General features: G+C 41.3%; 3 protein-coding genes and 2 non-coding genes across 6 annotated transcripts; 2 read left to right on the top strand and 3 right to left on the bottom strand.

The window, feature by feature from the left end:
• Positions 1-16614: 16614 nt before the first annotated feature.
• pde7a (phosphodiesterase 7A) lies at positions 16615-37477 on the bottom strand. Of its 2 annotated transcripts, none has more exons than XM_073488631.1 (12): positions 36381-37477; positions 25853-25913; positions 22467-22556; positions 21464-21627; positions 21296-21359; positions 20041-20237; positions 19762-19893; positions 19561-19652; positions 19223-19367; positions 19036-19132; positions 18766-18846; positions 16615-18549 (listed from the first exon to the last, which is right to left on the bottom strand). In XM_073488631.1, the coding sequence occupies exons 1-12, from the start codon at positions 36516-36518 to the stop codon at positions 18290-18292; spliced, it is 1521 nt and encodes a 506-aa protein (XP_073344732.1). In that variant the 5' UTR covers positions 36519-37477; the 3' UTR covers positions 16615-18289. The 2 variants fall into 2 exon arrangements, with proteins under 2 accessions (XP_073344732.1, XP_073344733.1); XM_073488632.1 differs by having other exon boundaries at positions 17740-18549; positions 22467-22553; positions 36381-36576.
• Positions 37478-46333: 8856 nt separating this feature from the next.
• Positions 46334-46419, bottom strand: trnay-gua (transfer RNA tyrosine (anticodon GUA)). The gene is given in 2 exon segments: positions 46334-46369; positions 46383-46419. It is a non-coding gene; the product is annotated as a tRNA-Tyr (tRNA).
• Positions 46420-46983: 564 nt separating this feature from the next.
• trnaa-agc (transfer RNA alanine (anticodon AGC)) lies at positions 46984-47056 on the top strand. Its single transcript has one exon. It is a non-coding gene; the product is annotated as a tRNA-Ala (tRNA).
• A 1115-nt stretch (positions 47057-48171) lies between these two features.
• On the top strand, positions 48172-55200 carry trim55b (tripartite motif containing 55b). The gene is made up of 8 exons (XM_073488486.1): positions 48172-48302; positions 49241-49410; positions 50071-50248; positions 51526-51621; positions 52285-52518; positions 52623-52645; positions 53881-54005; positions 54283-55200. The coding sequence occupies exons 1-8, from the start codon at positions 48177-48179 to the stop codon at positions 54453-54455; spliced, it is 1125 nt and encodes a 374-aa protein (XP_073344587.1). The 5' UTR covers positions 48172-48176; the 3' UTR covers positions 54456-55200.
• Positions 55201-56630: 1430 nt separating this feature from the next.
• Positions 56631-57140, bottom strand: crhb (corticotropin releasing hormone b). The gene has a single exon (XM_073488597.1). The coding sequence runs from the start codon at positions 57138-57140 to the stop codon at positions 56631-56633; it is 510 nt and encodes a 169-aa protein (XP_073344698.1).
• Between the last annotated feature and the right edge of the window lie 14949 nt (positions 57141-72089).

Genomic DNA, 72089 nt, shown 5'->3' with positions numbered 1-72089 from the left:
AGCAGCTTTTCAGTAAATTTTCATCTTTTTATTCTACTATTTAGTAATGTTGTGGAAACTATATGGTACAGCTTTTTTGTTGATTGCATGGAAAAGGGAGTGATCTCTCACAAGTCATATAGTAATATCCTGGTAATACCCTGCAAACAGGCAAGGCTTCCTTTAACAGTCCAGTTTCATCTTACTTACTGAGTAAATTGTTAAAACATTGGCAAGAATATACCCAGTATTACCCAGACAACCCTATAGAGAGAAAGTGCTCTGGTGGTGTGCGTTACCAGGTAAGGACTGATGTAATTTTTCAACTTAAATAGAACCACTGCCATAGTTTCCAAGGTAAATCAAGGTACATTTTGTGGCACTTTGAGCACAACAAGCCGAGTGCCATCTAGTTCTATTACGAAGCTGTAGCAACTAAATGGAATTCAGCCACAATCATTTCTTTTATTTATTTACATCTTTGTTATCACTACTCTGACAAGTCAAAATGTCTATTAAGTAAAATGCTAATCTATTATCTGTCCAGGAAAGCAGCTGGTCGACTTATCCTGTGACTGAAAAGGTGTAGCTGGATCCTCTGTCAATATTTGAGAAAAGCATCTGCAGGTGCTTGTCATCTCCTCCTGGTGTCAGCAGGTGGAGCTGGAGCCACGATGTGACATCACATGTAGACCTTAATTTCTGTGCGGCTGTATAAAACCTCCAGGTCTGATTTCACAGAGGCACAAAGAGAGAAGAAAGCCTCAGAGTGGAACAACCGAGAGAACATATCAGAAATCAGAATTTCAGGGTAATTTTATTTGTTTACTCTCTATTTTCTGTATTCATTGTTGTGGAGTTCGCGTGAGATATCACGTGGTTCTTTAAAAATCGGTTGATAATAAATAATAGATAATAAATAACCAGGAAATGAATTAATGTCATTTTGTTTCCATTGTTATGACATACTTAAAGCATTTGACATTTTAAAAGTCTTAATGGACTTTTCATGGCTGTTTTCACTAAGTTCCATCTCACCCAATACTGCTGTCATGTCCACTAACCCAGAGGGACAAGGACACCTGGTAGCTTGAGTCATTAGACTTTTTTTTTTCTTAATTTCTTTAACAAAATCAAGTAATCTGCTTAATTATTAGTATGAATGCTGATTCAATGCTGTACTCCAGATTATTATTATTATTATTACGTATTCCGTACATTTTTTGAAAGGTTTCTCCTCCTGCAAATTTGCAAATGCAGGCTGTATGTTCTCTCTCTCTCTCTCTCTCTCTCTCTCTCTCTCTCTCTCTCTCTCTCTCTCTCTCTCTTTCTCTGTGCGTGTGTGTGTGTGTGTGTGTGTGTGTGTGTGTGTGTGTGTGTGTGTGTGTGTGTGTGTGTGTGTGTTTACCAACAGCTGTGCGTAAAGGGCGCATTCAATTTACCCTGGCATTGATAGTGATGTGTCAGCTGCGCCAGGACAATGACATGAATTCACCTCTTTTATTTTGGAATATGAATATTCATCATAATTATTGATCATATAAGAATGATTGATTTATTAATTGATTGGTGTAGCCTACTTATGAATTAAATCCAAAACAATTCAGTGAGAGTGGAAATTGTTGGCATTTCTGTTGGCTATCTGTAACTATTTGGTCATATAACTGCAGCATCACTTCCGCCAAAATGTGTGTGCGTTCGTCTATACGTGTCCATGTGCGCACGCGCGTGTTTGTCTGCGTGTGCGGTGCGCGCTTTGATGCTTTGAACAAAGCTAATGCTTTGATGTTGGCTATGATCGAACGCTAATGCTTTGATGTTGGCTATGATCGAACGCTAATGCTTTGATGTGCGCTATGATCCAAGTGACGTCATAGAATCTCGGATGTATAAATACTAGTGCAGGTTTATAAAGGCTATATAAAAGTACTAATACTTTTAGCTTTTACTAGCGACAGCCGCTGACCACACCAGACCACAGTAACCACAGTGAAGAGCTACAAACCACTTGACAACTTTTTTAGCAAGTTTCAAACCAACTTAAGGAAAGGAAAAGACATGTCTCTAGTAGAGCAGTCCGGAAACCCCCTGATGGATAACGTTATCCATATCAATCCTGAGGCTGTGAAGCCCATCGTGAACAGACATGTCGATCAAATCTCTGAAGTACAGTGGAGCCTGTTAGCTGATGGGATTTGTGACCCAGGAGTGGACACAATACTGACTGATATGCTTTGCGACATTATACAGACGCTCTCTGCGTCAGTGGTGAGCATAGTCTTACCAATGTTTCAGGAGCTTCTACTGAGGAATGATTCCCAGGCTGATATAATTACAGCTTTGGAAAACGTCGACATGCAAATGGGAGACTCCCTCATTGGTACTTTTGCTGAAGTTCTTCAGGTCTCACTGGAAAAATGTGAGAGTGCAGAAAAGCTGACAAAGCTGATCAAGAAGGAAGTTTCACAAAAGGTAACCTCTGCTGTATCTCTGGCCATCAACAGCCTGACTTGGCAGGAAGGGTCTGCCATTTTTGTCACAGGCTCCATATCCAGCACAGCGTCTCATTGTCAAATGGTGAGTCATGTTACCAAATTCCTGAAAAGATTTATAAGTAAGCTGAACTCCAGTTGCCTATGCTGTTCGTGGCCAAAAAGTCCTAAATGTACAACAGCGACCCTGGAACCAGAGAGATGTGAATCGTCTCAGAGCATGAAATCAAAGGTCCTCTCTGTGACTCAAGCAGTGGCTACAATCCTTGACAAATGGTCCACTGCGACACCGGATATCCAAGAAGAGGCTGACTCTGCTCGCCAGCCTCTTCTTGGATATCCCAGCCCGTCTTTGGATGCCTATCATGCAGCATTTGACATTGTCAAGATTATAAGTAATAATCTTCATTATTCTGACGGCGGAGACGATGAATGCAATGAGAACAGTAGCTCATCCAAACATCATTTCAGTTTGAGATTAATACTTAATAATGTGAAAGACTTTTTTGACTCACAGGCCGCACACTCAAAGGACACCGCAAATGAAAACCAAAAACAACGCAAAAGCAGATTTTTTAAGTTTGCAAAGAAACAATTTCAGAAACTGACAACAGAGCTGAAAACATCGCTTCAGAAAGAAGACCTTGACTTTACCGTGCCTCTCAGTCAGGATTCGGGGGCCTCTCAGCTGACACTCAAAAAAGAGGATGCCTCTGATGAAGGTTTTAATTTACCAGGAGCTGTTCCAGAGTCTCCAAGACCCAAATCAGAGGCTTGCATTCAGATCCGGATGATGCCATTAATCAGTTTAAAAAAGACAGAGTTTGATTCGATAAAGTCTGCTGTTGAGACCTTGTTTGATATTTTAAACCTGCCAGAGAAATCTGCACCACATGCCAAGCAAAACCTGACAAACTTGGCCAGGCAGCTTTCAAAAGACTTGACTGATGAATTGTATGGTCATTTAATGGCTATTGGCACACATCAAATTCCACTGAGAAGTAGTTTCTCTGACCCTGTCATCATTCCTCTTGGGGAGAGGGTGAACCCTACTCAGTTCAGCCCTTCTCTTGAAAGTAGGTATATCATGATAGAGGACTCAGTGGGAAAGTTCTTGCAGCAGATGTGTCTCTGGGTGCAAAAGGAGCAATCAAACCAGAGAAGTTACAGTGAGAAAGTGTCTGGTGCGCTAGGCGACATCAAAGACCTAATCCAAGGAATAATGAACCCACCAAAAGAAAACATCATCGCGCCAGAGTCCCCTGAAGCCAGCGACGGACAGACTAGAACATCCTATTGTTCAACTCCAGTCGTACCTTTCGATGATTTCTGCAATGATGATGACGTGAACATGAGGAGCTGTCCTTCAGTGTCTCAAAACAACAACATGACAAGCTCTGAGAAATCAAGTAGGGGACTTGTAGCAGAGGCAACTCAGACCTCATCTTGTACATCAGAGAGGACAACCAACAACATCATCACGGGTCTATTCATGACACTCATCATGAATGCCCCTAAGAAAACCAGAACTTCCATTCAGGCAAAAGACTTTGACAAGATGATTAAGCGTCTCTCAGCAGTGGCGCAGGATAACATCGACATTGCTGACTCTGATGTCACAAAAACTAGAAACAACATGACAAAAATCAACAAAGCAGTGATCAGGGACCTTAAGAAGGAGTTTGGCTCTTCTGAACAGGTACTGGAGGCTTCATTGGTAACAAACAGAACATATTTTCATGAAGCTGTAATTAAGTATCTGAAAATCCATCTGGATGAGCTCCACAGAACAAAAAGGTCTGCTTTTACCAGGTTCTTTATAAGGGTGGGAAAAGCTTTAACCAAACCCTTTAGGTGTTGCTTCGGTGGGCAGCAGCGATGACTTAATAACCATCTCCACCTTTTTCACCCCCCCCCCACACTTCTTTTAACATCTCGATGCTTGCAGCATTCATCTTGAAGGAAACAGGTTCACAAACCATCACACCTTCCATCTCACCTGACTTGTAGTAGGTCAGATGAAGTGGAAATTAGCTGTGGAACTAGAGAACTTCTTTCCTTCAAGATGAATGCCATCAATGGACCTTTCTCACAGTGGTGGTCGGGGTTGGATTCCCAGCCTCCATCGTTGCTCTGTGGAGTTTCTTGACTCCCTGGGTTAGTACGGTTTCCTCCGAGTTGCTTCGGTTCCCCGACATTACATTCGTAATATAAAAAAAAACGCTAACCAGGCCATTCAGGCGGTGCATCGTGGGCATCAGCAATGACTAAATTACTATCTCCACCTTTTTCACCGCCCCCGGCGTCACAGCGATGGTCAGGGTTGTGTGGAGTTCAAGACTTGCTGTGTTGCGTGGGTTTACCCCGGGAAATCCGGTTTCCTCCCACATAGAAAATGAATAAAATCAGATATAACAATATTAAAAATAAAAGAATCAAAAGAAAAGAAAATGTTTGTATTTTTAAAATGTACACTCAAGCTGATTCAAGAGAAAATAAATCATGTGCACTTTATTTTGATTACTTTTAATGAATTATTTATTTACGTGGTAACAACACACGTTTTATTGGTACATGTTGTTCCATTGTTCCATTTTTTTCAAATTGTATAATTAACTTGGATTCTTACATCACAAGCGCTTCTTTTAAACACAATGTAACAACCATGTAGACAGTCTTACAGGGTTTCAGGGCACATTTTCAGTAAATTTTCATCTTTTTATTCTACTATTTAGTAATGTTGTGGAAACTATATGGTACAGCTTTTTTGTTGATTGCACGGAAAAGGAAGTGATCTCTCACAAGTCATATAGTAATATCCTGGTAATACCCTGCAAACAGACAAGGCTTCCTTTTACAGTCCAGTTTCATCTTACTTACTGAGTAAATTGTTAAAACATTGGCAAGAATATACCCAGTATTACCCAGACAACCCTATAGAGAGAAAGTGCTCGGGTCGTGTGCGTTACCAGGTAAGGACTGATGTAATTTTTCAACTTAAATAGAACCACTGCCATAGTTTCCAAGGTAAATCAAGGTACATTTTGTGGCACTTTGAGCACAACAAGCCGAGTGCCATCTAGTTCTATTATGAAGCTGAAGCAACTAAATGGAATTCAGCCACAATCATTTTTTTTATTTATTTACATCTTTGTTATCACTACTCTGACGAGTCGAAATGTCTTTTAAGTAATATGCTAATCTATTATCTGTCCAGGAAAGCAGCTGGTCGACTTATCCTGTGACTGAAAAGGTGTAGCTGGATCCTCTGTCAATATTTGAGAAAAGCATCTGCAGGTGCTTGTCATCTCCTCCTGGTGTCAGCAGGTGGAGCTGGAGCCACGATGTGACATCACATGTAGACCTTAATTTCTGTGCGGCTGCATAAAACCTCCAGGTCTGATTTCACAGAGGCACAAAGACAGAAGAAAGCCTCAGAGTGGAACAACCGAGAGAACATATCAGAAATCAGAATTTCATTTGTTTACTGTCTATTTTCTTTATTCATTGTTGTGGAGTTCGTGTGGGATATCATATGGTTCTTTAAAAATCGGTTGATAATAAATAATAGATAATAAATAACCAGGAAATGAATCAATGTCATTTTGTTTCCATTGTTATGACATACTTAAAGCATTTGACATTTTAAAAGTCTTAATGGACTTTTCATGGCTGTTTTCACCAAGTTCCATCTCACCCAATACTGCTGTCATGTCCACTAACCCAGAGGGACAAGGACACCTGGTAGCTTGAGTCATTAGACTTTTTTTTTTCTTAATTTCTTTCAAACAAAATCAAGTAATCTGCTTCATTATTAGTATGAATGCTGATTCCATGCTGTTCTTCCCGTTTATTATTATCATTCCATAATTATCACGTCCAGCTCGGAAAAAGACATTAAGGCTATGGCGTTTGGTATTTCTGTCTATTAGATTTTTTAAAAAATATTCAGCTTTTTCTGCAAAATTTTCCCCATTCATCCCTTCAGGGAATGTTTCAACATTTGTTCTGCGACTGCTTCAGCATACGTTCCGCTACAAAGACCATTGAACTATTGAAATGTTCAGCTTTTTAAGCACATTCAGCCATGACTTTTACTTTTTTTCTAACTTTTTTTTTTTTTTTTTCAGATATTCAACTTTTTCAAAAATAATTTTACAATGGAAGCAAATGGACAAATCTTCAAGTCCCCTTCAAACCCACCCCACTTTCAACCTCTGCTGCTCCTCTAAACTTTGAGTTATAGACACCATTCAAAGTGTTTAGCAGTTACAAGACTTTAAACTATTCAGCCTCTTCAAAAACTTTAAAATATTCAACATATTTCATATATTCTTGACCAGTGATGGGAATAACGGCGTTAAAATAAACGGCGTTACTAACAGCGTTATTTTTTTCAGTAACGGGTAATCTAACTAATTACTGTTTCCATCGTTACAACGCCGTTACCAAGTAATTCATATACTTTTTCAGTACTATTTTAAAAGTACTTCATATTGTTAAACTGTTTCTTTCGTTTTTAAGAAATTACTTAAAGTACAGTATATCTACCAGTTGTGTGAAGGTTTGATTTATTTAATTTACACTACAGAGAATTAAAGCACTTCATATTTCAACTGTTTATTTTAATTTTTAAGAAAATACTTGAACAGTACAGTATGTACAGAGAGTTAAAAGCACTTCATATTGTTACACTGTGTATTTTTGTGATGAAGAAAATACTTGAAGTACAGTATGTCTACTAGTTGTGGTCTGTTGAGGTGCAATAAATATTAAAGGTTCTGTGTAGGTACCTGTCTATGCAGTTCTACTCTATGCAACTGGCTTGTGAAACCCGCTTAGAAAAAAAATCAAAATTCTTAGACATATTCAAACTTATAAAAAGAAAAAAGCAACGCAATAGTTACTTTCCCTGGTAACTAGTTACTTTTATAGTGGAGTAATTCAGTTACTAACTCAGTTACTTTTTGGGAGAAGTAACTAGTAACTATAACTAATTACTTTTTAAAAGTAACGTGCCCAACACTGTTCTTGACATCATTCAAAGTTTTCACAGCCAGCAATGCGCATTTGGTGTCAGCTTCTCAACAGGCAGCATTCACAACCGCAAGTTCATCAGAACTTGCCTTCTCCAGTTTTCTTTGAATTATTTACTTCTCCTGTGTTTCTTCACAAAACCGTGTGGAGATGAATATTTAAAAAGACAGAACAGGCTTTGTAACAGTTTTGCCTGCTTATTTGTCAAAATTTAACCTCTGAATATTTATAAACTGCACATGAAAAAAGTCATAACCATTATTATCTTGGAAACTTTTAATTTTCTGCAAGAATTCAGCTTTCATGAAGTGGTTATAGTTAATTCACAGTTGTGTCTTGTAGAGTATAGATGTTTTGTTGTTGTTGTTGTTGTTGTTGTTGCTGTTGTTTTGCACTGTCTCGATGTAGTTCCGTGATGTCCGTCCACTCTACTTCTCTAAAGACGCAGGCATGGTGACTGACTACCCTTTGTTCAAATATATTCAGTAAAAACAGATGACTCATATTTATTGGCAATGCTGTCCAGAGCTTGACACTTACTGTTAAAAACATACCATTAATTAAAGAGAAAGTCAATGATTCTTTTTGTTTGCAATTATTTAATTTTTTTGAGAACTATACCTCAGCTCTATATAAATATAATTAAGTTACACCAGCCAGCAAACCTGCCGTTGATATTAAATGTTATCAAGACATAGCCTACATCAAGCACACTAATAGGGCAAACACACTTGCATACAACAATGGGATTAAGATATAAATAACATTAAGACAGAGCCCCATGGAGTCCCTAAACCTTATATTTTGTGCAAAGATTTATGCTTTGTGCGCACAAGTAAAATCGATGTTGTGCTGAAACGTGTAGATTTTTTCTTTATATATTCAATAATTCCCAACCCGAAATAAACTGAAATAGCAACAATGATCAAGTCGAGATAATTGTCGAGGGCGGCCGAAAATGCAGGCTATACGTCCTGTGTGTGTGTGTGTGTGTGTGTGTGTGTGTGTGTGTGTGTGTGTGTGTGTGTGTGTGTGTGTGTGTGTTTGTGTGTGTGTGTGTGTGTGTGTGTGTGTGTGTGTGTGTGTGTGTGTGTGTGTGTATCTACAGCTGTGCGTAAAGGGCGCATTCAATTTACCCTGGCATTAATAGTGATGTGTCAGCTGCGCCAGGACAATGACATGAATTCACCTCTTTTATTTTGGAATATGAATATTCATCATAATCATTGATCATTTAAGAATGATTGATTTATGAATTGATTGGTGTAGCCTACTTATGAATTAATTCCAAAACAATTCAGTGAGAGTGGAAATTGTTGGCATTTCTGTTGGCTATCTATAACTATTTGGTCGTATTACTGCAGCATCACTTCCGCCAAAATGTGTGTGTGCGTTCGTCTCATACGTGTCCATGTGCGCATGCGCGTGTTTGTCTGCGTGTGCGGTGCGCGCTTTGATGCTTTGAACAAAGCTAATGCTTTGATGTTGGCTATGATCGAACGCTAATGCTTTGATGTTGGCTATGATCGAACGCTAATGCTTTGATGTGCGCTATGTTCCAAGTGACGTCATAGAATCTCGGATGTATAAATACTAGTGCAGGTTTATAAAGGCTATATAAAAGTACTAATACTTTTAGCTTTTACTAGCGACAGCCGCTGACCACACCAGACCACAGTAACCACAGTGAAGAGCTACAAACCACTTGACAACTTTTTTAGCAAGTTTCAAACCAACTTAAGGAAAGGAAAAGACATGTCTCTAGTAGAGCAGTCCGGAAACCCCCTGATGGATAACGTTATCCATATCAATCCAGAGGCTGTGAAGCCCATCGTGAACAGACATTTCGATCAAATCTCTGAAGTACAGTGGAGCCTGTTAGCTGATGGGATTTGTGACCCAGGAGTTGATACAATACTGACTGATATGCTTTGCGAAATCATACAGACGCTCTCTACATCGGCTGTGAGCATAGTCTTACCAATGTTACAGGAGCGTCTACTGAGGAATGATTCCCAGGCTGATATAAGTACAGCTTTGGAAAACGTCGACATGCAACTGGGAGACTCCCTCATTGGTACTTTTGCTGAAGTTCTTCAGGTCTCACTGGAAAAATGTGAGAGTGCAGAAAAGCTGACAAAGCTGATCGAGGAGGAAGTTTCACAAAAGGTAACCTCTGCTGTATCTCTGGCCATCAACAGCCCGACTTGGCAGGAAGGGTCTGCCATTTTTGTCACAGGCTCCATGTCCAGCACAGCGTCTCATTGTCAAATGGTGAGTCATGTTACCAAATGTCTGAAAAGATTTACAAGTAAGCTGAACTCCAGTTGCCTATGCTGTTCGTGGCCAAAAAGTCCTGAATGTACAACACCGACCCTGGAACCAGAGACACGTGAATCATCTCAGAGCAAAAACTCCAAGATTTCTGTTCCCTCAGCGAGATGTGAATCGGCTGAGGGCATGACATCCAAGATTTCTGTTCCCTCAGTGACATGTGAATCGCCTCAGAGCATGACATCCAATATCTCTGTTCCCTCAGTGACATGTGAATCACCTCAGAGCATGAAATCAAAGGTCTCTGTCCTCTCTGTGACTCAAGCAGTGGCTACAATACTTGACAAATGGTCCACTGCGACACCGGATATCCAAGAAGAGGCTGACTCTGCTCACCAGCCTCCCAGCCCCTCTTTGGATGCTTATGATGCAGCGTTTGACATTGTCAAGGTTATAAGTGATGACCTTCATTATTCTGACGGCGGAGACGATGAATGCAATGAGAACAGTAGCTCATCCAAACATCATTTCAGTTTGAGATTAATACTTAATAATTTGAAAGACTTTTTTGCCTCACGGGCCACACTTTCAAAGGACACCGTAAATGAAAACCAAACAGAGCGCAAAAGCAGATTTTTTAAGTTTGCAAAGAAACAATCTCAGAAACTGACGTCAGAGCTGAAAACATCGCTTCAGAAAGAAGACCTTGACTTTACCGTGCCTCTCAGTCAGGATTCGGGGGCCTCTCAGCTGACACTCAAAGAAGAGGATGCCGCTGATGAAGGTTTTAATTTACCAGGAGCTGTTCCAGAGTCTCCAAGACCCAAATCAGAGGCTTGCATTCAGATCCGGATGATGCCATTAATCAGTTTTAAACAAATAGAGTTTGATTCGATCAAGTCTGCTGTTGAGACTTTGTTTGATATTTCAAACCTGCCAGAGGAATCTGCACCACATGCCAAGAAAAACCTGACAAACTTGGCCAGGCAGCTTTCAAAAGACTTGATTGATGAATTGTATGGTCATTTCATGGCTATTGGCACACATCAAATTCCACTGAGAAGTAGTTTCTCTGACCCTGTCATCATTCCTCTTGGGGAGAGAGTGAATCCTACTCGGTTCAGCCCTTCTCTTGAAAGTAGGTATATCATGATAGAGGACTCAGTGGGAAAGTTCTTGCAGCAGATGTGTCTCTGGGTGCAAAAGGAGCAATCAAACCAGAGAAGTTACAGTGAGAAAGTGTCTGGTGCGCTAGGCGACATCAAAGACCTAATCCAAGGAATAATGAACCCACCAAAAGAAAACGTCATTGTGCCAGAGTCCCTTGAAGCCAGCGACGGACAGACTAGAACACCCTATTGTTCAACTCCAGTCGTACCTTTCGATGATTTCTGCAATGATGATGACGTGAACATGAGGAGCTGTCCTTCAGTGTCTCAAAACGAGAGTTTTGAAAAATCAGGTAGGGGACTTGTAGCAGGGGCAACTCAGACCTCATCTTGTACATCAGAGAGGACTACCAACAACATCATCACGGCTCTATTCATGAGACTCATCAAGACTGCCCCTAGGAAAACCAGAAATTCCATTCAGTCAAAAGACTTTGACAAGATGATTAAGCGTCTCTCAGCAGTGGCGCAGGATAACATCAACATTGATGCCTATGATGTCACAAAAACTAGAAACAACATGACAAAAATCAACAAAGCAGTGATCAGGGACCTTAAGAAGGAGTTTGGTTCTTCTGAACGGATACTGGAGGCTTCATTGGCAACAGACAGTTCATATTTTCATGACGCTGTAATTAAGTATCTGAAAATCCATCTGGATGAGCTCTACAGACCAAAAAGGTCTGCTTTTGCCAGGTTCTTTATAAGGGTGGGAAAAGCTTTAACCAAACCCTTTAGGTGTTGCTGCGGTGACAGCAGCGATGACTAAATAACCATCTCCACCTTTTTCACCGCCCCCTGCGTCTTTTAACATCTCAAAGCTTGCAGCATTCATCGTGAAGGAAACAGGTTCACAAACCATCACACCTTCCATCTCACCTGACTTGTAGTAGGTCAGATGAAGTGGAAATTAGCTGTGGAACTAGAGAACTTCTTTCCTTCAAGATGAATGCCATCAATGGACCTTTCTCACAGCGATGGTCGGGGTTGGATTCCCAGCCTCCATCGTTGCTCTGTGGAGTTTCTTGACTCCCTGGGTTAGTACGGTTTCCTCCGAGTCGCTTCGGTTCCCCGACATTACATTCGTAATATAAAAAGTACGCTAACCAGGCCATTCAGGCGGTGCATCATGGGCAGCAGCGATGACTAAATAACCATCTCCACCTTTTTCACCGCCCCCCGCTTCTATTAACACCTCGAAGCTTGCAGCATTCATCATGAAGGAAACAGGTTCACAAACCATCACACCTTCCATCTCACCTGACTTGTAGTAGGTCAGATGAAGTGGAAATTAGCTGTGGAACTAGAGAACTTCTTTCCTTCAAGATGAATGCCTTCAATGGACCTTTCTCACAGCGATGGTCAGGGTTGGATTCCCAGCCTCCATCGTTGCTCTGTGGAGTTTCTTGACTCCCTGGGTTAGTACGGTTTCCTCCGAGTCGCTTCGGTTCCCCGACATTACATTCGTAATATAAAAAGTACGCTAACCAGGCCATTCAGGCGGTGCATCGTGGGCAGCAGTGATGACTAAATAACCATCTCCACCTTTTTCACCACCCCCCGCTTCTTTTAACATCTCGACGCTTGCAGCATTCATCTTGAAGGAAACAGGTTCACAAACCATCACACCTTCCATCTCACCTGACTTGTAGTAGGTCAGATGAAGTGGAAATTAGCTGTGGAACTAGAGAACTTCTTTCCTTCAAGATGAATGCCATCAATGGACCTTTCTCACAGCAATGGTCAGGGTTGGATTCCCAGCCTCCATCGTTGCTCTGTGGAGTTTCTTGACTCCCTGGGTTAGTACGGTTTCCTCCGAGTCGCTTCGGTTCCCCGACATTACATTCGTAAAAAAAAAAAAAAAACGCTAACCAGGCCATTCAGGCAGTGCATCGTGGGCAGCAGCCATGACTACATTACTATCTCCCTCTTTTTCACCTCCCCCGACGTCACAGCGATGGTCAGGGTTGTGTGGAGTTCAAGACTTGCTGTGTTGCGTGGGTTTACCCCGGGAAATCCGGTTTCCTCCCACATAGAAAATGAATAAAATCAGATATAACAATATTAAAAATAAAAGAATCAAAAGAAAAAAAGAAAAGAAAATGTTTGTATTTTTAAAATGTACACTCAAGCTGATTCAAGAGAAAATAAATCATGTGCACTTATATAAACATATTTCATTTTGATTACTTTTTATTAATTATTTATTTACGTGGTAACAACACATGTTTTATTGGTACATGTTGTTACATTGTTCCATTTTTTTCAAATTGTATTATTACCTTGGATTCTTACATCACAAGCACTTTTTTGCCTAATGTTACAACCATGTAGACAGTTTAACAGGGTTTCAGAGCAGCTTTTCAGTAAATTTTCATCTTTTTACTATTTAGTAATGTTGTGGAAACTATATGGTACAGCTTTTTTGTTGATTGCATGGAAAAGGGAGTGATCTCTCACAAGTCATATAGTAATATCCTGGTAATACCCTGCAAACAGGCAAGGCTTCCTTTTACAGTCCAGTTTCATCTTACTTACTGAGTAAATTGTTAAAACATTGGCAAGAATATACCCAGTATTACCCAGACAACCCTATAGAGAGAAAGTGCTCGGGTCGTGTGCGTTACCAGGTAAGGACTGATGTAATTTTTCAACTTAAATAGAAACACTGCCATAGTTTCCAAGGTAAATCAAGGTACATTTTGTGGCACTTTGAGCACAACAAGCCGAGTGCCATCTAGTTCTATTATGAAGCTGAAGCAACTAAATGGAATTCAGCCACAATCATTTCTTTTACTTATTTACATCTTTGTTATCACTACTCTGACGAGTCAAAATGTCTATTAAGTAAAATGCTAATCTATTATCTGTCCAGGAAAGCAGCTGGTCGACTTATCCTGTGACTGAAAAGGTGTAGCTGGATCCTCTGTCAATATTTGAGAAAAACATCTGCAGGTGCTTGTCATCTCCTCCTGGTGTCAGCAGGTAGAGATGGAGCCACGTTGATGTGACATCACATGACCTTAATTTCTGTGCGGCTGTATAAAACCTCCAGGTCTGATTTCGACTGCTTCAGGATACGTTCAGCTACAGAGACCATTCAACTATTTTAATGTTCAGCTTTTTAAGCACAGCTGGGAGGGTGGCTAATTAATATCTACCCATTTGGGCAGGGCCTCCCAAAAGGCATAAAGGTCCGCCCTAGTTTCTGTCTCCCTCTCAGCTGGGCCTGATGCAGCCACTACAGCCTGTTCTCTCTTGGCTTGGTTTGTTGCACCTTTCAACATACATTACACCAAATTTTCACTCATCCATACACCACTGACATGTCTGACTTTCTTACTCACACACCCCATTTGGTTGGTTACTTTGTTTATTCATTTTGAGTTAAATAAATAATTTCTTTATTGAAGTGTCTGTCTGTGGCCTCCCTTTTTGTTGCCGGCCTTGAGCCAGTCGGTAACATAACCTTTTTACTTTTTCAAATATTCAGCTTTTTCAAAAATAATTTTACAATGGAAGCAAATGGAGAAATCTTTAAGTCCCCTTAAAACCCACCCCACTTTCAACCTCTGCTGCTCCTCTAAACTTTGAGCTACAGACACCATTCAAAGTACCTGTTTTGTCTCTCGCTCTAGCTCCCTCATTTTTCACTCTACATAAATGAAAAAGACATGAATGTGATTGTCTACTTGCCCTCTCACTCAAAATGTTTCAATAATTCAGTTAAAATAGCACCAATAGCAGTAGTACTAGCAGCAGTTTTTCTGCCGTCTTTAAGTGGAGTTTTCCCCACATTTCTCAATGACACAGCATTTTCCAGCCTTAGTCTGATCCCCCAATCATGTTGTTCCTCTGTTCTGATGGGTGGACTGATGTTAAGCTCTTGCTCACTAGCAACTGTTTAACAAAGTCAAACTTTGATCTGTTTCAAATTACGTTTACATTTCAACCGTTTCTTCGACTGTCTCTTTCTTTTTCTTTCCCTCTCCCTCTCCCTCTGTCTCCCTCTCTCTCTTACACATGCCAACACTTTGCCTTCAATCAACTTCATCTCGTCTGTCTCTTCCTCCTTCTCCCCTCCTCGTCGACTTGGTTATTTTTCTTCGTTCTCCCCCATTCCCCCTGTTCAGCTATCAAAATGTTCAGCTTTTTAAGCCCATTCAGCCTATGACTTTTCAGCTGTTATGCCTTTTCAGCTTTTTCTGCAAAATTTTTCCCATTCATGCTTGTGGGGAGATTTTTAACTTTGGTTCTGCTACTGTTACAGCATACGTTCAGCAAGAGAAACCATTCAGCTATCAAAATGTTCAGCTTTTTTAGCCTTTCTGCCTTTTCAGCTAATACTACTTCTACTAAAACTACTACTTAACCACTACTTCTACTACTACTTGTTCTACTCTTTCTTCTACTAATACTACTACTTGTACTTCTACTTCTACTACTTGAGGGTTTCCAGCAGTGTAGTGCAATGCATTGTAGTTTTATGCATTTTTGGCAATTATTTTCCAGTATAATCAGCAGTTTTTCAAAATCACTTCAGCTGTCAGCATTCACATTGTATTTTCACAGGAAAGGACATTTTTTCTAGTTTTACATGCTACCTGCCTCCAAATGCAAGTGTGATAGTACAGGTTATGGTATGTGACATTATTGTTTGCCAATGTTAAGCGAACCTTAAAGCCTTCTCATAATATAAATTCTCAGCGTTGTAATAGTACTACATGGAACTTTTAACTGGCTATGAAACAGTCTAATTTTAATACAGACGTCTCTATATATGACTTACCTAAGCAAACAAAACCATCAACCAGAAGACTGGCAATTTCTGAGTAGTTATTAGTTAGTCTTAATACCTGTCACCAGGTTGAATAGATCATAAAATTAAATTGACTCTTTTTACAGTGGAGTGCTGAGGATGAATAGAGGAGTCTTGCAGCCCGAGGAAAGAAGCTGCTCTGTAGTCTAGTCGTACTTTGTAGCACTAAAACAGTTTACTTTGTTTTGCTCCCGTCAACAGTGGTGCTGTCGAATAAATTGAAATATTGATACATATTGATTTTGGAATATATTTCAGTACTCAAATTTTCTGCAGTAATCGATACACCAGTACCAGCAGCGCTCGCTCTCTTTTTTTCCAACAGGGAGTTGACACACACAAACACAATTTTAAAGGCTTAATCAAAACAGGAAAGTTTCTAAAAGAAGTTTGATATTTAATGTTACTACTACGGTCTTTCTGCTGTTCTCTGCTACTAGCCAAGAAATGATGTTGTATCTGCAATGACCAACCTTGGTTATATTTGTCTTTTACTAAAAATCTAAATTTTTATGCACTTAATGTTGTGTCAGTTTTTCCCCAGGGGTATAGAATATCAATATTTTTCAAGGTATTGTATCGAAGTACTAGTCCACAGGGATGGCCACACATTCAACCAAAGAATCGAAGTTACTTGTAGCAGCTTTAACCTTGATTCATGTCTCAAACGATGCCATGTTGGGTCCTGGAAGTTGAGGCAACTGAGCCTGGAAAAAAAAATAAGTGTGGGAACCCTGCTTCATTTTGAATCGCTTCTAAGTATTTAGGACAAGTCAAAGGCGAGGGAAAAGTCGCCCTACAAAGATTAATAAAGGCTAACTTAACTGTGTGCAAGTCAAAGAAATATTTGTCAACAACAGGTTTTATTATTCAAATTGTAACTGCAACAGGCATGTATCAAAAAGGTCAATACAGCAAAGCCTTTACAAAATCTGGCTCGACACTTAAGTCTTCCCAAAAATGGCTGTCGCAACAAATTGTAAACAGTTTTATCAACAGTCTTACAGCACTTACAGCAAAATACAAATCAGCTAAAGTAAGAAAAGCACCTGTTATCTTTCAAAATGTTTAAACACAAACACAATGTGTGCCACTGTACAGAATCAAAGTAGACAAACCAAACACAAAGAAATGGAATGTTCAAAGTCACTCGACCATTTTTGTTTCCATACAAAAAAAAAGGAAAGGACAGCTGGAGTTGTTCCTCACAACAAAAAGGCAAAGGGATTGGACAGTGCATTCAAAGACAAGCACACCATGCACTTGATGGGAACAGGAGCTGGTTTGGTCACTTAGCATAGTTTGTGCATAGTTATAAGGCATCAATCGAGCAGTCCTTTAGGTTGCATGTGGCTGAGAGAGACATTCTGCGGAGAGGGAGAGTCTCCTTCAGTAGATCCTAGACAGGAAAAAAAACCCAACAACCTTACACCGCCTGCAGTCACCTTCCTCCCCCTCTCCCTCTTGAAAAGAGACTGGCAAAACCCCTGAGCGAGTTGAGTTGCGTGGAGTGGAGTTCCAGGTGAGATGCATGTGCAGTGAGTAACTGAGCTCCAGTCTGGGAGGGAAGTTCAACCAGCACTGGAAGAGTCGGAAACATCATCAGAAAAGGACTAATTTCTACAATACCTTCGCAGGGTCTCTCGTAGGTGTCAGGGAGACGAAAGCTGCACAATCCAAAACCATCGTTATTTGGGAGTGTAAGAACACATTGTAGCACAGGTGGAGTTACTTATGGCATCTGGTGTGTTTGAATAAGGTTCTGCTCATGGCTTCAACAGTGGGATGACAGTTCAAACGAGTGGTTCTTCACATCTGTGCTTCGAAGGCAAACCGTGGAGCTGACGTGATTCACTTCAGTTCAAGGGAAAGAGACAACAAAACATGGAGATGCGTAAACAGTCTTCGTAGAGGCAGCAAAAGGACTGGGCTTGTCACATTTTTTTTCTTCTTTTTTTTCTTGTTATTTCTTTTTTTTTTACATGAGGAAGAATCTTCAATACAAATGCAACACGGCTTTAAGTCTTAGAAGGGTCTCATGTCTGAATACTCCAGTTGTCTCAGTCAATTTAGTTCGGATCATTCTTCAAATCTTTGTTTTCAAATGGCACTTCAAAATACCAGAAAAAAATGTCTTCTTCAGTTCGTATACTGCTTTCCCCTTAAGGTTCACCAACACAAAAAGTGGTGTGTTCAGTCAGTAATGCCAAAACTACAGTGGACAAATAAATAAAATAAAGCAAACAAAAGAAAAATACAGCAGTAGCCAAATGAGGTATCTATGTATTGCTCTATGCCAAAAGAGGAATTAAAAATTAAATAAATTAAATAAAATCAGTGGTTTATCAAGATGGGAGGCAAAAGCAACAAAACATAAACAACTTGTTAGGATCAGGTGGGGCAGCGGCAGGGGGCTGCAGGCCGTAACATGCCCCACCCAGCCCCCAGTGTGTGGTGAGGCCCTGAGGCCGGGAGGGTCAGGGGTCAGGAGGTTGAGGTGAAAGGGCACACGAGGAGTGTCAGGATTCTCTGCTTCCCTGAGGTATTTCTTTGGAGCTGGTTCCTCCTGTGTTGCCGTCTTTTCGGGCGGCAGCGTCTTCTGTGTCGGCGCCAGCCATGCTGGGCTCCACCTCCTCGGAGACGGAGGTTTGTTCCTGCTGTAGGCCGCTCCAGCTGGCCTTGTTCAGCCCCATGTGGCCCAACATGGTCTGGGACAGACGTGTGTCGGAGAAACGGGCCCACTCTGCAAACAGCGGCTCGGCCACATACGTCATGAAGCCTGGAGGGGGAGAAGAGGCGGCAGATGAATATTAGGGCTAAAGATTAGAGACCAGAGGTGGAAGAAATATTCTTGTACTGAAGTAAAAGTATCAATAACATAGTGTAAAAATTCCCAGTTATTACTAAAAGTAAAGTACAAGTACCTCAAAACTCTACCAATGTAAAAACAAGCTATAAGTGACAGCTGAATACAACAAACAACACATATACTTGCCTATTTGAATGTTGCCGACTGTGTTGGCTTCTCTGTCACAAAGTGGGCTGACTTCAAGTTTGTGCTTCTTCTCAATGTCTCCTAGAAGAGCATAACAAAATTGAATTAATATATAAGCTATTATATGGCATGACATGTTCTAATATGATAGACTTGATTGATAATAGAGAATAAACACAGAAAGAACAAAGGAAGGAACTGTTAAAGAGCAGATTAAATAACTGAAGGAGAATGACAATATAACAGCAGGCAGCAGGATAAAAAGAAAACCTTGTTGGAAGAACTCCTTGGTCACTTTCTCACTCCACTGTTTGCTCAGCTCCCAGGGTCTGCAGGGGTTACAGATGTCCGCACACTTCAGAGCCATCTGTACATGGTGGGCAGAAAAACAAAATAAGGGCTCACAGTTTTTCCTGAGATCCAGGAGTTGTGTGTGGTGACTGAGGAGGACACCGACCTGCAGGATGAAGTGACGGTGGCTGGCGTTGCTCAAGCACAGGTTCTCCTGGTCCAGGTTCAGGCGAAACTTAGACAGGTAATCGTTCTGTCTGCTGATGTCCGTGGCCAGGATTAAAGAGCCCAACTCCCTCTCCATGTTCAGGCTAAAGGGTCAGAAAGACAAAATGATCAGACTATTAAGTGCTAACTGTGGTATCCAACATCATTTTCTCCATAAAACCAAGCAGATATGTCTTAAACATATATAAACATATATTATCTTTCAACAAGAGCTATCTAATGTGGTGGTTGGTAGTTTTCTTGGTGCACTCAGCATCATTGGCGTGTCAGACTGACCTGTCTTCAGCAGGCAGATGGGAGAACAGCCCAGTCTCTCTGAGCAGGCCCACTGCCGACTTCCAGTGGTGGTTTTCCAGAACTGAGGTATTCTGCATATTGAAAAGGAAAAATGTGCACAGAAGCATTAATTTAATAAATCATATGATTTCATCCCCTACTGTACTTTCAGGCTAAAGGGTGACCGTTATGTGGTTTTACCCTATAGAGTGTAGCTAGATAGTGGTCAGTCTTGATGAGGAAAGGCTGGTTGACCCCTGGATGGTCCAGGTCATGTGTGGCGGCCGCTAGGAGTCCCAGCAGGATGTCACGGGAGGTCAGGGACTTGGCAAGCTGCAGTCACAATGAGCACAAAGATGATGATGAGTGATCAAAGTGACAAATACCGCTCAAATTAAGTATTTCCAGTATAACAAAGAAAGCGTTAAAGGAAGTTTCTTGAGCCAAAAAGAACCAAAATGTCTCATTTGCATGTCTCACCATGGGTTCCCGCATGTAGCAGTACATGGCCTGTGTGACATCCGCAGCGTGAACCGCGTTGTGGTAGGGGTTGTCACTGTGGTAGTCCTCCTGGACCATGACCAGGAACCTCCAGAGTTTGACCATGTCCAGCTGGAAGAGCTCCACCAGGCCATACTGGTTCAGCAGGTGGAAGGTCAGAGTGATCAGGCTGTTTCCTGAACAAGAAGACAAGCAGAGTGAGTGTTTTTTTCTGGTTTGTGTATCTCTTTTCAGGTGTATTAAACAGGAGGAACTGCTGTTACATTGTAAAATATCATCAATCTATTTTTTTTCTATTTTGTAAATTATTACCTCCGCCAAAGGGGGTAATGTTTTCACCCATGTCTGTTTGTTTTTGTTTGTTTGTTTGTTTGGTAAGCAGGATTACACAAAAACTACCAAACAGATTTCATTAAAACTTTGATGGAGGATGGGTCCCGGCCTAGAACAGGCCCCATTAACTTTTGATGCAGATCCAGGAATTTTTTCTCCGTTTCATTAATGCTGCATTTTTCGACATTTTTGTTAATTTGTCAGGGAATAATGCATGGATCTTGATGATAAAAACATCAGGAGTATTTAGGTGGCTTGGGACTGTTGGGCCTTGGCAGAGGTATGCGCTCTACTGAGTACCATTCTAGTTTTTTTTGATGAATCCGCTTTCTCTAAACCTTCCTCGATTACCCCTTCTTCCTTTCCCAGAATTACTTCTTTATGTGATTTTCATTCTTTTTCTTCTCCCAAAGCACTCTGGCACTGCAGCTGTTATCTCTTCCCATCCAGTTCCCCATCTCCTGCTATTGAGTTACACAGTATATATCAAGACAGATGCGTGGCGAAACATACAATAACCAAGAACATACTTTGTTCTGCTCATGTCTGGTCTGACTCATGTCCCTTATTCATAATACAACATATCTTGTGTCTGGAGCCCCTTTCTCATCTGTTGTACTAAGGCTACTGTTGGTGCAGGAGAATCTATTATACCATTTTACACCAAAATTAGCACATGCAGGTTTTTTAAATGTGGGGAAACCCGCTATAAATAGGTGATTGACTATTATTCAAGTGCCTTGACAAAATACATCCTCCGTGACGGCCAGCATCCAATAGATGGCACCATTGGTAACACATTCAATCCAAGGCTGGTTTAACACTGGATACTCCTGTCAGCACTGAATCGCTTCTGTTATCACGACTTTTGAATTCAATTCTTTCATCATATTTGACCTACCGTTTGTCAACCTATCAAAGAGGAAAATGTCAAAGTTCCAGTTTCCGACTTTTTCCAGCATGCACTGCAAGAGAGGGAAAAGAGAAGCGCAGGATTAGGGATGAGAAGTCTGAACAAAGCAAATCATGTGCTATGATGGCATCATTATATAAAAGGAGTGTGTCATACTCTGGCCTGTCCAGTGTAGTCTTCATCCAGGATGTGGAGGGGGATCTGCTGGGGGACTCCTCGCAACAGACGCGATGAGTGCAGGTACCTCTGGAAGCTGAGTAGTCTGTGGACCCTCCTCTCTGGGGCAGAGCTCGCCGACGTGGACCCACAGCCCAGCCGCGCTGCACACACACACAAATTGACAAAAGATGTAATATTTAAAATATGTAACAATGCTTTTGGTTGATGTTTCACTTCACAAGCTCATTAGGCTCAGATAATCATTTTGGCTGCACAAACTCGGTGGGGATCTGACACCAACACAGAGATATACAAACAGTCGCTGCTGACACAGCCGCCCACTCGTAAGCCTTTCGTCTGGGATCACACAGCAGACATGCTTTGTCAGTGGTCTCTCTCTCTCTCTCTCTCTCTCTCTCTCCCTCACACACACACGCACACACGCACACACGTACACACGTACACACACGTACACACGTACACACACACACACACACACACACACACACACACACACACACACACACACACACACACACACACACACACACACACACACACACACACACACACACACACACAAAAGCACTGTGTCTGAATAAACCGTGAGTGCAATCCGGAAACACGTCAGCATGAGGAAGGATTACTTTTGGGTCAAGATGTCAACACACAGACACACAGACACACAGACACACACACACACACACACGACCTCTTTGTAACCATTTGAGTTTTCTAAGAAGGTTTCAATGAGTATGAAAACGGTTATTTTCTCACACACCTATTCACAAAGCTTTGATAAAAACGATCCTTTCACAAGGTGTACACTTAGACACACCTTGGTCGTTATCATCATGTGAAATGCCGTGAAAGCAGTGCACAAACATCTGTCAATCTCGCTGCGAGTTAACAAACTGTGTTCGGAGCTACAGTTTGATAATGTCTCTTGTTATCAGCGAGGCTGGCGAAGTCGGTGTGATTGGCTGCGATTCATACTCACTGTGAAGAGTTCGGAAGTCGATGCACAGGTACGGGTGGGAGCTTCTTCGTTCCGGTTCAAATCCAACCTGACTTCTGACTCTCACATCTCCTAGAAGAAATCAGCACTTATTTCCTCAAGATTCATGCTACTTGAAAAGAAAAGTGTCTGAATGTGCTAGGCCGAAAAGTATTTACAAATGTTTTCGATTATATACTGGAATTTATTTTGAGCGAGTGCCACAAGGATGGACTTTACCACAGGACAATGAAGAGTCGCAAATGTATGAATGTAAGAAAAAACTTAAAAAGTTTAACCAGCCAAATGCTGGTAAAATATGCATGAGGCTGGAAGGTTTGCTTCACCAGTCAAAAAGACAATGGTTATCTATTGAGTGGCTGGTAAAACTGTCACTAGCCATTTGGCCAGTGGACAGAAGTTTATTTTGCACCCCACCAACACGACTGAAATCCTGTCTTCATTTCAGCAAATATCAGTTCCACTAGACAGTATATTTAGCATCGGAGAAGGTTTTTTTATCATCAGTCCTTCTAAAAAGCTGAAACAGATTCTGGTTAAATTTAAGTAACTTGTCAATTTGAAGACAAAACATTATCATCAACCATTTTGTTAGAATTCAACAGAGATAAATCAGTTTAATCTTAGCTGGAAAGTTGCTGCCAAACCCTCATGGGAGCTGTAGATCTTGAATGCAATTAAAATAATCAAACTTAATTTTTAAAAAAATAAAAAATTAAATATGTGGCATCAGGACTGGATAAACTTTTTACCCTGGTACGCCTGACTTTTTCATTTAGGTGCACCAACACATAATTTAGGTGCATCCAGTAATACATTTTACAATTATTAATGAACTGTAAAAAGTTAAAAAGTGCTGACATTTTTAGTGCTTGTGAAACTCAAATAAATACAGAAATGAACCTAAAGTATTATAGGGGGATTATAAAAAACAATTATCGATATAAAACTTTAAACTTGGTTTTAAAACTTTATACTATAGAACATAATCAGACCTGCTAAACTTCAGCTGCACTAGTGCGACCAGTGAAAATGTTTTGCTGCACTTGACAAATTTCCAGGCGCATGTGTGACCAAAATAGTTTGGCCCTGGAGATCACTTCTGTCTTGTCAGTATAGTAGAGGATATGCATTTACAGAAGCTCGGAGTGTGGCTGGAAAACCCACCATCATGTTTCAGCTTGTTATAACAGTTAGGAAATCCAACGTATGCAAAGCATTGAAAGTGAAGCAGGAATTTCCTTCTCTGTTGTCAAAATGTGGTAAAACCCATTATTTTGGTACTCTAAAATAAGCGAAAGATATGATTTTGTAAATACTATTGGACCCAAGTCTGGCGTATACTATCCATGTGTGGGCACAGTCACGCACAAACACACACTCCCACGTCCCAGAAGAGAAAATTCAATGGACAGACAAGTCAATCAAACAGCTGAGCATGCAATGCCATGTCAGGACAGTCTGATCTACCATTAGTACTCAAAGCCACTGAGTGTGACCTACAGTATAGCCTGTTTTAAGAAGTCAGGCAGAAGAACAGGAAGAGGCTCGGACCAAACAGACGGCAGCCGGCCTGCTTGTAGACTGCAGTCAGGAGCAGCGAGAGCATAGTGAGGTGACGGGATGGTGCTATGACACTGATGCAGTAAAATGCCAGTGTGTCGTTTCAGGCAACACTCTATATGCGGCAAGACTATGTGGCAGTGTACTCGTCAAGGTGCTTAACGGTGCAATGGTATGTTTCCAGCATGGCACTTCTGATTGTGTCACGTGTGCATTAGAATTAAAGTCAAAGCAATCACACAGGTGTTTTACCCCAACCAGCATGTTACTTACTTGCACACAGCTGTTTGAATACTACACAAGCTCCTATCAAAATACCAGAAACTAAGAATTACAAATCAAGGCATAACGATGCTCAACAGTATTTTGAGAAGCTGTTTGTAAAGTTGTTGGTATAAATGTGGAGAGTGAAACCGCATCGGTGGTGTGTCATGTGCAAAACATAAATGATGACAAAAACACACTACAATTCATGCATTCCTAAGTAGGTAGTGTGTGTGTGCCTGGATGTATATACATCTGTCATATCTGCAGATGCATGTGCTAGGGCTCAGCACGTGTGTGTGTGCGTGTGTGTTTAGTGTGTTATGAGAGTCACAGGGTCCATGTTTCCCCTGTGGTGCATTAGTGCTGGCGCTCTGGGGTGGATGTAGGTCATGTCATTATAACTGATGCGGCGAAAGCTCTGAGTCCAGCTATTTGAAAGCACATCAGCATTAACTTGGCAGACTGAACCCTGGCCCAGGCAAACACCAGTCTGCATTAGCGTGCCTCTCCTCACACTCAATTTAATATAAAATCTACAGACACAGATGCTTTATGCCCGTGGCGTATGAGACTGCCATCATACTTAGCCAAGTAAAATGATTAAAAAGCTAAAGCTCCTTCAGTCAGCTCAATAAATCGCTGTTACTGTGACTGGACGCACGTGGCAGCAGTCGACTCACAGGCATTATAAAGCCGGAGAGAAACAAAGTATAGCAATATTATGTGAACTATGTGGAGCTACAGTAAACAGGATTCCAACAAAGACTTTCAGTAAGCCCTAAACTGCCCTGGCTGTTTAATGCTTCCTGCCTACTCACTATGCTTCACAGGAGCAATCTAATATCTATGAACGACACTGACAGGATATCACTCTGAGCAATTCTAGTTTCTTCCTTTCTGCTCACTGCCAGTCACACCATTGGATTTATGAATTGAGGTGGCAAAAGTTGCACGGAGGGCACATCTTTGCGCAGTAGACTGATGTCAGGGGTACATCCAGGCTCTAATCGCTCCATTATCCCCAATAACCTTATTGATTAGAAAGCCAAGGCTGATCTGGCGGCTTCCTAGATGCATTTGACTCCATCTGCCTGGCAGAGCTCCAAGCTCTCCATCCTCTCATCCATTTTCTAAACTGCTTATCCTGTGTGGGGTGACTGAGGGCAGCACTGGGCAAATGGACACACAGGCATGTACAGCAACACAAAAACACACTCTGCTAATGAGTCCGTTTCTGGACACAAACGTGATCAACCTACACTCAACATTACAGATGCACACAACCCAAATCTATTCTGATTGAGGGATTACCAAAAGGCCAGGGATTGAGTGGACATGCACTCTCGTGCGTCCACATCTCTTCATAATCTCTATATCCCTCTGTCCATTTCTGATCCAACCATTTCCCATCTCACTGCTTTTTAAGCCATTGTGTATTAAGAAATGGATATGAGCACATGCAGAGATGTATGTGTGTGTGTGTGTTTCTATTATAAAATGCATGTGCTTGTATGCACTGAGAGTGGGGAAACACTTACCTAGCATACGGATGTACAGCGCTGTCTGGTCAGAGCTGTCGTAGGAGATCGCCCCTCGTCTCTGAACAGACAAAAAGAAACATCATCAACAAACTGCTATTATACCAATATACAGTATGTCATTGCGATGATGTAGTAGGTCCCACCAGCCCACCAACCATAGCTGGCTGTTATGTGATGTGGGTGGTATCACAACCCCATCTCCCCCAAACACACACCTCAAAAACACGAAACACAGGCCATTTTCTAACGTACACACAGAGTTAAGCAAGTGTAGGGTGGTGCAATGTGGTTGCTACTGTTGGTTCTAATCTGCTGTGTGCGTGTGTGAGAGTGAGTGAGTGAGTGCAAACTGCTACACTGATAAACATGTTCTAGCTCCATATCATCAGCCTGATACGGCACTTCACTGCTGCTATCAGTCATGTGAGAAACACACGTGCTATGTCCACACACACACACACACACACACACACACACACACACACACACACACACACACACACAGAGTAATTATTTCCGGTCCCATTCAACTACTTTTTCTGATATTTTGACTTTCCATTAAAAGTCTGCCTCAAACAACATAGTTAAAAAGTACACTGTATATTGAAAAAATTACTTCCCTAACCCGACGTCAGCATGCAACCGCAATTTGAATGAATTTGAATTTGTATGTAAATTGACTTTAGTGGAACTGACAACAGGGACAATAGATGTGGTCCATCAACCATCTAATCAATACTGTTCCAAAAGAGCATTTCATAAACATTAATGATAAATTAAATTATTAGAACTATCTATTTTATATCTAAAAACATTCTAGTAAGCATCTTTAAGTTTACATTTTCTTCTTTGCAAGATCAATCTAATAATCTAAACTCAAAGCTTCAGGCAGACTTTTTCTATAAAAGCAGCTACAGTTGCCTTGCCCACCAACTTGACTATCTGGTAGCTGTTGTGCAATAAAAAATTATCAGAATCTAAATTTTTTCGCATGTGTTGCAAATCTTGGAGAGTCCCCACACTTTCTGTTTCACAAAATGTCTTTGTACGAATTAGAAAGCAAAGACGGCCAGCAAGTAGCAAAGGTCATGTCAACGATACTACACCAGAGAAGTGTTCATCTTTTTAAATAAAATGATCCACATTTCTATGTTTTTTTTCCATAGAAAACCGCTAGGTTAAGTTGTAAACTTGTGATTAGACCTAGCAGTGCTAACTAAGAACTTATTCTGGTGATAATCAAATGTTAAAAAAAATAAAAAAAACGCACTCTGCTGTTGCATGTGCAAATTAAGGTGATGGCAAAATCTTCTTCCAAGCACGTCTTCAAAACACATGTCTACACGGATACACAGAGGAAAATGATTGCTTTGTAAAATATCCAAATCTGTGTGAACAATGCCTGAGGGTGCTTCTGTTGACCTCAGAATAGGAACAATTTGCCAAAATATGGGTGAAGATCCAAACAAATCAAATTGGTAAGTTGTCTGTTTCATCTTGTGTCTGCAGCACCATCCAGTGAAGCAGCGGAGCCTCGAGCACAGTGGTAGTTGTAGCAGGTATGATTGTGGTAACTGCATATTTGCTCTGTCGACTGACAGCTGCTCCGGGCTACACTGAGGTGTTGGCTCACCTCTCTGTGCACTCTGCACATCCCCACCCCCTCCAGCCCTACTCTCCCTTCTGGGGCTACCCTCATCTAGGGTTTCCCATTCCACAGGCAGCCTGCATGACTGGCTGGTCGACACGCTGACGGACTCTGTCTAAGATCTGGGACCATTTAACGACACCCATCAACTGGTCACACCACAAACACAAACATTTGCAATCACAAATGGACATGCTTGTACACTCATTACTTCATACACTTAGGATTATTGTCAAATCTCCTTCACACACACGCACACACCTGACACTGTCTGCCCTCTAAGCTCATGACAGACGCCAATCTAAAGCTAATATTTTACCTGCTAGCAAACAGCTCGACTCAGGCAGGGTAATCTGCAAGGCAGTATTTTAGTGTCAACAGGCCTCTGTGTTTACACACAGCACCAGTGGTTAGTGTGAATATTATAGATTGTGTGTATCTAGAATGGGTGTGCACGTTTGTGTGTGTGTGTGTGTGTGTGTGTGTGTGCGTGCGTGCGTGCATGCGAGTGTGTAAGGGGATTGGTATCGGCTGTAACATGCGTGGGAACTGTATAATGCTGGCTCCATGGCTGGGAATGGAAGAGTGACCAGCCCTGCCAACACTTGCCCAAACAAACCTTTTGGCCAGAGCTTGCTGCAAACACACACACACACACACATACACACACACATACAGGGCCAGCCACCAGTTGGCACTTAAGAGGACACTGGCATGTGCTCCCTTGTGAGTTGGTGAGAAGGAGGCGGCGGTGCAAACACTTTGTCAATGTCACATTCCCACTGTGAACGGTTGGGAAAGCCACGTTTTACCCTTGAAATGACCAGCTCACAACACACACACCTCGGCCACGCCTTGCAATGCCAAGTGCCAACACACAAAAAACCATAGTGGTCCCGTCATGGTTTGACATGAACTCAAGCCCCTTTGAAAGCGCTGTGTTATTTGGCATTTATGCTTCACAGCTGAAGGTGCTGGGAAATAAGGGAGAGAGAAAGATGCAGGATGTCAAAGGACTTGAACTTTATGTCACAGATGCATTATTCATTTATTAAAATTTACTTTGCACTTTGTCCCTCATTGCACAGGCTTATCATACATTTTAATCATATGAAACAATAGGAATGTAGTCCAGCAGTGGTTCATCTTTCTGTGTAAGCTGTCTGCCTGATCTAAAAAGTTTTTCTGACTGTATCTTACATCACTTCGCAGTAGAACTTGGAGGGTAAAGTGGTGTTATATTATCAAAGTCACAAACCTGTTTTGTACTTTTAGAAACATGTTGTGCTTGTTTGTATTCCTGTTGCAACAACAGGCCAATATTACTCCATAAATTGAGCCTGAACTGAAACGGGCAAAACTTTTGCATGTTAAGTAACAGTCACAACAAACTGACGAGCTCGATTTGCATCCTTCATGCAAGAAGCCAGAAAGAGCTCAACATTTTGTACAGCTGCTTAACAATAAAAGCTTTCTGTAAGCCAGATAGCTTCTGGAAAGGTTTAACTACGAAGCAGCTGCAGGAGGTCATGATTTGCTATGAATCGACTGCGAGCTCTTCTGTTTGATGAAACTGTTGTGCGTTTACAGTAGATTTGGGCTTTTTTTTTTTTCAAGCTCTTTGGTCTGTGGGTCAAGCATAAATTTAGCAAAATAAGTGAACAGTGGTAAGACGTAAAAATGCTGGCAATTAGCAGAACTAAAGTGAATGTCAACCCTCAAACTGGAGACATGTTGGTGGTTCAGTGCCCATATCATGAGTTCTGATCATGGTTGTTCATTGATACGTCATGGCAAAGGTATCTAGCTTGTAGGCTGAATGAAGACAAACACAGATAACAACATCTGAGACGTTATTTTGAGTTTATTGGGGGATATTTGAAGCTTGGATTTGGATGTACGCCTCATTACCAACTTTGTCAGTTATAAGAGCCACAAACTGAAAAGGTATGTATTTACCATAGGACAGCTGTGTCACTGGCACAAACCATGGCACGTTGAAGCATGCGGAGTTGTGCCACAGGAGACCGGAGAGAAAGATGTTTTTAAAAGTCTGTGTTCAGCTCTCCACTTCCAGACGTTTCGGGAGTCGTGTTCGGTTACCGTTAGTGAAAACCCGACATTTCCTGATTTTGCTGCGTCATTATAAAAAGATAACAAAATAACGGGGATTTTATTATGAACTTTTACAAAATAAAATGTGTGCATCACTAAATTAGGGGAGCTTTGTTAGTGGCGTTTCTTCACTAGGGAGCGAGGAAGAGCTACAGCCACTCCTTTGACAACTATTCAAGACAAGTGCATCATTGATTAAAGGACACACCTTTAAGTGGGTAGCCTTGCTGCTATGAAAATGCAAATCTATGCCTTGCTGGGCAAATGTGCTGAGTCCAACCAGGTCAGGCCAACCCACCACATGTGTAAGGAAAAGCACCACTGGATGAGCAATGGGTTAATACAAAAAGGCTGAGATATCTGTTAGTGAAGCAAATCGATCAATCGAGCCATAAAAATCAAGGATTTTTGTAGGAAAAATGCAGCAGATTTGAGTTTCGAGATAGAAACCGTTGCAAAGCCTTTAGTATAGTCAGAGTTCTCAGTGCCTGCGTCTAGTGGCCAAAAGAGAAATAACAGCTTTAGAGACGTCTGCTTTGGCTTCACCGCTGAGTCGTGCTGCTTTCCACTTTGCATTTGACCCTCAGCATCAGGTCCTCAACAAGGCAGGGCAATTTCTACCGATCTGTCTGCTTGTGGCATTTTGTTCTTCACTTCAGGATCATGCAAAACTTGGGTGTGAAGGAACATATTTGACTCACTAGGCTATTAAAGAATGAGGTCATCATCCATGTGCCTCTGAAAAATCCTGGACAGTGATGACAAGACTTTTGTATTTGTAAATATATCTCATGATATATCCCAAAAAGGCATATATATATATGTGTGTATACGTAAAGCTGTGGCTTACTAGTAAAGCTAAGTGCTTACACAAACCCTTGCATATTTTGCCACCTGGATTTTGTGAATTTACTTGTGTTGGTGAGCAGCTTACTCAACACTGTGAACACTTACAGTAAACACTGTGTGAAGGGAGGCCGTCAAAGTACTTACGAATGAAATGAATCCTCAAATATATAAAAAAAGAAAAGATTGCACCCAACTTCTTGAAACAATTTTAACAGGCACCGATTGGTCAATTTTTAGAAAATGTATTGTCAGCTTTTTGAATGATGGATTCATGACTTAGGTCATTTTTCAAGTAAAAATGTTGATCATTTGCTGGTTCCGGGTTCTTGAATGTAAATATTTAATATTCTTTGTCATTTATGATAGTAATTGAGGGCTCTTCGGGTTAAAGAGTTTTGGCTAGTCTGAGCATTTTTTAACAACTTTTTAACATTTTATTTACTTAACAATTACTTGTGAAAACAATCGCAAAATGAATCAATAATTTCCTAAAACAGACCCTTAGGTTACATTTAACTGTTTAACAATGTCCTAAAGTGGTTGCAGGCCACATTCTTTCTTTTGAACTTCCCTAAAGCTCTACAAGTTTAACTTCAATTACTACTTTTTTTTGGTGCGGATATGGAAACATGTCATCTGCTTTGGGAGCCTTTAACAGTACACCTGGAGTTGCAGCCAGTTGGTGTTGAGAGCAAACCTAATTCAGTTTTGTTTGGAGTTTACTGTCAGCATAACAGTCGTCTCATTGTGCTCCCTGCAATTCCATGTGAGCTCGTTTACATACGGCTCTGTTTCTTATCACAGCTTAGTCTCGCTGCCTGGGGTTACGGCACTCAGGTTTCTGAGGTCAGGGGGTCATGTGATGTCAAAACTTTTGACTGGGTGTGTTACCCCAAGGCTTCAATGTTTGACATTTTCTGACTCCTACTCTTTAAAACAGATGCTAACGGCATCACAATGGTTCAGAAATGCAAACTCAAGTGACCTTACTGGAATCTGGTGATCATCTGCGAGTAAAGGTGTGCTGAATAACTGGTTTCTGTCCCCGTTAACAGCTACCTTATTGTCATAGTGATGTTTAGTCAAGGCAAACAGAGTAATGTGTTTGTGTGTGTGTCGGTTTAAATCAAAAAGGCACTGGCTGAGTTGCAAGAACTCAAATTCAAAGCTGCCCAGTTGCTTTTTCAAACAAGCTCTCTTGTCATCATAGCATTGTGATTGAGCTGATATTGTAGTCTGACGCCCTTTGAATGGCATTCAACGGTCCAGTGCACAGTGCAGCATTCTCATACTTCCTTGTCTCAAGCATAGACATTAAAACCATCTTTTATTATGTCATTTAGCTGTAAAAAAAATCTAGTCTTTAGCTGACGACAGGGCTACTGCACAGTCAGTGAGTCAGCTGGGGCCAAGCAATGAGGAAGCCAGCAGTATTCCTATAAACTGTCATTTCAGAAACAAAGCAGTGCGCACACGCAGATGTAAATTCCCGAGATAAAAGCAGCTGGACTCAGCACAGTTTTATAAACTGAATGCTTCCTTCTGAGTTATGACCTCTCGCAGCGCTACGCTGTGTGGGACGGCACATTCCAGTAACTGAGTGCTAGGCCATAAACGCGGACAGGTTTGGATTGAGTGAGTATGTGTGTGTGTGTTTGTGCGACAGCCGTTGCATACACAAAAGCCCTAGATGGAGTCTACCTGCTGTAGGAGTGTTTTATGAGAACACTGTCCACTCTGACACACTCCAGCTGCAGTGAGTTTTTGAGAGAGAGGGCTGCTGGTTTGAGGGGAGGCCCGGGGTGAATTGGCCCGATGCCTTAGCCAGCGAATGACAAGGCGGTGTTGTCGCCAAAGAACAAAAGAAGCATGCTTGTCAAGCAGTAATATATCTGTAACCAATATTTATTTTACTGGCGGCGAGAGTGTCTTAAAATGATTTAAGCCTTCTTTACACAGAGTGCTTAAAAGGGGCCTTGTATAAATGTGCTTTAAGCAGTGCTCTATGAAACAAGTAGAGTTAATGGGTGGGGGAAGGGGGAGACTTGCTCCATATTCTCACAGGCCATCTACCCCTGCACAGGAATTTCATTCATTTTTAAACATCATCCCCAGGCTCTAATTGCTTTTCTGGGGCCAGCTTAATGCCCCCCAACCCCCTTGGAAGTCTTAACCTTCTGAGGAGAGCAAACAAACCCATAGTTGCCAAACAATGCGCCTGCGGACAACTATTTAGTGTTTAAAAACTAGCAACTGGTAAATAAAGTCTCCTTTCCTGTATAGGCTCATCTCCTAAGTATAAAAGACTACAGTAAACATAATTAATATTCAGCCGGAGCAGTTGGCCTCTGACATTGTGTCCGTTAGTGTGTTGATGTGTGGAACCACATTCTCACGGCCGATTGCACTCAACACTGCAGCACAAAAACAGAATGGTCATGTGATAAGAGGGGCCCCATGCAGAGAGAGACAGACAGCGAAACAAGGAGAGTGTGTTTAAATAAAGACAGGGCGAAAGGTTTGTTTATTTACTAAATAATACACATCCTCGCTTGATAACAAACAGTGCCATTCACTCCGGCTCATTCACATTTAGCAGAGAGCTTAAGTCTGGCAGGGAGAGAGTTAAAGTTTTTGTTAAAGGTTGTGAAACACCCGGCTCAGAGTCTGAGCGGCTCCTTCAGCATTCTTACCACATCCTGAAACTACGTCAATCCGATGGCACTGTGCACAAAAAAAAAGCCTTATCGCTTCAGTTAAAATCAACAGAGTAACTCCCTCAGAAAGAAGCACTGTAGTCTGTATTCCCTTATCCCTTATCATGTTCTGCACAGAAACATCCATAGTGCGGATGAAACGAGCAGCACTATCTCCCGTCCTTACGCACAGGCCTATCATCATCTCCTGTCACATCTAAATGAGAAGGAGCCGATCTCAGGTCAGTGGCCAAGATACCCATGCTGATATCTTTGACTCTCATATGATGGACTGAGCTGACAGCAGGTCAGTGTTTCCCGTCCACGCTGCTTTCCTCCCATTATTGCCAAAAGCCATGTGACTGCTCAGGCAACATCAATACCGTGCATCTGTTTATTGATTCTTGCATCGCTGCTGGGGTTTTTTTTTCCTGTTATGAAAAAGGTGTCAATTACACAGCCTCATCCGACCATGTGACTGTGTGAATGTGTTGCTAGTACCAAATCCTGACAGCCAGCCACATGGCATCGAAACTTAATCTCAGTCCTGCAATGTGCATCATCTGAGATGTGTGATGCCAAACTTTATGTGCGAATACATGCGTGTTTTGTAGTTTAACTGAGAACCACATGAGCCTTTGTTGTTTGTGACTCCTCAGCTCGCACTCCTGCGCCAAACTAATATTTCAGTCCAGTGTTTACCCTTCACTCCAGAGAAGCCAAAGGGGACCAGCATGCATCACTACATACAGTACAAGCAAATTCAAATAATCCTCCATGTCACTTTTAGGAATTAGCCAACATGTATTGTAATAAAAAAAAACAATAGAGGCATTGTAATAGACGAATGAGCCCATTTATTTAATGCCGTTGCTGTTTTCAACGCCTCTTCAACAGCATATTTACACCCATTGTAAGCATTCCACGACCACAGAGTGACATATTCTTCTGAGACTGTGTCGTGTCTTCAACCCTACACGTCCTCTGTTTACAAGAGGAAATGTCTTCATCTGCGAGGGAAGGGGGGTGGGGGTGGGGGGGCTTAGAGGAGAAAGAGAAAGAAAGAGAGGGAGCTTGTGAGTGAGCGGAACAAGATAGCCAGAGAAAGAAAAGAGACTGAGACTCCGGCCATCTGTGAGTCTGGCAGCGAGCCAAACCACTGCCCACAGAGCCCAGGCACATGCCTAACTGCCTCTTTCTGCAATGGTCGTCCAGAACTGCTTCCACAAACAACAGGCCTGTGGAACCACACACAAAAACACAGCAGCCACCAAGGACAAATGCACCCTTATGGTCATAAATAGGGCCCGAAACACAATATTTGTAGAAGTGTAATTGCTCTGTGACAAAGGCTGAGTGACACTGCTGTATGCGCACATGCATGTTCGCCCAGTTCTGCCAGTGTTCGGCGAGAAAAAAAAAAGACAAATGACTATGTCAGCAGGTCTTTATGTTAAATTACTCAATCTATCGCTGTTGCTGAAAGCAAAAAAGTGTTTGTAAACCTCATGTAATTCAACAATGTCTCCACAAAAATGACATGCAGATCATTATTGTTTCACTGGAAACTCACTTAACACTACAAAGTGCACTGCTTGCTGCAAATGACCCCTTTTTTTCACAACAAAGCAGCATGGTGACAAACACACCTGCCAATTGAAATGAACTTTGGCCCACTTGAGAGATCAACTGGTGATATCCTACCAAGAGACACAATGGCTTAACGCTAGTGTTTGTATGCAGAGAATGAGCAATCGACCATAATGCTGAGATGGGTTTTCTCCTGAGGTTTTGGGACCTCTCCAGGGAACCCTCCTTTAGGCTGTGGTATGAGAAGCAAGGTCTAAGAACAACCAAGGAAGGCCCTGGACAGCTACAGGCCCTCAGACTAGTTTTGTAAGTCTTCCTAACTAAGTGATGATGGAGTTTTAGGATAATATATGGATAGAAAGATAAGTGGATGGTCCAAAAAGTCTTGTGCAGCCAGTTTGTCCAACATTTCATGAAATCGGTCAACCCCGTAAAAAAAAAAAGACACCACTGGCAACGAGAAACATTATGGGCCTTTGATAGCCGCGGCTATGCATTAGTCTTTGAGGGAGCTGGCCGTGATGGTGTTGTAGGTTCAAAGCGGACACACATGGGTGGTTATGTGGAGCAGCGTCTTGCACAAAGCACTAATGGATGGCTCATTGAAGAAGAGGATGCTCACAAACTCGAAAACAGTGACTTAATGCTTAGTTAATGTGTTGGGAGATGCTGTGGGAGTTTCTGTTCATGACCAACTAGCGGAAATGTGACTCAAAGAGATGACAATAAAACTGCTGTTTTTGTGCAAAACCACTGAAGCAATAGTGAGGATGGCCTAAAATGTGTAACACAGTGAGGAAAGAGTTCATTGACTCATGTCTTGATGTGCAACTTTTCTCTGAGCTGAGGTACACGTGTTACAGTTAGTTAAGTGAGTGTACTGCACCTAATGGACAGTACATCATCGGAGACACATGCTTATACAGTACACAACAGTGACTCAGTGCTTGGCTAATGCATTGGCGATGCATTGTACTGCTGTGCCAGTTTCACTGTGTACATGAGAGTCAAGCAAAACATGACCCCAACAACTACATGAAGACTGCTGTTGTGGCCTGGGTTTTCTTTTCTTTCACCACAGAGGAGAAATATAGAGTCAGGCTCACCAGAGGCACATTTTCAAGAATTCATGACTCTGAGAAAGCAGGAAGTTCAAGTATGACTCAATGATTTATGTTTCTTCTGTCAATGTGTCAAGGGTTTGTTAACACAAATAACAGTGTGGCACGTTCTCTGCTGACAAACGTAGCAAGTCCCAGGAGTAAACCGGTGTACTTTAAGCATCAGGCTGCCAGTGCTGGCTAAAGTGTAAGCCAAGAGGGCCTTTATCTGTGAGCAACATGCACACATGCAAAGTGGTTTTAGGAGATGGCTGCTTGGTGTGTGTGTGTGTGTGTTTAAGGTGTAATAGATAAGAACATGTTGTGTGAGTGTGCAAGTGAGTGTTCACTGTGTGTGTGTGTTAGGGCCTAGATATCCAACAACCACCTGCAAGATTCCTGTGGATTATTCATGTATTGGTTTAGGTGCTGCTTTCAAAGCCCGTGTGAACCCCAAGAGCCAAACCCCACTGTGACTAAATGTCATAAAACCGGAGATGAGTATGAGGATTTTTTAATTTATTTACCTGTGACAGCTGTCTCGGATCAGGAGCCCCGAAGAGAGAAGAGCTGGAGCTGAAACTAATGGCTCCCCTCCGGCTAAGGACATGCTTGGGAACCGGCCTGTCAAGAGGCAAAACCGGCAGCTGATAACATACTTCCATTGAATAGTCAGGGCTGGATCCGGATCAAAAATTTAAAATAAAAAAAAAAAGAAAAAAAGAAAAATCAAACATATAGTGGAAAAAGATAACAAATGCAAATGCGAAAATAGATGACTGGTGAGTTAGAAAATCTCCCCAAAGCCGAAAAAATCTTTCAATATTGTGGAAACGATCTGCTATCGAGCTGCAAAGTATTTCTGTTCATTATGAGCGACTCAAAACTTGTCCAGATCGCCTTCATTGATGCTGCGTCTCATCTACCTCCGCCGTTTTACCTCCTTTGGTGTCATCCTGTGAGGGGGGAGAAAGACAAAAAATCATGCTGCTGTTGCATTTGCTCCTTTCCTTCTCATTTTACTCAAATCCGGGCCCACGGACGACGAGACCTTCTTGCCATTTTCTGGGTCTTTATGAAAACGCTTCCTCATTTTCACAGCAGAAAAAAACGTCCGCTCATTTGCGCTTCGTCGCGTCCACGGATCCGCATATCACATATCCCGAAATGAAAACAAAAGGCACGACCACTTCCAAAAAATGTCATCAACATATCATGTTGTGTGTGCTGCTACGCCGGCGGATGAGGTGAGGCAGCTCCAGGATGTGAGACCCCCTTCTCTCGTCAGCCGTGGCCGGGAGCCTCTTCTCTCATTCAGACTCGCACGAAATAAAATCAACATGTAGGGCTTTTCCGTCTTTTTTCTGAAGCTGCATGATGAAGGAGCAGTTGTCTAATTCACCGCTGACCGTAAAGCACAAAGTGTCTGGCTCAGAGAGGGAAACCCCGACGTTCATCTCCTCCACTGCGGTTCCGGTGGCTTTAAAGGACACGTAATGGCACGTAACGCGAAAATACCAACCAAAAAACGACAAATTAATCACCTTAAGTGTGTCTATTCCCCTATAACTACCTACCTATCGTCCTAAACATTAGCCTACTGTATGGTTTTAAAGCACACACCACCTGCCAGAGATGGTGCTGTTGGAGCTAGCGAAAAACGCCCTTGTCTAAAATCAACCAATGGCGTCTTGCCAGTTATTGTAACCTCGACGCTCATTGGACAAAAGCGCCTCCGACGTATAAACCGATTTACACGATTGGCTGCGCGGCCAGGGCGATCCCAAGACCCATATGAGCAGTCGTTTGCAGACGGCGTGGACTTTCTCAAGGGTATTCCTCCACAACGGGGCTTGCCCTGCAGCGGTCCACATCATTGCCTGTGATTACCTTCCTCTCATGACTCATACTACTTGGGAGCTCAGACTCACCGGGAGTTTGAAATGCAGCCTAGGAAATACAGCAAAAATGTTGCAGCTTTGTTGAGGCAATCTGCTCCATATGACAGCTTGGTGACTCAAGGCACATGCAGATTGTATAGTAGAGACTCTGAGTTACTCATTGTCTTGTGTGCACACATTGTTTGGGTTTAACATATACTGGACCACAGCTGACTTCATGCCACAGCTGAGTGAATCATATAATCTCCCCCAAAAACAGAGCATTAATGGACCAGAGCTTAAACATTTTCACTGGAGGTTTCTGTGCCATGCCCATGTGCTCGGGGGACAATGGAAGTGCCATGGCAACAGCCAGGCCCTGTGCCAATGGAGGCATAATCCCCTCCCTCCACATTTCCATGGGTCTGAATGTCATTCCCCCACAGTCATACCCCCCACACAGAGGTCCTGCATCTTTTCCAGGCAACTAAGGCAACACTGCAAAACACAACAACAAATGAGTTGTAGACAGTGTCAGGGGTGGAAAGAGGCCCTGAATACCCCACACAAGTCTTTTAAACTACAAAAGTAGCTGTTTTGACTGAGAAACAGTCGAAAGTAACAGTTACAAATGTTCATCTAAAGGTAAAAGTTCTCCGACTAAAGCACAAGCTCCCACCTATTCCCAGATACCTACCAAAGTTGGGAAAATCATTACAAGGTTTTTTCAGACAATTCATTTATAGAAAAAATACAATTAGTCAAATATAATTCATATCTGTCGTACCCAAACTTTTCTCAGCAATATTTGTATGTGTATTTTTAAACTTTGATACAACGCTAGTATAAAAAACAACAGTCAATACTTAGTTCGATACCACAGCAAAAAGGCGGAAATAAAGTCAGAGGCACAGAAAATAGGAATTTATTTTTTATCCATTAACAACTTGCAACTGCAAGGCTGGTATAGAAAAAGTCACACACATTTGTAAGAATCTTAATCACTTCCTCCAGGATTTCGCAGGCTTTATTTGCAGCCTGAAATGCTTGATGTCATGGCAGCATGTCCAAGAAACTTCAGTACAAGCTGCATGTTTTTAGACGTTTTTACTCAACATTTTTTTAAAAAGTAGCCATTTCTGTAGCGTCAATTGATGACTTTCGTCTGTGTTCTGCCACAATATTGCACTCAGTGTTAAACAGTTAACCCCTGCTTTCCTGCAGAACACCAGGAAATTGCCTTGCACTGTCTTTAGCATTGACGTAAATGTGAGAAGATTGTGTGGCACATGTGTGAATCCTCACAACCACAAACAAGAAAGTGAGTTATATGATGCTCATGAGTGGCTCAATGTTTTCCACGTGGGACTACTTTGATTGGTGACTCTCATAGGAAACTACAATGATTGGTCAAATTTGTGGGAAAATTGCATCGCTGCAAGGTCATGCAGCATTCACCGGAAGTGGTTGAATTTGCGTTTATTGTGTTATGATTGCAAAAATGGCAACTTCCTGGAGGGACTGAGTTGAAAATCTAATGGCAGTAGAATGATTAATGAAAAATCGGTTCATGTAAAGTTGAATCACTAATGTCAGAATGCAGTTAATGAACTACAAGTAGGCGAAAAAGCCTCTCAATCACAATTCATTTCTTTCCACCCCTGTGTGTTGGAACACCTCGTGGCTGAGAATACAAAAACTTGATGTTAACTGCTACTTTTCCCTAATCGTTAGTGTAAATGACTTACATTTCACGTCTTCATTCTTAAAGGTATTTGCTGCAAACAGAGCAGTGAAGATCAACCAACCGCAAACACACACGCATCGTTTTTGTTGCCAGACAACTCTGAAACTGCCTGATCTGGCATATGACTACATCAGCAGCACGTCACATGTGTGTGCACGGGACAGCACATATTTTACACTCGCTCCTCTAAGTGTACATGTGGGAAAAGGATTTGTGAGGCATTTCTGTTAATTAACTTCCTTCAATTAACCACAGCCCTTTATTTGCCACATTCACACATGCAGGCTATCTAACACACATCACACACAGACACACACCTTTTTAGCATGGTAGGTGTGTTTAACTACTCTATCAGCAGTCTCGGGAGCTTTCGCAACACAGGTGAGCTGCATACCTGCTGATTCCCCTCGGTACAGTATCTGCTTGCGAGGCCCCCAGGGCTCCACTCATTCTGACTCTAGTCTTACTGAGAGCTCTCTGGAGGCAGATTGCAATCCGCCACGGTGTTCCTAATTGATTTACCTGTTATCCTCTCACAACACTGCCTACGCAGCAGTTTTACACTTATAGTGCTCTTTGGCATACATATTCTATATGTGCATTGGTAAACAAACACACCAACACATTATAGAGTATGTCTGTGTGCTCCATTCTTGATGTTTTCAATTTTTATATGTGATGTAACAGTGCATCATCTTCGAATGACTGGCTAATAATTTCCTAATTGACTAATTACATTTTTATCAGTTATCACATACATTTGCAGCTGTCGTCGTACCTTTATTAAAATGGACTGCTATTATCATCAGGTTAATGGGAACAGCATTTTTGTACTGTAATATAATTTTATTTTAAACACCATTACAAGCACCTAAAAATGTATTGTTGTAGGTATGCAGAGCCATCTTGTGGTGAAAAGGAGCTATTACAGGAACAGAAAATGAAAAGTGTTGAGCTTTATGACAGTATACACAGGATTCTAGCTTGTTTCTTATGAGAGGGTATTGATAAGTATTAAGTCTTTAACTTTTCTTTTCACTTGGTTATCAACACATTCAAGAGGAAGCTCATACACAATTCAGAGTTCTTACCAGTGTAAGAAAACATGATCACAACGCAGGTATTAATGCACTTTATTTTTTTTATTTGTTACCACGCCAACGTTTGTTGGTTGGTTTGTCAGCAGGATCACACAAAAACTACTGAACTGTGTTCCATGAAACTTGGATGGAGGATGGGTCACGGCCTTGAATAGACCCCATTAACTTTTGGTGCGGATCAGGATAAAGGAACGGATTCTTTCTTTTTTTTCACTTTTTTTTGTTGACATTTTTGTTAATTTCTTGATGAAAAAAAGAAAACAGGCGTATTTAGGTGGCTGGTTTCTATGAGTGAGTACAAAAGGGGATTGTTGGGTCTTGGTTGGGGGTATGACCTCTACTGTGTTCCATTCTAGTGCTTATTGCTATACCAATGCGTTGCATAGGCCCAATGTCTCTTTTTAAATGTATACCACATTGATTTTCTTTATAATGAAATGTGTTCTATAAATAAAGCTGCCTTGCCTTGTCAGTATACAGACAACTACACTGTATAATGCCAAACACATACATGAATCTTATGATCTAAATGGATTTAAAAGTAAAATGTGAGCCCTTTTTGGTGACGACTGCAGTGATGTCAATATTGCATCGACATGACATAGTTTGCCCTCTTCCTACCACTAGATAGCACTCTTTTACTGTGTTACAGGCCAGCAGGCTTAACAATCACAGCTCCTCAGCAAAAACTCTAGTATGATGCTCATTTAATCAACAGAACATTTAAATTGTTTATTTATTTGCACTGTTTATTTCAAAAATAATTTGGTAGAAAAATGTAATGAAATAGCGGTGGCAGGAATAAAAAGAGAATCTAAATTCTTAAGATTTGATGAACTGTAATATTGAAGCTCATAAGTTAGGAGTTGTAGGGTGTCTGTCGGGGGATTGTACTTAGAACTCTCTCCCTCATCCTGCACTGGTGCTATCTATAAGTAAAAAAAAGTTTATACTAGGGCATTTATGGCTGTCTTTTGTAAAAGGGTGCATGTTTTCGTCACAGAAAATTTACCGTGCACCCAGTTCATAAAATGAACCACAAAAACTGTGGGGATTGCTTGCTTGATTCACACTGTCTCTGCATCAAAGAAAACTAGATGACTTTGGGCTACATCTTTCAAAGTCTCTCTATCCTCTCCTCTTATGGTACTGTACCCTAGTTTAACCTACTTAATGCAGGCAGGCAGGCAGACTGTTGGTGTGTAAACACCCAGCTGCTGGTTGCTGAAATCACCCTGCTTCACTACATTTTCAATTTAAGTGTTAAAGATGAAACAATGTAGGCTGCACTTCTCTTGACGCAGAGGCTGTGAGGTTGAAGCCAAGCTGGGAGAAGCACTTGAATGCTGAGCACATCTCAGTTTCCCATGACCATGAGCTGCAGTGGTGCCTGTTAAAACAGACTGACGTCTCTCGTACGTCATTGTATGGGAGGATGTTACATAAAACCTCATGCAGATATCTTGCTGTTTGATTTCATCTTTCTTATCATCAAGTGATTATATGTCAAAAATGATGAAAGGCACTTGCAAATCTAAGGGTCCACATTATACTATCATGCAAATCCATTATCAGTAACCCTACTTAATACTTACATTGGCTTATCCCAGACACAGTGTGGTGGATTATGATTATGGAAAATGCAACAGCTTGTCAGCAGTTATTTAAAATATGTAATTCTATTTTCAGTGTTTCTAGATTGCTTAGAAGATTTCTGGTCTATGATATTGTGGGTCAGTGTGTTTAATTACAGTGTTAGGATAACTTTAAAAAAAAGCGCAACCTTGATCTACGCTCTTTTTCAGCATGGCCAGCCCACATGTGATCATAACTACCAGTTTTATATGATATATCATGTCATGTAAGCAGAATAGACTTATTTCAGTCGCTTTTTTAGTAGTAGTTGGACAGATATATTTAAAGTCAAGATTATGTGGCTGTAGTGTAAATTTGATTTCAACCTTTCTGTCTACATTTTGTTCATAAATGTTAATAAACAACATCACCTAAATGTTGATTTAGAAAATGTCGGCTTATTAATCGTTGTATCCAAAGTGAAGTTTTTGCGCAATCAAATTCCAAAAGAATCTATACTCTTCCTACTTTGATTCGTGTGCCAATTATCTTAAGCAGTTGCTTATTTTACTAAAATGTTGCTATTCATTGGATTAAATTGTAAGAACTGGAACTGCTGTAACTGTAAGTGTCAAATCGAGGCTTGTCCTACAAGTGGGAAAGGCACTGCCACCCTGACAACCGTGGTGATATGTGAAACAGCAGGACTACAAGAAAGATGTAACAATCATGATTACACAAAGTCATTATTCTGTATATTCATGTAAAATGTGTGATCTTATTTTTATAATGCATGGTTAGATTTTTAGTACACACAATTCAAGTCTACTCAGGTACTTTAATGTCATAATATGCATAAAAGAAAATGAGATCCTAAGACATAAGAAATAAAATAGTGCAAAAGTTAACATATAGGAATGGAATAAAATATATATAAAACAAAATAATGTGGTAGGCAAGTGTAGAGTAATGAATGAATGAATTAACTATAATGTGGATGGGTTATGGACAGGTAAGAACAGGAATTTAGACAGGCAGTGAATGTATAAATATATACAGTGATGTTTTAACAGCTTATAAATGGGTAGTGAAATACATCTTAATATAAATATTTAGAAACAGAACCATGTGGTAACCTGTAAATAATTAAAGCACAAGGTAACGTGACATCCGTAACAATAAGGTGAGAGGAACGTATCATAATGATAAGCTTTGAGAGCTCAAGAGTTCAACAGGCCATGAAGCTGTCCCTGACCCTGATTGTGCAGGATTGCCTGCTGGAAGGTCATTTACAGGGCTTCTATCTAGCAGGGAGTGATAAAGATGGATGTTTGTACTTGTGCATTTTACATCACAATTATTACAGAACACATATTCTGTAAACGGTCACTGTACCTTACAAACTACTTATGACATGATTTAGCTAAAAGTTGAGCCTTTAAAATATATTGGGCAGTCAGCCCACAGCAATTTTTTACATTTTTCACTTCATTTCTAATTTAATTTGAAGACAAATGGGGAAATATAAATATAGACAACATAATGTTTACTGAGACCTTTTAAATCACACGCTGCGACTGCTACCATCTGTATGACTACAATATGACTTCCACCTAACTGAAATATTCATATAAGAGAACAGATGGCACCCTTTTCTGGCCCCATAAACACTTTTATCTTGCTCACGAGCTTGCAGACTTTTGTGTAATGTTGTGTGTGATTGCATGTGTGTAACACATCCTGTTGTGTACCTTGTGGCCTTGGCAGTATCTGCAGACCCTTTTACTGTATGATCAAAACACCATGTACCACCACCGGGCAACACAGAGGAAAAGTAGGGTCACGCTGCGCTATTTAAACTGGCAGCTTCTGGCCTCCAATTTCAAAGCAGTGCCTATCTGGCTTTTCATCATCAAGCATTCTTCATACTGCTATTAATTTGTCAGTCTTCAGTCTTAATTGCATTTTTTACTAATGGGCTCTGCAGTATTATGAGTCAGAAAGAAACGGCTTAAACATTTCAAATTCACTTCAATCACAAAGACATAACCCAGAACATCTTCTTAATTGATATAATTTAAATTCACTTTTAGGAGCCATCTAAATGGTGAGCATTTGAGCTGTCTTTTCTTGCTGTTAATGAATATGGAATCATACTAGTTAAGCCTTTTGAAGACTACTAATTAATACTGAATTAAGTGGTGGGCCCACGGCATCACAAAGTAACAAGAACGCATCATTTGTAGTAGACCACAAGATAGACACAGAAAGGAAGAATCATGTTAAATATGCCTACACTTATATAATGGCAGAAGGTAAGAGATGTGTTGTCCCCAGACTGACACCAAATGAGGCAAAGCGAGAGAAATTAGAGAGAGGGGCTGGAGAATGACATTCATTAATTTTTAAGTGATAACGTCTGTCTAAAACATTTAAATATGACTCACTGACTCTGACGTGCCTGTGTCAAAAGCATTGTGTGTGTTGGGCCATGTGGACTAATTATAAAGGGAATGGAAGTGCAGGAAAGGCAGAAGTCATATTGTATGAGTCAAAAGAAAAAAAGTCAGATTATGTATGCTTAGATAGGTCATGAACTGACACAATGTTGAGGATCCTGTGCAGTGTTGGTTTGAATTAAGTTGATTAGTTCATAGTTCGACAATCTACCTATGTGGCTATCAGATTTTGAGCACAGATATAGTTTCTTAAAATGTAGCATAATCCCCTCACACACATTTTTTTTGAAAATATTAATGGCTTCTGAAAAGCTCAATAATGGAAACCCTCCTGACTAACGGTGTAGCTCTGCTGGTTTAAAGGATCGTGCACTGATTAAAGTTTGATCCTGGGCTCCTTCTGTCTATACATCTATAGACACCCCAAATTGTTTCTGATGTGAGATGTGTGTTGGACAAACTGTCTGTCAGATCAATGCTAATAACACCCTTGCTGTTTTTTCCTCCAGAAATAAAACTGTGAACTATTGTCCAAACAACAATGCTGGAAACCCCAAAACCAGAAAATGTTTCAAAGATCTTAACTATGCCTACTCACTGGTGTTGAACGCCACCATGCAGCTCCTTGTGCCTTCATGTACTGGAACAGTATGGGCAGAAAGTGTTAACGCCTCCTCCATGTTCTCTAGTTAGTGGGAAAACAATATATTTTCATGTGAGAATACTTCTGGAAAGAGTTGACACAAAAAGGCTTATATTACAATACTGCTGAGGAGAACAAATGGTGAGAGCATAGCATCTATGCGAGAACACGCCAAAATGCAGCCATTATAGACAACGTAATTTTATTAGTGTTGATGCTTGCTGCAATCCTCAAAACTGCTAATTAAAATTTCTGAGTCATCCATCTAAAAATATTTATAGTGCGTTTGTAAGCCAGTTTCACAGTCAAAGCAAATGATGTTTGGTTTCAGTACGAGTTGCAACCAGATCACCTTTAAACACCCTTACGACTGCTTACAGGTGTGATCATGTTTCATTAATCATGCACATTTATAATGCAGACCTCTGCTGTCACGAAAGCTGTGCTTAACTTTCACGTCTGTCTGACAATGAAAAACTGGCATCTTTCCACCAAAATATCAACTCGTCCTCTCAACAAATGTCTAACTGTTGGCAAGTGAACAGGGGATTGTGTGGCAATTAGTAATCAGGTTATTTTCAACTGCTTGCCCAATGTTAATCTGTATTAGAAGAAAACAGGAATACATCAGTATACACTACATTTCAACTTGTCCCACGAGAGATAATAGGCCTACTTGTTTGTTTTTGGAGTGTAATGTAGTAAATTGAAGAAAACCATCAAATGGTAGGCAGCTACAGTATAGCTACACGGAGAACTTTTCATTTTATTAATATCATTTGCATTGTTTTTTCTAGATCCTATTTTTATTCTGTCTTTTAGTATGTTCCCTTGTTTTATTAAGAGTGTTAACTCTGTGCTAATGCTATGAGATGATGATCAAGGCTGTATAAATGATAAAAATAGGGTATTTTTTATCATAAAGAAACTGTTATAGTGGCCCTACCATTTAAAGTGTTGGTTTTCCACTACGTAAATGAATGTATTATAGGTTAGAGAGTTTTGTTATTGCTCTGCTACCCTGACATGGTGCGCAGGTGCGGAATAGCGAGTTGCATTTTGGGAAAAAGAACCTCTCCTTCGAGCCGGATTCGAACCAGCGACCTAAGGATTACCATGTATCCACTACAGTCCTCCGCTCTACCAACTGAGCTATCGAAGGGGGATGGAACATGCACTCCGATTTTATGGTTTTATCAGTGATTTCGTGCAATTTCTATGTCATATATTAATGTAATCTATCTTAAATACCCCCACGTGGAGCAGCGAACAAGGTGGGACGAACTCTGTTTCGCTATAACGCTTGTCTGTCTGTCCAAGTTGGCATCCTCTCCAGTTCAAATTGTTTCAACTTTGGCGAAACAGTCGTGATTAGCCTGAGTTATAACAGTAATTTATTTACCTAGTGTCTTTCCTGCACCGGTAGGAAGCCGTTGGCAGAACGAGCTTCGAAGAAAATGAGCAGTCGTTGCTCTGAATGCTCCCTTGTGAGCGTTAAAGTTAGCTGCTAGCTCGCTATTGACGGTAGCTAAACTAACTTGTTACTGCTAGCAAGGTCAACGTGGTACCTTTCCATAGGACGACTGTAGCTTTTGCACGCCACATAATAGTCCCCAACGACACACGGTATATACTTTTCCTTTGACGTTAGAATAGTCTAGTGGAATATGTATTATATATTACATATTAATGATATATAGTATGGCAAAAACAACATGAAGCGGAAGGGGAATTAGCTCAAATGGTAGAGCGCTCGCTTAGCATGCGAGAGGTAGCGGGATCGATGCCCGCATTCTCCAAATAACTTTTTTGCTGGGAAAGTTTTACACTGTTTCCACGATAAAATGATCCACCAGGTGTGATAAGACGCTGTCAAGATTCAGCTCGTTTTTACTTGTTTTTCTTTACTGCTAACTTTGGTGATGGACTCATGAATACAAATTGCATAATAATCGCAATCGTGGTAAGACAAGTTAGCTTCAGTTAGCTAACGTTAGCTTGCTGTCTAAAGTGCAAATAACTATTAGAACCCGAGCAAAAACTTGGTTACTGCGCGTTTTAAAGACGGTACAAGTTGTTAAATGATACCTCAAACATTTCCTCTTCCTGTTGTAGGTAGCTAGTGTTGTAAAATACATTTCAGTGGGCACGGTCATCCTCCTTTTGGTGCCCGAAGTTTCTGCGTCGAAGTTCGAACAGTTGTCGCGGGGATGCTGCTAGCTAGCGCCTCTAGCGTTACCTAAAATGTTAGCTACGTTAGCAGGCTAACATTTCACAGTGCAAACATTAGCTCATGTGTTATCCAGCACAACTGTTGAGTAAGTGTAAACTTTTTCTATGAACACAGCTGCTCATCGGTTGTTTTAACATACTGGTGTTGATGATCAATTGTGTAGCTACTCATCTGGGCAAAATGTACATCTCATTTTTAGGAGCTTGCTTTAAGGTGGCTGATAATACATTTTGCTCAAACTCAAATATTTCTATAGCCCAGACATCCTTTTGTCATGGCTATGTAACAGCTGATTTTGTAGATGTGATGCAAAGCCTAAACACACTCATGTTACATACACTGCACAGACGCCCAGTCACCTCTGCTGCCAGCAGCAGCGTAGAGGAGGACGTAGGGGCTGGTAGGCAGCTGTTCAATGCTGCCCTGCTCTGTTTCATATATGGGCAAGGTAAAAATGGCAACCTTTGACGTGACAGCAATAGCTGCTAAAAACAGAACTGACACCAGCGAGATAGGAGCCCACACCCGCTAGGACACGAGCAGCAGGCCTACTCCTCAGGCCCACTGTACACCGTTTTTATACACGGACTCTACTAACTTTACCTTCTTTTAGCGGTCTTATCTAATTATTTTTTCTTTAACATTCGTGTTTTATGTGTTGCTGAAAGCGTTTGTTTAAAAAAAACATGAGCATGGAGAACCTGGAGAAGCAGCTGATATGTCCTATATGTTTGGAGATGTTTACAAAGCCTGTGGTTATCCTGCCATGCCAACACAACCTCTGCAGGAAATGTGCCAATGATATTTTTCAGGTAAGCAACTGAACAAAATGCCACTCGTTTATGTCTGATAAGAAAGTATTTATAAACTTGAGGAGCACTGTTGATTTATAGAAGCATCTCCAGCTAACAGCCCGTGTCATTTGAACCACTGATATTTTATGAACTTGCCCTACATTTGTGATGTATGAGGCCAAACCAGATTTAGGATTACATCTATAACAGGTGTATACGTTTTAGACAGTAAGTCAGCATTTTTTTGTGTCACAACTGATCATAATTTAGCATATGTGGCGTTGTTTACCAACATTATTAATATATATATTCATTACCAGCATCAGAGAACATCAACAGCGTGGGAAATTTAAGATGTACTGTAGTTACACTGTTTTTTTCCTTCGTTAAAACACCTGTCAACAAACTTGGGAGTGATAGCAGGTAGGCGTGGGACGATAGGAACATTTCTTGTCATTATTATCCTGGCCAAAATAATTCCAGCTCACAATATTATCCCAATAAACATCAGAATATGCTTTAATCTCTCCAAATGGCACAAAACGTACTGGAATCACTGCCTTCCACGTTGTAAAGACACAAAAGTATTTGATGCATCCCCCTTGTCGCTTTTCGCAATAAATCAGGAAATTGTAGGACTGTACATCAGTGAGCTAGATAGTTTTTCTAAGTCACTCGTGAGGATACTTAAGATTATCCCAATAATGGAAATTTACTACAATTTACTTATCCTGAGTTTTTCTTTTATTGTCCCACCTGTAATAGCAGGGCAATTCAGTGTTTTGACATTTGCTCTTAGGGTTACACTTGTTATTATGAACCTTTAATGAATTGGATTAACCTTTTATGACTGTAGATTGAAACATTTTATTTGATTTTTGTGACTGAGATGAGCTTGTGAATCAAAACCTTGTGCCACCCATCTATATTCAGGTTTGCATTGTGACTCTTTACAGGCCTCTAATCCGTACCTACCAACAAGAGGTGGCTCACTGACGTCTGGTGGCCGCTTCCGGTGCCCGTCCTGCAGACATGAGGTGGTTCTGGACAGGCACGGTGTTTACGGGCTGCAGAGGAACCTGCTGGTTGAGAATATTATTGACATGTTCAAACAGGAGTCCAGCAGGTGAGACAGATCAGACACACTGATGTACACTGTTCAGTTCCTTTATCAGACAAAGCTGTGTTTAACCCTGAGGCCAGTGAACAGAGATTAGAAAGGAGAATGAGGATAAACTGGTGTGTAGCAGTTGCTTGTGCCAGTGGCTTCTGAGTCAGAGAGCGGGAGTGGATGACAGGACGTTTGTAGCTTTAGTCATCTATCTACACAGATGATTTCCTAATCTGGCTCAAAGGCTTGTATGACACAGTATTCACCAAACCCATGATGCTCAACCTAATACAGGGTCAAGATTTTGTAGCATTATTTCAGATAATTAAGTTATGGACATTTTATGGGCAATTAACTGATATATAGAGTAATTCTTATTGGGTAAATTTACCTGACCGTATGTATGAGTTATTCATAAAAAATAGAAATTAATAAAAAAATAAAGCATAACTCCACACACCTTCACCTACACCTGCATACTGCACAGCGTTATGGGGACGCACATTATTGATTACAGTACAATGTTCATGGTAAGGCAAGTCTGATAGATCATCAATAAACTGCTGGGATGTGTACCTGTGACATTATCAAACTGACATTACACGTCACATCAATATGCGCCGAAATGCACGGCCTTGACAGGAAGACACCCCTGTTTTCTTTAAACGTCAACAGCACCAAGCCGGCGCCAGAGAGAAAGGAAGAGATGCCCATGTGTGACGTTCACGAGGACGAAAAGATCAACATTTACTGCGTCACCCACGGCGTGCCAACGTGCTCCATGTGTAAAGTGTTTGGAGCTCACAAAGACTGCGAGGTGGCGCCCATCTCCAGCATCTACCAGACGAAGAAGGTGAGGCCTGAAATACTCATGCAGGTCATGAGATTTTGAAAATTATTAGCAGTAGATACTGCTTTTTTTGATACACACGATTTTGAATATGTGAAACGGTTTTAACACCTATTTCCCTCAGTATCGATACACTGGTAACGTATCCAAACACACCTCTCGCTGCAGGGCCCACATCTCCTCGTCTCCTCTCACTCACTCAAAGTGCTGTCTTGTCGCCACTTGTCTCATTCACTTCATTTCATTAATGTGTTGTAACTCACGAAAGATGGCAAGACCAGTTTGGGTTGAGAAAGAAAACAGTGGGAGTGCTGTTTGGGAATACTTTCCATTGAGGCAATCAAACAAGGAAAGGCAAAGGACACAAGCATGCCCATAGGCAAAGGATGCTACGGATCAGTGCTAACAGTTAAACAAGAGATACAAATCTTCAGTTTTATCTGGATTCACGTATTTTGGTCTTGTATAAAAGTACTGAAAAAACCTTCTTTACATACTTCAAAGAACTCATGAGATAGTATTTGACGATAAAAGACAGCGTCTTGTCTGAAGATAACAATAAGTCTCAACAATTCACTGAGGTATCGAAGTATATTTATGAAGCCTTGTGAGATCTAAAATAACAAGCTGTGGCATGGCCGGTATGGGAAGGTTGAATCCGGTGGAGAATACAGGACATTGAATTATTGTGAGGAGTGTGTGTTTGTGAGCGTGTGTGTGTTTATGTTCGTAGAGGATAGGGGATGGGTTGAGGGGGATGTGTTTTCGTGTAAGATGAATGGATGTGATATGAATGTACATGTCTCTCATCTTGTGTTTTATTTCTTGGGTTTGTGACTGTATAAATGTTTCATATCATCCTGATACCATCCTTGGATAGTAGAAACTACCTTGTACATGATGTTATTATACATATTATATGTTATGTATGTTGGTTAGAGATTGTAAGTAAAACCCCACAGTGAAAAGCAAGAAATTAAATAAAGGAAAGATCAGTGCTAACGAGAGGTGCTAACACAACAAATCTAGCAAAGCGAGAAAGACCGACATGCTGAGCTAATCTCCCCCCGTCAGAGACACACAACACACAATTTACGAGCCTTGTCAAGATTGTGTGAATTTTTCCCCACAGTATCGAAAATGGTATTGAATATCCATATTTTTCAAGGTATTGTATCAAAGTTGGAAATTCCAGTATGATGACAACACTGTTGCACCATTAAATATATTTACTCAGGTCAGATTTCAGGTATTTACTCTGCCGTGTCCTTGCCCCTCAGACAGAGCTGAGTGACGGGATCGCCATGATGGTTGGGAACAACGACAGGATGCAAGGCATCATTAGTCAGCTAGAGGAAGCCTGTCGTGCCATAGAGGTCAGTGTCCAACTGCTGCAGCGCCTGGCTGCTCACTCACGCAGCAAGCACTCGCTCTGTGCACACACTAATGCACCTGCACTCACCTGCACAGACGCACATAACAGACATAATGTGTCCTTGTCTCTGCCGCTCTCTCTGCTTTTATCTGTCTCTGAGATGTAGACAGTGAGTTGGAGAGAGCAAAGTTAATGTCTTGTTGCCTCAGTCTGCCTCTTTTCCACATTTTCTTCTACATGCACTTAGCAGGGTACTCCATTCTGCCTCTGGCCCATTGACTTTAAAAAACGAGCAGTGTAACTGATGGAGGGAAAACAGACAGCTTTCCTATGGTTCACGTGCCACAGTTGGACATAGTTGAGAGGAAGCTGGAGAGGTTCCAGTCCCCCATGTGTCACCCTCAGCAGAGTCACTCACGACGGACACGCAGAATGAGCTTCAGTGCCCTCCCTGCACATATGGCATTACCGGATGGGCGGAAGACTAACCAGAACATTTGTAGTTTACAGTATTGGACCATTCACAGAAAGCCATTACCTCATTTTCTTTATTTTGGGTTTTTAATTTACATACATACATTCTGCTCCAAAACTGAAATGAATGATGAATGGATTAATGGATTTTCAGAATTTATGATCTTTTCCTTTGTGTGTGCATGCATAGGAGAATGGTCGGAGGCAAAAAACTGTGGTGTGCGAGAAGTTCGACCAGCTGTACACCATCCTGGAGGAGAAGAAGAAGCATATGAGTCAGAAGGTGACGGCCGAACAGGAAGAGAAGGTGAACTATATCCGGGGCCTAACCAGGAAGTACGGAGACCATCTGGAGGAGAGCTGTAAGATTGTGGAGCAGGGGATCCAGACTATGGAGGAGCCGGAAATGGCTTTGTTTCTACAGGTCAGAGTCAAAATGGGGTTCAAACTCATCATAATATGGTTACAATGATCAGTGTTTTATGTTTAAGTAAGACATTTTGTCTCTTCTCCTCTTGTCTCCTTTAGAACACAAAGCCTCTCCTCAAAAAGTGAGTACATGTCTTTATCCATCATTGATTACAATGACATTGGGTAAGGGGAAACACAGTTTGTTATGTAAAAAGGATAGCATATTGTCATTTAAGGTAAAACAAGATAAAATCCTTTCTGACCAAAAGGGCAATTCTGCTATTTTTAAACCTGTCCCTATTTTTACATATGTTGGGGTCTAAATAACTAATGGGTATAAAAAGTTTTGGAATTGGTCTAGTAACTGAGATCAAGCAGATCACCTCAGCAGGGAGTCACGAAATGGGCTGCAGTGGTTTCAATGTAATCTTTGAGAGCAAATGTGCCATCATCCACTAAAAGTGCTTGTTTTTGCCACTGACAGGCTTAGATTGTCTTTCTAATTGTCTGACAACATTATGGAATGGATACCTACAGTGACAGACCTTTTTGTTAAAGAATAATGTCCTTTTTGTTTAACCTAGAACAGCCATTAAATAGCTCTGTTCAAAACCACCAGACTTCTTTGACAAAATCATTAATTTTAACTCACAGAACACAGAAGTTGGTGCCCTACCTCTGCATGAATCAGGTAGATTGTTTGTGCTGTTGTGTGATTAGGTCAGTGGTTCCCAACGGGTGTGCTGTGACGCAAGTCCAGGTGTGCTGTGGGATTTTGTTACAACCATAGATTATTGTTGCACTATTGGAACCAAAAATAAATGCGTACAGAGTGATTAGATAACGCGTTACGTTATAGAGGCTATTTTGCACAGATATGAATTCAAGTGGGCCTTGACATTTTGGCTTGCCCTTTGGTGTGCTTTAGGCACAAAAAGTTTGAAAACCACTGGATTAAATGTTTTAACACCTTAGTTTCAAGTTGACATCCCATTTTGTGGCTGCCAGATGCGATCTTCTGGACCATTTCCAAAATAGCAAAAAATAGGGCCAGGTCTAAAAATACTAAAAGTACTCCTCAACACTATTAAAAATGCCAATGGGTATGTTTGCATGTTTATTTTTTTCATAGACTTGTGAATGATTTACCGAATTTACATCTGCCTCTACACATATAAAACCACCAGCAGCAAGATCACACCTCGAGAGTAATTCTGTGAAATGTAGCAAATCACTATCTGCAGCTGAATATCCTGAAATAACTTGCAGAAAGTGCTAAAAATCACAGATTGATGATGCATAACAAGTGTCACATTATCTGTTTGAGGGTGTTTTTTTTCCCCGTAAATATTCTAATTGCATCTTCTGCACTCAGGATTGCAGACGCATCCAGTACAGCACACTTGGACAAAGTTGAGCGCGGCTATGAGAATATGGATCATTACAACATCGAGTTCAAGAAAGAGGGAAGGGCCCTGCGCAGCATTGACTTCATCCAAGGTGAAGGGACAGAGTTGGTGATGGCACCACTGGGACTAGGCAACATATACAACATATATATATATATATATATATATATATATATGTATTGTTATGGTGATATGGAACTAAATTGTCTTAGATACATAGTCAAAGAAAACCACATTGCGGTAATATAATGTGAAAGTACAAATAGTAATACTATAGCTATATTGCCCAGTCCGAGGCAGCACTTCTCTGCTCAAAGCTCAGACTTGCAATAATGTTTACTTTTATTTCCTTCTTATCCTCTCTCCAGATGATGAGGACGAAGAAGAAGAGGATGAGGATGTAGAAGCAGGCGCTGAGGAAGGAGAGGGAGCCCAGACTGTTTCAGGAGGCGGTGCTGTCACAGCAGCCTCTATCCAACCTCCTGCCCCCCAGCAGACAAACTCCTCCCCGAGCGCAGCCAAGAGCGCCGCTTCAACCTAGCTGTCAGCCCCCGGCCCAGGCACCACCTTAAACTAGGAGCAGGATAAGTTTTGCTCCTAGATGTTGATTTCAGGTCAGTTGTGGTACTTTTCCTCCCAGATTGGGGAACTGCAAGACGGATTTAGATCTGTGCCAAAGGGAAATCCTGAGTTGCTGAGGTAGATCTAAAGGAAGAGACAGAAGTTTCTATTCTCTTCTCTCTCTTCTGCTGTGATTGTGTTAATGTGCGTCACCGCAAACTGATTGGTCTTTGATGATTTTTTCCTGACTAAATACACATTTTTGTTCTTCCTGTAGTGATACTTTTACATGCAGTCTGTTGGTTATTTCCAGAATTCAGTATCATACATTTTTAATGTAGCTGACCTTTTGTGTCTCACTGCTTAAACTACGTCATTAGAGAGAACGACAAGGGGAGCCTCAGGTTTTCCTCCCTGTCACATACTTTTTTACGACCGATATAACTTTATGAGTAGTTGAAGCAGAGTACAAAACTATCACTGTGACATTTTAGTTGTTCATACGTGCAACAGCCGGTATCATGCGTTGTGTTCTTTGTTGTGTAACATTTTCCTATGATGAACAAAACGTCACATTCTGCCTGGTGTATTATATGTAATGTGTCATTAAAACAGAATTGCACAAACACCTGCAGGATAGAATTCCTCAAATCTTGGTTGAGAACAAAAATACGACTGTTCTCAGTTTCATCTCACTACCACATGTGTCGCTGTACTTTGTGTGATGCTTTGTGCCTGGACTGAATTACCAATGAAATAGATTTTGTGTAACACCCTCCCTGTTTGACTTACTTTTCTCTTTCTCCCTCCCTTTATCTCTTCTTCACACTCTTTATTTGTTTATTTTTGTCAAAGGAAATCCATCCAGCAAAGCCTTTAGTGCCAGTTGTATAGCTTTTCTCTACAGCATGGTCGTGATGCCATTCCTGCCTACATCCTTCTCTACATTATCAGAATGAAGCGTGCCTCAGGCCACCAGTTCTCTATTTGTCGCCCTGTGATGGTCTCACCTTGCTGTCCCTCTACCATTGAGGTAGTCCCATCTAATTATTGTGCGAGTGAGTTGGATCCTTTACAAATGGGCTCAATGCAGCACTAAGCCTCAAGTTGCTAAGTGGGCCAAACCGAATAGGATGACTCACACCCACAGCTCTTGTCTAGTTTACTCTTGACACTGTGGGTCAAGGATCAGCACAACACACACACAGTGCCTTTCACACTCATTAGCTGTCAGTGGTGCATCTTTCAGCTCCAGTCTCTTGCTGGTATAATGAGAATTGCTTCTTGGGGATTACGGGGTTTAGGAGAAAGGATGCTATGTGAATGTTCTCCACCTGCAGGTGCTCTTACAGCATCCTTAAAAACATCTTTTTGGTAAATGTTTTTGCTGTTACAGCTTCTTTAGAGAGGAGGCACGGTGTTAACCCACGACTTGGCTCCGGAGCAATGCCATGGTTACACCATATAAGATTTTTATATTCAGTTAGAGAAACCTTTCTTTACCAATCAATATCTGTGTAGGCAAGACTCAAGATGCAGTGGCCATTTGCGCTCTCTCCAACCAACTGTTTGTTTTTACCATGAACCTGTATGCTATTGCTCCTATTTAAGATTAAAAATCTCTATGTCAGGAAATTGTATGTTAATCAAATTAGTAATTAAAGTAAGTGGGGATAGTTAGCTTTCATTTTAGCTCATGTGTAAGGATATCCACAGAGAAGTGTAAGCATTGCTTTTAATTTTTTTATTAAAAAATATAGATATAAGACGTTCTCTTGCACAACAGAAAATGACTGGTTGCACATAAGTTTATTAACAAACATAAATATCATAAATACAGTGATTTGTAATCTAAAACAAAGTATGCCAGTTTTGTCAATGCAGTATTTCATGTCAACCCAAAGTATTTCATCTCAAACATGAAGAACGGCGTAATTCTACAGATTTGACACCAACATCAAAATGGCAAGGTACAATCGGATCATTATAAGTCAAGCCCGTTTACGCTCCATAGTTTGAGGTTAAAGCTATAAATAATAGAGTGATAAAGCAGCACTATATTGTACAGAGCATGTTTTGTGCTGATGGTAAAAATGCAACAAAAGAAAAGAAAAAGAAAGGAAAGGGAGATCTTTGGCGGACTGGAAAGAGGTCTTCATTTCCCGAAGAGCTCCATCATTCTTCTGTTATTTTGCGCTTGCTGGGCCAGCTGTTCCGCCCTGGACATCTCCATCATCTCCCGGAGCAGGTGGAAGGTCAGATCCAGGGAAATCGGCGGGTCCTCGGACCTCCTTCCCCTCTCCATCGAGTCGTCCCCGCGGTCTCCGAAGCCGCTTATGAGCGCCCTGATGTTCCCAACTTTTCCTTGTAAAAGACGCCGCGTCAGCTGGAGTTGCAACGCTCTGTTGTAGATCGCAGGTGATCCGCCGGGATACATGGACGATGATGGGAAAGAGTTAGAGTCCCCGTTGCCCAGTCGGATGAAATACTCCTCTCCAAGCCGCTCCAGGATGGGACCAGACTGCTGTTGCTGCTGCTGGGAGTTTTGGGTTTGGGGAGCTGGGACGCGCAGGGCACCGCCAGGGCTCTCAATAGCCCGACATTCGTAGCGGGGTAAGAAGGCAACTAGCAGAATCACGGTGGTACCAAGTAAATTGAGCTTCATGTCAGGATATCAGCAGGAATCTGAGAAGGAAAACAAATGCCTGAATTATTTCCATGTCACATTTATTATTTCTTTCCTGTTCTAGTGTGAAATGTGCTGCGTAATGAGGAATTTACGTACGAAAAACAAGCATTTGTTTTAATGTAATGTGGAATATTCCGCGCGTAAAGGGAGGATTTTTGATAAACTGTGGAAGTTTGAGTGTCACTGCCTGCTGCCTAATAAATCAAAATCAAGTTTAGAAATGCAATGCAATTACTAAAGACAAAAATCCACTTGGTGTTCTGTAAATAAATGATTGAAACGTTTGTGAAACCAAAGCGCAGGACCTGTTTCTTCTTAGTCACCCGGTGTTAAGTTGTGCCGAGAAAATGAGAATATGTAACAAGCCACAGAAGACATGCAGACAAACTCACAACATGTTTGAAATAAAGGAATACATTTCATACCTTCAGTCTTTAGAGGAGGTCCAGAACAGCCGTGCAGTTTGCCAGGTAGTTGGCGAGATGCCGCCCTCCTTCACTTCTTAGAAGAAACAAGTATATAGTTACTTAAAGAGTAGATGCTGAATGGACTTATATAGCCAAGCTCACTATAAGTGTCGCGCTCCAAGCTGAGATTGAGTCTGCGCGTACTTGCATGGGTGTAACGTGAATGGACGCCTCTGACAAAGTGCTTTAGTTTAGATGAGATGAGTCATAAGTGAGTGTTCGCGCGCGTGCGCGAGCGTCTACCACTGTGCTTTCAGAATAGCCCTATAGGTGCCACACCTGCTGGCATTTCCACTTGAATGAGTTAGTTCAGAATAATTGTGGAGGATTCTAAGAGGCAGACACTGAAGAGTGAAAGACTGAATATTAAGCCATTTTTATTGTCTTGCACCTTCTCAGTCACAGCTCATTTTCAGAATGATGTGTCCTGATTCAGATTGTGGTGTGCTTTGCATGACAAAAGTATTTCTTATAGAATGACAAACACTGACTGTTTTTTCTTTTCTTTTTGTTTGTTTGTTTGTTTTTGATCAACTTGCAATAATGAGCAAACATTTTGGAAAAGCATTTGCAGGCACAACAGGTATATTTTGGTGCAATCTGCAGGACTGACTTTGTTTCTGCACACTAATGATTGTTGACCTGTGTTGTATTCAGTGCATCTGCAAACAGCTCAGGCTGAGAGAGGGGCATTGTCTCACAGTGATTCATTGCTGCTGCACATACGTACGTCACTACCTCTGCCACCGGGTGCCTCGGCCACCTCGTTCCGAAGGGGCCCAACGCCAAGCCACCCTTTCAAGATGGAGAGCCCAATCCGATGTCAGACGAGCCGTAAGAATCCTAAACAGTTTGGTGACAAAAAGTAGAACTCTCTTGTCTGTTTCACTCTTGCTCCAGCTTCAGTGCAACGCAATGAAATAATCTTAACACTAACATGTTCAAAATGAATGACAAGCACAAGTTGTTGGCGCTTTCCCACTCAAGCATAAACTCTGCATATGTGTGAAGTCATCTTTCACAATGTGGTAAAAACCCTTCCTATTAATCCTTAATGACAAATCCATTTCGATCAGACATTCAGCGTGGGAAAAGTTCCAGACTTACAGTAAATGCAGAGGTCAAAGTGACTTAGCACATACTGTGCTCTCAAGTAAGAGCCAGCCAATTTGAGAGGAGAGGAGAACATTTGATTGTATAAATGTATAGTTGGAGCACAAGGTGGGTTTTTCATCATGAATATCTGCCATCTTTCCTGAAAGTCACGTATAATCAGCAGACATTTCAGTGAGTGGGCATCAGAGTGTAATTTGCAGTCGGTGTGAAGATGTTTCTCCTGTAGCGTCTCCACTTTGTCGCTCTTCATGCTCCGTGCTGCTCCAGGGGGGAGGTGTCAGGTCCCATCATGAGAAACACATGTTGGCTGACACAAATAGAAAACACCGCAAGATGAGAGAGTGGCTGCTCGTGGTCAACTCATGTCACCTCATCTTCAAATCACTGTCCCCCCGTACTGATCACTGGGAGAGAAATCCTCTCCTGTGACGACACGCCGGAAAAGACTCAGGCTTAAAACGTTATCCCTTTGTTTCCTCAATTAGAGCAAGTCTCTCAGACGATTAGATTAGATTAGATTAGATACAATTTTAATGATTCCTCCGGGGAAACTGGCATGGTGCCATTTATTATGGCTGCCGACCTTTGTGTCTGACCTTTTTCTGCAGGTGGACGAGGCAAAATAAGCATGATCAGATGAAGATCTGGACTTTGTAGAGGGAAGTTATCTCCAGAACAGACAGGACTTCATAGAACCGCTGTCAGACGAACAAACCTCATGGCAGCAGATTCTTTTAATTGATCATTTGCCTTTCTAATTGTGATCAGCTACGAGGGAAAAGTGCTTCTGGCCAAACTGTTCCTTCCTAGATAATTGGACAGCTATCCCCGGTGGATTGAGCTGGGGTTTTTTCCTAATACTTCCGGTGTGCCGCTCGACTTTGACAAACTCATTTTCATAAACAAGGTCACTCTGGCTGTTTAGATAAGCCTGAACAGGTATTCTAGTTGCAGATTGCTGGGACTGCAGAGAACAGTGACACCTCAGAGACACCTGAGCAACAGTGCTGACCTCCGTCAGCACTGTTGCTCAGGTGTCCTTCTGGTTTATAGTCCAGTGATATAACCTGCTATAAGAACAGCTCTCTAATAGAAGTGAGAGCTTGGCCTTTCATCTTCAGAAAAAAAAGGCAGAGAAAACTTTACAGAAATGGCTTTTCTTGTTTAACAATCAGCCACAAAACTACTCAAAGCTTTCATACAACAAGCCCACTAGATTTATCAGCACTTCCATGTATTCAGTCATGGCAGTTTTGGGGGCGAAGAAGACTCATCAATTATGCAAGATGAAAGCTGCTGGCTAGTATCCCCTCAGATTTCCTAGTTTTTAAAGTTCTCTTACGTGCAACTTAAAAAAAAGAGCTATTTCGAATGTGTCTTAATGCGTTTGAAATGATAGAATAAAGGAATCTTCTGAAGCTCTTGACATGATCACCTTTTAAAAAATTAAACGCGAGACAGCTGGGTTCCCTCTCCTGCGGTTTGCATGCAACTTATGTATGCAGCCCCTATGAGAACGTGTGAAGCAAAGCTGTCCATAATGCAGCGAAACCCCCAGGGCCATTCTGTCTATATGAATCTAACATGTGTAGCTCTGAAGGTGTTAAACCAGAAGCTTCTCTAATGCTTGTACACATAGTGGATGCCAATCTCCTCACACAGGAAAATAACGTCTGTATTTGTTCACAACCACATCCTTATAACTTTGATTTAAAAAGCTTATCTTTAAATTGGATTGGTCACTACCGATCTGTCTATGCATAATGTACTGAATAAATTAAAGGAGAAGTCTGGTGTTTTTCTATATTTTTCTTACTGCTAACAAAGTCCTGTAAAAACCCAACAATGTGCCGGCCCAGCCTTTATTAGTCTCTGACATCTCTACCCAGTCTGTGGCACTCAGCTACCAGCCTATCTGTTCTCTGAAGGTGTAAATCTTTTAAAACAGGTTGCAAATAGTTTGATTTCTATAAAAGCCTTAATAATTTCAAGGAACAGCTGCTGTTTTTTTTATCAAAGGTTACTCAGACCAGCGTATCCATGTGACATTTGTTCAGAACTATATAACACACATTTGGTGTGCTAGTTGCTGTTTATAGCACCAGGATAGGGCGGTGTATGTCAGATATAAAAAAAATAAAGTGCCTGTGTTCATCTTAATGGAGGAGCATGCAACAGCGTGGCTTAATAATGTGTTTTGGATTTGGATTTGAATAATTAAGCTCTATGGCAAAGAAGAATAGTAGAATAATAGAGATATAACATCTTAGTTGAAAGTTAAAAACACACCTTGCCTTGGATGTTCAAAATTCAACATTTTTTGCTTGAATTCTACAAGAAAATGAATTATCTGGTATGCTATTCAACACTTACATAGGATGTCAGTCTCTCTATTTGCACTGTAAAAAATATTACATTTTATGGATTTCTCTGGGGTTTTTTGACAGACTTTCCCTGTATTTTTGAAAAATATCAGTAAAATTACATGAATAGACCGTGAATCTGTTGTCGTCAATAACCATATCATTTAGTTGTAAAATGTAATTTTTTTGACAGTGTAGTCTAAATGAAATCTTCTCATGTAACCTACTCTGCTCATTTATAGATATTCTTAAAACTGTGGGAAGAATCCCCACTTTCAGTATTTTATCCTTATGTTCATAAAATGAGATATATATCGAAGGGTTCAGCTTTGTTTCATTAAACGCTAAATGTTCTGCCTCTGTGCATGATTTCGTGTTATTAGGTGATAATATTTTTTTGCCGTATAGGAATAATGTTTTACACAAATGTATGGCAGCACATGCCCACGCCTAGAGAGCGTAGATTTTACTGCTTCATAACCTGAAAAAAATACTGTCTCAAGAGAAATCTAGGGCAAAGCCATTCCACCAAAATTGTAACCCAGTTTTCTTTTCTCTTTGATAACACACTTTGACCATAATTGGCTCTTAGAGGCCCCCTTAATCGCAACATATAATGTGGATACCGTCTTCCCTGTGTAGTCTCATGGCTAAAGACTGAATCATCTATAACTCAGTGTTTCTGCCAAAACACTTGCTCTGTCATTAAAGTAACTCCAGGCCTTAGTGCAAAATGATTGACAAACATCATATGCATCGACTCTGACAGTTCTCATTCAGGCCGACGTCGGGCAGAAACATTTCCAATGGTTTTCTTTATTTTATACTCAGCTTGTCTCTGAGCATCAATGACCTTAAAAATCCTCCTTTTTATTCAACGCTTCTACCCTCATTCCTTGTAACAATCAGAGGCATAAAGGCTGAAATGGTTGAACAGATTTCTTCCTGTCTCTGTCGATGTATGTCACTTTGGTTTGTTTTACAGCATTCAGTGGTTAACTCAGATATGTTCACATGAGGACTTTTTTTATCTGGGTTAACTTCCAAGACAAGTTCATTAGACCAAGCAAAGTTGCTGAAAAAAGCAGATTAAAATGGTAATTCTTGCTATTATATAACCTTTTTTACCTTATGTAATATTTTGATGTGTTTGGACAACTGCTTTGTAGTCGTATGCTTTGCTATGAGGGGCACATCCTGTCAGTTTTGGTAGATGTAAGATGTATTTATTGCGAAGTGGAGTGTTCAGCATGAGGATAGCTGATAATAGAAACAGCAGTGACCACCATAGTCAACAGATAAAGAAAATTGACATCAGTTGAGTCAGTCGACTTGTTGACCTTTGTCTATAAGAAATCAAAAATGTAATTTTCTTTGAATTGAATGAAAGTTGCCTGTTTCCAAGAAAGCCTTCCCCGGCATTTACATGTGTACAAATAGGGGCCCCTTCTTAAAGCCATGTGCACAAAACCTCTCAGATGGTCGCACCGTGTGCCCCATAGCACGCATAATGCATGTCCTCCACCACATTAGACCGGATGCAAGCCAGTGAAGATGGAGTGAAATCGGCTGTGTTTGTGCAGGACGTGATGCTTTGTTGTTTCTCAGAAAATGCGTGTAAAATAGTCTAATGAGGAAAACAACAGGCCTGGGCTTTGAACAGCAAACAGGGTCAAGAAATATCCTGACAGCTCTTGTGCACAAAGGGGACTAACCTCCCCGCGTAAATATAGTCTTGATTTTGTCGTTATCACATCAGAAGATAATTAGATGAGTGTCTATCCAATACAAACATTGTGAAGATAAGTGACCTCATTATCCGTGCTTGTTTTAACCCCGCAGAAATTCGAATGACTCATCCTTTGTTTTGTTTCCTCTGTTTTACTGGTTAAGATCAGAAGATGGGTGAGGGATTTCTACAGTAAGTTGCAAAGCATTCCTCTTCTCCAATTGTCTGTGTAGGTGTCTGTGCTCCCTCCTCGGTTTCCCTCTGATCATCAGCGAGGAGCTAACAGGCACTGATCACACAGTGGCATCAGGCCAGAATCAAAAAATGAGACAATTACAGCAGACAGCAGCACGCTGGAAAAATCTAAGAATAGCCCAGGAAAGGACAGAAGAAAGAAGAAACACATTACAAGGGGGCCTATTATATTTTTGCGTATTTCTTTGTCATACATATTTTACAATGTTGAAATTTTCATTGTCAGCTAAAATATTTTCTGGTTTTATCTCTCTAAGTGATTTATAGAGTTTCCTGATGGATAGCTTTTCTTTTTGGTAAAAGTAAGCACTAACCGCTACTCAATGTAGTTAGCTCAGTTAGCTGTGCAGTTAGCGTTCCTTTTAGCCAACTCTCCCCATTTGGCTCACCCCGCCACTAGCCAGAAAACCTCCTCCTCCCTGCAGTCCAAAGCTCCTAGAGGTGTAAACATGTAGTCTGACCGGAGCTGTAGCTGCCAGCTGGCTAACTAGCTGCCCGGCTAACTGAGCTAACTAGCCAATGGCTTGAACACACTTTCAAAGTCGCCAGATCGCTTTCCTGTTCACACAACACAACTTTCTGCCTTGTAGCTGGGAGTCTTGCAGTTGGTGTGGTTTTCATACTAGTCTACATGACTGATCAGTGATGGGGGGTCACACATTACAAGTTTGTTTGTGCTGTTAATTACATTTTTCGATAAAATAAATCCAATTTCATCAAAAACTCTAAACAAAGTTCTGAAGTTCTGTTTTAGTACAGTGATCCGTGAGGTCCAGCAAGAGGATGGGGCAGTGTCCATGTCGCTGTCTGATCCATCGGTGCTGCCGAAGCCCCCAGGAAGCAGGCCAGGCTTTGAGGCCAATTTGAGTGACTGGCCAAACCGAGCCTGTTCTCCTCAGAGAAACAACCATATAGGTAAAACAATGACAGATGCATCGTAGTGATTTGAGCCCAAACCATAATATTACTGCGACCATACAATGAAGGTCCAGGGAGATGCTGACAATTGATCTAATCAGTTGTTTAGGTATAAGGACGTGTTGAACCATGTAATTACAATGTCGCATGATGTTGAGTGCCCATGATTGTAGGTTCATGCAGCCTGTCACGTCTGCTCATGCTTGTTTTACGCAATTTCCCCCTTGAAGGGATCAATGAAGAATTTCTGATTCTGATTCTGATGCACACAGGCTGAAAAAAAGACTTTTCCCCATAAGCTTACATTGTGAAAACAGCAGCTGTAGAATGGTGGATAGAATTTGATCCCCATTCAAGTTGGCCATACCCAGGGGGTCAAACTTTTTTGGCTTCATGCGCCTCTGAGCAACTTTCATAGGAATGGAGTGGGTTTGAAAGTAGTCTTTTCAGGAGGACTAGAGCTAAAATGGCTTGTTGCAGACAGAGCATGAACTGCGGGGCTTGCGATGAGCAGAATAGGTCCCCTTTAACAAACCTGGTGGGGAAAAAGGTTCTGGCTTTTGTTACTGTGTAATGAATAATATGTTTTTAACAAATAAAACTGGTGTTGAGAGCATAAACTGTGTCAGAGAGTCATTGCTGGACTGAACTTTGTTCTCTGTGATTAATTCGACTGAGTGGCTGTAATTTAAAAGCTTCCAGAGCTCGGCATCAATCAACTGAACTGGTCAAATAAAACTAATGCAATGAATCAATCAGCAGAGATACGCACATTAATCTGCTCCTCTGTCAGAAGCCTTTCAACATCAGGCTTAACCCTCCAGAGACAGCGAGAGAGAGAACAGTACGGATGCTTATGATTAGTGTTAGAGAAAACGCATAAGTGGGAGACAGAGAAGAGGAAGATGCAGGTACAGTCAGAGCAGATGGCAGGTAGACCCGTCTTGTAAATTCATCAGCGTGATTGATTGCAAGACTCAAGAGTGACATCGTTTCTTGGGATGAGCAACATCGAGAGGCAGCTGTCAGACTGAGAAGAGGTGCCAGGAACTGTACTGTCCTTCACTGTCGCCCCTTTTATCCAGCAATGATGGGAGGTCATCCAAACATTTAGAGGATCCGAACATTTAGACAAAACTAACTTTGATGCTTGAGGAAAGGTAAAAGCACACAGGAAGGGGTTTGTCACCTCGTCTCAAACACGTGTCGTGGATTATTTGCAGGAATTCGTCTTTCCACAATCAGTACCCTCTTAAATTATCATCTGCATGAAAGATAAAAAACATTTTAATATAAACATGTAACATAACCAACATCTCTGATAACATAAGGATCCCTTAAAGGAAAAGTTGGAAAAAGTCTGTCTTACTGTTATTTGCATATCTATACAACACTTCATTGGATCTAGCCCAAACTGATTTACACACTACAAGATTTCAAAATAATGGCTCATCACGCAGCGTACCACCTCACGTGGTCTCATGGGGAATCAGACGTAAACAAAATGGGGATTAGCGTGGTGCAACACCTTGCTGTAGTTATGCATTGCAGTGACAAAAAAACTTAAACAGAAGGTTAAACAAGCCTGGATGAGTGGGGAGAAACGGTCAACGCAGCTTTTCTGTTCTTCAGTGAGAACTGGAGGTGAGATTTTAAGTTTCAACAACAGTAGTATGCTATCTAACATTAGCCTCAAGGGACAGAATGATTACTGTTGCTTGGCAGCTCCATCAGCTGCTCCAGGACGCCTCCGTCATTGTTGGTGTGGTCTGGCTTGGAAAGCACTGATGTAATCATCCAGATCTTAAATCGTAGATATCAAACATGTTTTTAACTTATTTTTAGGTAACTTTTTTGGCCCTTTCTTGGCTTTTATTGAACAATGCGAAGACAGGAGAACAGTGAGAGAGAGAGGTGGGGGGATAATATGCAGCACAGGGCCACAGGTCGGATTCAAACCCTGGGCCGCTATGTCGAGGACAAAGCCTCTGTACGTGGGGCACCTGTCCCGAAGCATGTTTGATGTTATTGGGGTGGCAACGATAAGTTAGTGAGCATTTCAGGAGGCTTAAGACTGGATCTGTAAATGCCTCACATTAACGGGCACTGCACAAAGCTGGAATCAGGACAACAGTAATAATATATAACTTAACTTATCTCACTGATAAATTGCAGTTTTTACCACAGTCATTAAAAGTGTTTCCTCATGCCTAGTCCTGTAAGTAAAAACTCTCTTCTTCTGCATTCTCTTCAGTTTTATTTACTGGCTTCTGTACTGCTAAAGGCGACAAAATGTTTATATGCTTTTGATTGCAGTTGCCAGGTTGTTGTTATGCTGCCAAGCATATTGACCTTGAGAAAGACTTTGCATCCTGATATGTTAAAGCACCGCTGTGTCTGAGCCCAGAGGATACGCGTGGTCTTTACACAGCCACCGCCTCAGCTTCTGCGTTGATGGCAGCACATCGCAGGTTGCCCACGATGTAATCCACCTTCATCTTTTCTTTATTCTTCTTTCTTTATGCGGCCTCAGTTTATCCTCAGTCTCTGCTTCAGCTGCTTTGGCAGACCCTAGGATATCCTGCTGGCGATGCACTGATGCTACGACCAGTTGGCTGTTTTGTTTTTGTTTTGTTTCATACAGGGTTATCTGTGTCAAGAGCGAGACCTCTGTAGCCCTGTTGTGTTTTCTTTAGTGCGAGTGTTGCAGCTCACTGCTCATCTGTCTCTTTCAGGGCCTATTTTCACTACTACCTATTTTTGGCCTCTCTTGGCATCAAGCTTCTCACTTCTGAATCCTCTGTTAGAATTAAACAACCTCGATCCGTAGATTTAACAGTTTCAGTTTGCCTGCCAACACTGACCTCTGTGCTGTATGTTGTCTAAGCCGCTTACCACATCCTGCCTGAGCTCCTAAATATCTTCTTTGTTGTAAGGTTCACATTATACCATCTTCTTAATCTTTAGAAAAGCTTCTCTCAGTATCCAAAAATTGTATCTTTGCCATGCAGTGTTTTGTCTTTTTCTTACAATTCACCTTAACAATCACTGCCCTCAGCGAGTCTCTGGTCATGACAGCTCCCAGTCATGACGAGCGAAGACAAACCTCATAATAACTGGTAATGATGCAACCTTCAGAACTCTTTTCTGCTTTATCTCCACAACCCCACTGAAGTTTTTGATCTTTACCTGTCTGTCCAGGAGCTGCGTTGTAACACAGACATTTTTTAGATATCTAAATATAGCACAATTAAATGTGTGGCTCTCACTTCTGCACCTGCACAACGTAGTGTGACGTAAATCCGCTTTACACACAGCTTCCTGTGCCAACTCTACATCTATAGTTTTCTCTTTGCTTTTTATTCCCCAACTTAGTCAAAATACTTTGTATATATTGTCAGTAGTTTACGTTCCTCTTTGTATGTCGTCTTTTTAACATTTTTGATCAGTTAGATAATCACGTAGGTGTTTTTAACTTGTGAGGTTAGCTTGTCAGCTAGCCTAGCTGGCTTCCTAAAAAGCTCTGCATACGCATAATAGTAGAATCAGTCGCCGTTTTCTCTGATGTTAGATTTTAATCCTTTTAATCCCATTCGGCAGCTCTTCCAAGCACCAAGTGTAGAAACAACGTTAGCATGTGGCTAGCTAGCGTCACTAACTGTTATTTATCTCTCTAGAGGATCAAAAATGTTAAAAACACTACACTACACTTGTTGCTCGGAATAGCTGCCAAAAACGTGCTTTTTGTAAAGTGGATTTAAGTCACGCTATATTGTGCAAGTGGAGCCTACAGTCATTTCACACAGACGTCCTTTGATTAATTACTATATTATACTTTATAAACTTGCTTGACTTTGCTGATAAAGAACGTTTTAATTGTGTTCCTTGCAAATAAAAAAACTACATGTCACATGCTGTAAAATTGTGGTCAGCAGTTCAGATTGCCTCTCACGACACTTTGCAATTAAATTACAGCGCCTTTTAAAACCTCACTAAGTGCTCTGTGACGGCAGGAGGTGGTGAATGCTTTAGAGTTTGTTACTGTTAATAGAAGACATTAATTTCATCTCAGGTTTGAGGACCTGCATTTACATTGCTAATTGTTGTTTGCGCTTTCACATATTAATCAGTTTGAGGAGAGCAAATACCCAAAAATGTTACCCAACAAGTTTTCCAAGAACTTGCTCTTTGATTACTGATCTGCTCTGTGACCACTGTTTGCAAGCTGTGTTTTGTAATTAGATTGTGTTTTCTCCTCCTCCTCTCAATCCTTCCTGATGTGTCCAGCTCACTGGGCTGTGCACACGACTCCCACACAGGCGATTGTCAACTCAGGTGGGCTTCCCCAAGCTCCTTGACCCCTCTCAACATGTGCAAGCATGAATTACATTAGCCACAGTTATGTAAACAGTAATTAGATGAGGGATTTGGATAGTGGCACAACACCAATCTCTCTCTCCTCTGCACTCAGCTGGAAGCCATCGCTCTCCACAAAGTATTTCTTGTATCCCAGTACACGTTTATGTATGCATGGATATGTTTGTCTATCATGCTCACAACAATGCATACACTAATAAACCTCCAGGAGAAAGCAAGCTGAGCTCAGACTGCGCATATGCAGCCATCTGCCTGATTGAGTAGTGATATAACACTGAGCCGCAGGGTAGTTTAGTTTAACTTGGGTTGGCAATGACTTTCAAACAGGGCAGAAGGAACAGGAGCCTAACTAACTACAAGTAGGTTGTAGATAGCTGGAGGCGATTCACACAATTACAGTCAGGATGCTGCTTTGTTGCAGCCCCCCTCCCCGCCCGCGACGGCATGTGAAGAATCACAAAATGGATCCGTTATCTGTGACACTGAATCATCATGTTTTATTTGCGTGCACATATGGAGTTGCCGCTGCATTGATCTCCCATAACAACATGCACGCAAGCAACGAGCAAATAAAAAGTGTAAATCCTCCATAAATCATCTGTGCTCCGGAGAAAACCTTTAAAAATACTCAAAATAAGCCAGAGAATTAGCACAGTGCTAGTGGTGTTTGGTTTCACTTCACAGGTGCTTGTTTTAGGAACCGGACTGGAAAAGTGAATGTATGTGAGCATGTGTGTGTTTGTGTCAAGTCAGTTTATGGTGTTTGTCTCCATATAAAGAAAAATAAAAGACCTGTTTTTTATTCCCATTTGCCCTCCATTTTTAATCAATTTAAAGACTTTCTTCACTCCAAAATGACAACAGAGCAGCGAGAGTCCCACATTTAAAAAAACACCGCCTCTCACCTGAACTCAGAGTGCTCGCAAGTGTGGACAAAATAGCAGAAACACTCAATAACATGAAGCACCTAGAGAGGAGCAGCGTCACAGTTTCTAAAACAGATTCAAGCCTTCTTTAGATGCTGTCACAGTCTGAAACTGTAAAAAAAAAAATCCCCTCTTTGAAGGATGAGGGAGGTGGAAATCTGCTTTGCACGCACAGATCCAAAACTTCCCATGAAGGTTCATTGATGCTCAGCTCTTTTCAATTCTCAGGGGTGCAGGTTTAAGGCTCCTTACACCAGGTTCTGCTTCTTTGTGCACAGGCATTGGATAAAAGTGGTTTTCTGAAAGGCAGACCTGCCATACATCCAAGCTTTGTAGCCTGAAGGCCGCTACCTACAGAGTGACAGAGGTGCCAGTTCAATTTAGCGGCCATATTTGAGCCACTTAACACTCTAAAGTGTCCATTTGTGACAAGCGCTCCTCTTTGTTGATGCACTTTGTCGTCATCCAGCACCTGCTGTCTTGATTCCTCGTGTTGCTGTTGCATATGCACGTTAAACGTTTCGAGCTGCCACATTTGGCTAATTGGCAATCAACATATGAATGACTCACCTTGCATTTGTAATTGTAATGTATGAATTCCATTTTTCATGTTTTGTACACCACTTACAAAGACACAGCATTGGCTTTTAAATGCTAATCAGAGAGTCGGCAGTTCATAGTCAAATTAGCATTAGCCTCAGCCTTAGCGATGAAATCATTATCATAAACCATTAATCTCAACATGAACTTAGGGTTAACAGTTCCTGATCAATTTGACACAAATGATGCTTTAACTCTCAGATCAAATGTTATTTTAGGAACCATTTTCGGATGCTTGAGTATTCGCAACCTGAGACGCCTTGGGAAACTCTTCTTAATTGTTTCACTTACTCAAACTCTAGGGCATGTGGGGGGAAAGAAGCGGGGATTCCATTTACATATCAAAGCCAGCATACAGTCGCTTGAGGGTCCCTGCATAGATGTATGTGATCCATATTATTTATAGCTCAGGAACTTCCCCTGGGATCCTGATGCTGTTCGGCGTCTGTCATGCTACAAGTGAGGACAGTTGGGTGAATGTAGCTTGCAATTAGTGACTCTCGCATCATGTCAGGCCGAAGGGTTGCGTGAAGCGTGACCAACATTTAAAGGCGCCATTGATCAGACAACTTTTTGGAGAACAAAGCAAACTGGTTGACAGGAGAGACTTTGAGGGGCCACAGTCATGAGAGCAGGAGAAGGATCGTATCACTGATTCTCTGCTCCGACATTAATCTGGTCATACGGGGATGTTTAGCATGCCACCGACACACTGACACTCTGTTGGTGATAAGTGACAGTGGCCCTGAGGATGAGTGGAGCAAGGTGACTTCTGCCCTTTTGCTAATGAGCACCGCTGCTCTGACTCATTCTACAACATTGACTGATACAGGAGGAGTCGCTCCTGTTGAATGTCGCAGTATTCCCTGGTGATTATCCCGGAACCTAGACCTATTCAGGGTGCAGGGAATATATCAAACTAAACAGCATGTGCAAAGAGTACAACATCCTCACCTGCTGCGCATTTAAGGAGGGTCAGAAATGGATAGACAAAAGTTTCACAGAAAACAGCAGAATAAATTAGACAGCTTGTTAAAATGATGGTGAACCAAGTTCATCTCTGATCATGACCCCTGTGTCAATGATTTGGAATCATCCTTTTACATGACGTGCATCTCCCACTCAACAGTTTTCCAGTTCTGCTCACAAATGATTAAGAGTTTTTGAAGTTCAATAGACAGATATAAAGTCTGAATGACTCTACAAATCCCTCTTGAAACATCATGACTCGCTGCCCACGAGGGAGACAACAGCACTTCCACGGTGTCTCCAGTGTGTCTCTGAAAAGGCCAATTTGTCACTTGTCCGAATGCATATTTTGTTTGAAAGAATTTCTTTCTGTATCATTTTTTTTCCCTTCTTACATTCCCCATGGCCCGTTGCCATCAAATCAGTTGGCGTCAAGATGAGTAGCACTTAGAGGCTGAAAGCACTCTTGTCTATGATAAAGCGTGTGAAGGGTACGTCATTAGGGTGTCTTGCTTGCGTTTTAAAAGCCACACTTAAGACTGATCAGTGGTCATTACGTTGCATTTAAAAAACAAGTGCTATACATGAAATTATATACTATTCATGTCTTGTGTGTGGACATAATATATAAGCATGCTTTTTCCCAAAATGTCTTTCTGATTGACCAAATTCAACACCCTTCCTGCAGTGAACAATTCCCCAGAGGAATTAGTGGCTGTCTGCATTCATTAAGCTCAGTATCAGTCTAATTATGCGCCAATGTGCACCTACGGACTAATTAACAAGGGATCAATAAGGGCCCTGGATGCCCCTCACGTAGGGGCCCGGTACTCAGCCCCCTCATTATTGGAGCTGCACCGAAGCTTCAAAGAGGATTTCTCAGGCTCTACCCGAGGGGCTGGATGACACATTAGGCTGCACAGGTTTGGCAAAAGTTGGTGTTTCGTCTCCGCTTTCTCTCTATTTCTGTGTGTTTGTGTTGTTGGATCTGATTATAAGTATGTGAAAATTACCACAGGCTGTCGAAGAAGATGACAAGCTATTTAAAGATACTCCACAAGTCATGAGGCCCAGTGGAGATTCAACAAGATTATGAGGTGAAAGACTTAAAGAATCTGTGACAGCACAAATTTAACCATAATGCGAACGTCATTTCAAAAGTGACAAAATCCCTACCTGGATTGGACTCAGGTGACCTGGGTTGG

This window comes from Pagrus major, chromosome 19, assembly GCF_040436345.1.
Source record: "Pagrus major chromosome 19, Pma_NU_1.0".
In the NCBI taxonomy this organism is placed as follows: Eukaryota; Metazoa; Chordata; class Actinopteri; order Spariformes; family Sparidae; genus Pagrus; species Pagrus major.
This window is presented reverse-complemented; position numbering and strand designations above follow the sequence as displayed.

Coding starts and splice junctions, on each gene's coding strand:
- trim55b (XM_073488486.1), top strand. CDS start 48,177: ATGAGCATGGAGAACCTGGAGAAGCAGCTGATATGTCCTATATGTTTG. Junction 50,249..51,525: donor GCATCTACCAGACGAAGAAG/GTGAGGCCTGAA, acceptor CTTGCCCCTCAG/ACAGAGCTGAGTGACGGGAT. Junction 52,646..53,880: donor ACAAAGCCTCTCCTCAAAAA/GTGAGTACATGT, acceptor TTCTGCACTCAG/GATTGCAGACGCATCCAGTA.
- crhb (XM_073488597.1), bottom strand. CDS start 57,140: ATGAAGCTCAATTTACTTGGTACCACCGTGATTCTGCTAGTTGCCTTC.
- pde7a (XM_073488631.1), bottom strand. CDS start 36,518: ATGGAAGTATGTTATCAGCTGCCGGTTTTGCCTCTTGACAGGCCGGTT. Junction 19,894..20,040: donor GCTACATGCGGGAACCCATG/GTGAGACATGCA, acceptor TTGTGACTGCAG/CTTGCCAAGTCCCTGACCTC. Junction 19,133..19,222: donor ACCGTCACTTCATCCTGCAG/GTCGGTGTCCTC, acceptor CACCATGTACAG/ATGGCTCTGAAGTGTGCGGA.